This window comes from Oryx dammah, unplaced genomic scaffold (genome assembly GCF_014754425.2).
Source record: "Oryx dammah isolate SB20612 unplaced genomic scaffold, SCBI_Odam_1.1 HiC_scaffold_5, whole genome shotgun sequence".
NCBI classification, from domain to species: Eukaryota; Metazoa; Chordata; class Mammalia; order Artiodactyla; family Bovidae; genus Oryx; species Oryx dammah.
In genome coordinates this window covers 100168226-100236796 of record NW_024070189.1, presented here as the reverse complement: position 1 = coordinate 100236796, position 68571 = coordinate 100168226, and the positions used below count along the sequence as shown (strand labels likewise).

Below are 68571 nucleotides of genomic sequence, written 5' to 3'. Positions count from 1 at the left end.
CCATTACTTTACTAGTGTGTGAGATGAGTGCAATTGTGCAGTAGTTTGAGCATTCTTTGGCATTGCCTTTCTTTGGGATGGGAATGAAAACTGACCTTTTCCAGTCCTGTGGCCACTGCTGAGTTTTCCAAATTTGCTGGCATACTGAGTGCAGCACTTTCATAGCATCATCTTTTAGGATTTGAAATAGCTCAACTGGAATTCCATCACCTCCACTAGCTTAGTTTGTAGTGATACTTCTTAAGGCCCATTTGACTTCACATTCCAGGATGTCTGGCTCTAGGTGAGGGATCACACCATCATGATTATCTGGGTCATGAAGATCTTTTTTGTACAGTTCTGTGTATTCTTGCCTTCTTAATATCTTCTGCTTCTGTTAGGTCCATACCATTTCTGTCCTTTATTGAGCCTATCTTTCCGTGAAATGTTCCCTTTATATCTCTAATTTTCTTGAAAAGATCTCTAGACTTTCCCATTTCATTCTATTGTTTTTCTCTATTTCTTTGCATAGATCGCAGAGGAAGGCTTTCTTATCTCTCCTTGCTATTCTTTGGAACTCTGCATTCAAATGGGTATATCTTTCCTTTTCTCCTTTGCTCTTTGCTTCTCTTCTTTTCACAGCTATTTGTAAGGCCTCCTCAGACAGCCATTTTGCTTTTTTGTATTTCGTTTTTAGGGGGATGGTCTTGATCCCTGTCTCTTGTACAATGTCATGAACCTCTGTCCATAGTTCATCAGGCACTCTGTCTATCAGATCTAGACCCTTAAATCTATTTCTCACTTCCACTGTATAATCATAAAGGATTTGATTTCGGTCATTCCTGAATGGTCTAGTGCTTTTCCCCACTTTCTTCAATTTAAGTCTGAATTTGGCAATATGAAGTTCATGATCTGAGCCACAGTCAGCTCCCCACCTTGTTTTGGCTGACTATATAGAGCTTCTCCATCTTTGGCTGCAAAGAATATAATCAATCTGATTTTGGTTTGGCCATCTGGTGATGTCCATGTGTAAAGTCTTCTCTTGTTTTGTTGGAAGAGGGTGTTTGCTATGACCAGTATGTTCTTTTTACAGAACTGTAAAGTAATACTCAAAATTCTCCAAGCCCGGATTTAGCAATATGTGAACCGTGAACTTCCAGATGTTCAAGTTCATTTTTAAAAAGGAAGGGGAACAGAGATCAAATTTCCAACATCTGCTGGATCATGGAAAAAGCAAGAGAGTTCCAGAAAAACATCTATTTCTGCTTTATTGACTATGCGAAAGCCTTTGACTGTGTAGATCACAAGAAACTGTGGAAAATTTTGAAAGAGATGGGAATACCAGACCACCTGACCTGCCTCTTGAGAAACCTATATGCAAGTCAGGAAGCAACAGTTAGAACTTGACATTTAACAACAGACTGGTTCCAAATAGGAAAAGGAGTACATCAAGGCTGTATATTGTCACCCTGTTTAATTAACTTATATACAGAGAACATCATGAGAAATGCTGGGCTGGAAGAAACACAAGCTGGAATCAAGATTACCAGGAGAAATATCAATGACTCCAGATATGCAGATGACACCACCATTATGGCAGAAAGTGAAGAGGAGCTAAAAAGCCTCTTGATGAAAGTGAAAGTGGAGAGTGAAAAAGTTAGCTTAAAGCTCAACATTCAGAAAACAAAGATCATGGCATCTGGTCCCATCACTTCATGGGAAATAGATGAGGAAACAGTGGAAACAGTGTCAGACTTTATTTTGGGGGGCTCCAAAATCACTGCAGATGGTGACTGCAGCCATGAAATTAAAAGACGCTTACTCTTTGGAAGAAAAGTTATGACCAACCTAGATAGCATATTCAAAAGCAGAGACATTACTTTGCCCACAAAGGTCTGTCTAGTCAAGGCTATGGTTTTTCCAGTGGTCATGTATGGATTTGAGAGTTGGACTGTGAAGAAAGCTGAGCACCAAAGAATTGATGCTTTTGAACTGTGGTGTTGGAGAAGACTCTTGAGAGTCCCTTGGACTGCAAGGAGATCCAACCATTCCATTCTGAAGGAGATCAGCCCTGGGATTTCTTTGGAGGGAATGATGCTAAAGCTGAAACCAGTACTCTGGCCACCTCATGCGAAGAGTTGACTCATTGGAAAAGACTCTGATGCTGGGAGGGATTGGGGGCAGGCAGAGAAGGGGACGACAGAGGATGAGATGGCTGGATTGCATCACTGACACGATGGACATGAGTCTGAGTGAACTCCGGGAGTTGGTGATGGACAGGGAGGCCTGGCGTGTTGCGATTCATGGGGTCGCAAAGAGTCAGACACGACTGAGCGACTGAACTGAACTGAACTGATTAGCCAGTTGCCCTGCTTCATTCTGTACTCCAAGGCCAAATTTGCCTGTTACTCCAGGTGTTTCTTGACTTTCTACTTTTGCATTCCAGTCCCCTATAATGAAAAGGACATCGTTTTTGGGTTTTAGTTCTTAAAGGTCTTGTAGGACTTCATAGAACTGTTCTATTTTACCTTCTTCAGCATTATGACTGGGGGACTTGGATTACCATGATATTGAATGGTTTGCCTTGGAAATGAACAGAGATCATTCTGTCACTTCTGAGGTTGCATCCAGGTACTACATTTCAGACTCATTTGTTGACCATGATGGCTACTCCATTTCTTCTAAGGGACTCCTGCCCACAGTAGTAGATACAATGGTCATCTGAGTTAGAACTGGACATGGAACAACAGACTGGTTCCAAATAGGAAAAGGAGTACATCAAGGCTGTATATTGTCACCCTGCTTATTTAACTTCTATGCAGAGTACATCATGAGAAACGTTGGGCTGGAGGAAGCACAAGATAGAATCAAGATTGCCAGGAGAAATATCAATAACCTCAGATATGCAGATGACACCACTCTTATGGCAGAAAAGAAGAACTAAAGAACCTCTTGATGAAAGTGAAAGAGGAGAGTGAAAAAGTTGGCTTAAAGCTCAGCATTCAAAAAACTAAGATCATGGCATCTGGTCCCATCACTTCATGGCAAATAGATGGGAAACAGTGGCTGACTTTATTTTTGGGTGCTCCAAAATCACTGCAGATGGTGACTGCAGCCATGAAATTAAAAGATGCTTACTCCTTGAAAGGAAAGTTATGACCAGCCTAGACAGCATACTAAAAAGCAGAGACATTACTTTGTCAATAAAGGTCCATCTAGTCAAGGCTATGGTTTTTCCAGTAGTCATGTATGGATGTGAGAGTTGGACTATAAAGAAAGCTGAGGGCCAAAGAATTGATGCTTTTGAACTGCAGTGTTGGAGAAGACTCTTGAGAGTCCCTTGGACTGCAAGGATATCAAACCAGTCCATCCTAAAGGAGATCAGTCCTGGGTGTTCATTGGTAGGACTGATGCTGAAGCTGAAACTCCAATACTTTGCACCTGATGTGAAGAGCTGACTCATTTGAAAAGACCTTGATGCTGAGAACGATTGAGAGCAGGAGAAAGGGACGACAGAGGATGAGATGGTTGAATGGCATCACTGACTCAAGAGACATGAGTTTGGGTAAATTCCGGGAGTTGGTGATGGACAGGGAGGCCTGGCGTGCTGCGATTCATGGGGTCCCAAAGAGTCAGACACGACTGAGCCACTGAACTGAACTGAACTGGAAAAAAAAAACAAAACATAGTTTGAAACATATACATTACCATGTGTAAAATAGATAGCTAGAAGGAAGTGGCTGTATGACACAAAGATCTCATCCTAGTGCTCTGTAACTACCTATAGGTGTGGGTTGGGGGGGAGGTGGGAGAGAAGTTCAAGAGGGAGAGGATATATGTATACTTATGGTTGATTCACATCCTCCAATGTAAAATAATATTTAAAAAAAAAAAAGAAAAGAGGGTTGTTTCCATGCAAGTCGTGGTAGGTCCTACCCCAGCTCAACTTTTTTGCTCATCCTGGGACTGCCTTGAGCATCAATTCAGATGTGTCTGTAATGCAGTCAGGTAAGTCGCTCAGTCGTGTCCAACTCTTTGTGACCCATGGACAGTAGCACAGCAGGCTCTTCTGTCCATGGTATTCTCCAGGCAAGAATACTGGAATGGGTAGCCATTCCATTCTCAGGAGACCTGCCAGGCTCAGGGACTGAACCCAGGTCTCCTGCATTGAAAGCATTGTTACCAGCTGAGCCACCAGGAAATCATGAATACAGTCAGCTAAGGAGGCACTATGTGCTGAGCACTGAGTGGTCACTGGAGAAACAATGACAAATAACCAAAGTCTCTTTAAACCACAGCCTCACAGCTTTGCGAAGCTTTTCTCACAGGCAGAACATGTGTATTTCTGGATTCCTCCACTAGGCTTAATGTGGGCAATAATCAGTGATTATTAGTTCATGTTGTTTCATTCTCCTAAACATTTATCCATCCCCTGCTGAGTGCCAGGCTGCTGCTCACAGCTTCAGGCAAGGAGATGGGTCATCTTCATCCTTCCCTCAAGAATATTGTTCTCTACCTCCTCCTTCCACTGTACCATGCCCTTGAGTCAGAGAGTGTGTGGCAGTTTTCCTTCTTTTTAATTTGATACCAAATGTGGGCAGCACTAGTGGGTGGTAAAGAACCCACCTGTCAATGCAGGAGACATAAGCGAGGCAGGTTCGATCCCTGGATTGGGAAGATCCCCTGGAGAAGGAAACGACAACACACTCCAGTATTCTTGCCTGGGAAATTCCATGGACAGAGACTTCGCAGGGGGTTGCAAAAAAGCCAGACATGACTTAGTGACTAAACAACAACAATTGTAGGTGAGTTTCCTTTTTCAGTCTTTTTACCTCAACAGTTTTCAGGAAATGGAAACGGACAGTAATCCTCCCAGGAATCTGTCACATCTTAACTGCATTTATCTCCCAGCAGCTGAATGACTTGTGCTCTGATCTGTTTCCCTCTCTTATCTAAAAGCTCTTAGTAGAATTGGGTTTCAGTCATCTTTCCTCTCTAGCACACAGAAGGAATGCCATACTTGTTTCTAGAATAAATTTCCAGCCAAAGAATGGAAGGATAAGTTGAGTTGAAGTGCTCTTTCCTTTCTTCATCAGCATCTTGCTGAAGAGACGTCCTGTTTCTGAGACAAATTGTTGCCAGTCATTAGAGGAAGGGAACCATGTTTGATCTGCTCTTTGATAACTTGGAGGAGTCAGAACAGCCACACTAGCTAGTTGGTTTGTAAGCATGACCAGCCTTGAGCTAGCACTTATCTCCAGCTCAGAGAAAGTCAAGCCCCAACCACTATGCATTCAACAGACGTGTGTGTGAAATATCTTAGCCCATCATTGGGAAGATTACATTGACCAGAACAGACATGATATCTGCCTTGATGGGACATACAGTGAAGAGGAAAGGGCAGATGATAACTGAATTTAGAAAAAAGTCCAGAATATGAGAAAAGGAAGATGGTGCCTTCAAGACGATGCAATCCGTACTTAGATATCGTCACATAAGGCTTTAAAAGTTTCACTTAAAGACACTGAAATACCTGTAGTTATTAAAGTCACTTAATATTTGGGTGCAATAGTAAATGTGATCTTTTCTAAATATTTCTGTGTCTCTCAGTTTGTTCTTGGTTTATAAAAATGCTACTAATCACTCTATTGACTCTGAATGCAGAAAACTTGGTACATGCTAATAAACACTAAAGGTGAAGGTAGATTCGTGTCTCTGTATATACAAGTGATATACTTGTGAAAAATTACGGTTTTCTATTTTCCTTTCCAAATTTTCATACCTTTGTTTCTTGGTTTTATTAATAATGTTTTGTTTTATTTTAATTAATTTATTTTTTATTTTCTTAAATTTATCTATTTTAATTGGAGATAATTACTTTAAAATTTTTTACAGTTTTTTTCCCATACATCAATATGAATCAACCATAGGCATATATTTGTCCCCTCCATTCTGTACCCCCCTCCCACCTCCCTCCCCACCCCATCCCTCCAAGTTGTCACAGAGCATTGGCTTTGGTTGCCCAAGAGCATACATTAAACTCCCAATGGCTCTCTATTTGACATGTGGTAATGTATATATTTCAGTGCGATTCTGTCAAATCATTTGGTTTCTGCCATACATCAGCCACAGATATACATATATCCCCTCCCTCTTGAGCCTCCCTCTCACCTCCCACCCCATTCCACCCCTCTACGTTGTCACAGAGCACTTGATTTGACCTCCCTGCATCATAGAGCAAATTCCCACTGGCCTTCTATTCTGAATATGGTAATGGATATATTTCAGTACTACTCATTTGATTTGTCCCACCCTCTCCTTCTCCCACTGTGTCCACAAGACTGTTCTCTATGTCTGCGTCCCCATTGCTGCCCTGCAAATAGGTTCATCAGTACCATCTTTCTAGATTCCATACCTATGCAGTAATGTATGATATTTGTTTTTCTCTCCCTGACTTACTTCACTCTGTATAATAGGCTCTAGGTTTATCTACCTCATTTGAACTGACCCAAATGTGTTCCTTTTTATGGCTGAGTAATATTCCATTGTATAAATGTACCATGACTTCCTTATTCATTTCTTGGTTTTTGTTTTGTTGTGCCTAACTGCTTCATCCAGGACAACCATTAGAATGTGGAAGAAAACTCATGCCATTAGCACATCTAACAAACCCATATATTGTTCCTGAGCTAAAATGCAATGCTCTCAACACTATACTGTTAAATATGATACTTACAGCCCAGTTTTGTGTAAACACCATTTTGGTTAAAGTGTTTCCCTTCTACTACCAGTTTGCTGAGTTTCTTTCTAATATTTATTTGGCTTTTGCATCTTAGTTGTGGCATGTGGGATCTTTCATTGGAGTGTGTGTTCTCTTCATTGTAGCACATGAGTTTACTTGCCCCACGGCATGTGGGATCTTAATTCTTTGAGCAGGGATTGAACCTGTATCCCCTGCATTGGAAGGCAGATTCATAACCACTGGACCACCAGGGAAGTCTCTGAGTTTCTTTTTGAATCATGTTTACCTTATATGAGTTATTTTTAATTGCATTGATTAATTTAAAATTTTATGTAGATTATTCCTATAGACATAAATTAGAAGAAATATATAACTAGCTCCTGTGTCTCAGTTTTAATAATTACAACACTTGGCCAAAGTTCTCAATTATTTGATATATTATTTTAAAGAAAATCCCACACTATACATAAATTTACCTGTAATTACTTATGTATTGCTACTTTATCTATTTACCTACCTATCATGCCATTAGCATATCTAACAAGCAAAAAAAAAAGCCTCATATTTCCTGATACAAATGATGTTCAAATACTGTGATTTCTTCAAAAATGACTGTTTGAAATAAAAATCCAAACATGTTTATTTAGCTATGTCTTTAAGGTTCTTTTACTTTCTAACAATCCTACTTTTTCCTTTACTTGTATTATTTTGGGCATAAAAATCAGATTCTTTGCCTACATGACACATATCACATATCATGTCCTATATGATACATGTTAGAATCATGTCCTGCATGACACATTTTTCTCATTGTTCCATCTTGGTGTCATTTTACATAAACCCCAACATAATTAAGACAGAGAAACAAGAGAGGAGAAAGATGCTACCAAGAGAACTGGGGCTTGCAAGAAGACTCCCTTTTCTGCAGAGAAGTTAGTAAATTGTTCTGAGGTTATGCCTAATAACAATCTCTCCCACACCTGGAGATAGAGGAAAGGCAGCAGGCTCAGCAGACCTGTGGCTTCTTGCAGATCCAGGAATAACTGTACCAATATGTATTACATTCATCAGATGACCACAACTCAGACTTCTTCATGTAGACACAGTCATGGCAAAGAGATTCATTAGAAGGCTAGTTGCTGTGAAAACACACACAAGCATCAGCTGAGTCCCTTAACCTCAGTGTTGGGGCAAGGCTCTGTAGCCACACCCAGCTGGAATTCTTACCAACAAAGTCTCAGAAGAGGATCAAGCCACCAGGTGAGAGTCTATCACTAAAGATAGATGAAATCTAAGAAATAAAAAATCCTAGCCATATCTTACAACAAGCCATACTTCATACAGTAGGGAACTGCTGGCATTGAAGACACATCATTACCTGCTGTGAGGGATTATCCTGTACATTATAGGATACTGAGCAGCATCTGTGGTCCCTGCCCACTAGGTGCCAGTAGCAGCCACTCTCCATCATGGCAACCAAAAATATCCCAGAAAGTGCCAAATATCTAGTTGGGGGTGGAGGGAACATCACAATCATCTGATGCAAGATCTTCAGTTCAGTTCAGTTCAGTCGCTCAGTCGTGTCCGACTCTTTGCGACCTCATGAATCGCAGCATGCCAGGCCTCCCTGTCCATCACCAACTCCCGGAGTTCACTCAGACTCACATTCATTGAGTCTGTGATGCCATCCAGCCATCTCATCCTCTGTCGTCCCCTTCTCCGCCTGCCCCCAATCCCTCTCAACATCAGAGTCTTTTCCAATGAGTCAACTCTTCACATGAGGTGGCCAAAGTACTAGAGTTTCAGCTTTAGCATCATTCCTTCCAAAGAAATCCCAGGGCTGATCTCCTTCAGAATGGACTGATTGGATCTCCTTGCAGTCCAAGGGACTCTCAAGAGTCTTCTCCAACATCACAGTTCAAAAGCATCAATTCTTCAGTGCTCAGCTTTCTTCACAGTCCAACTCTCACATCCATACATGACCACTGGAAAAACCATAGACTTGACTAGACGGACCTTAGTCAGCAAAGTAATGTCTCTGCTTCTGAATATACTATCTAGGTTGGTCATAACTTTTCTTCCAAGGAGTAAGCGTCTTTTAATTTTATGGCTGCAGTCACCATCTGCAGTGATTTTGGAGCCCCAAAAAATAAAGTCTGACCCTGTTTCCACTGTTTCCCCATCTATTTCCCATGAAGTGATGGGACCGGATGTCATGATCTTCGTTTTCTGAATGTTGAGCTTTAATCCAACTTTTTCACTCTCCTCTTTCACTTTCATCAAGAGGCTTTTTAGTTCCTCTTCACTTTCTGCCATAAGGGTGGTGTCATCTGCATATCTGAGGTGATTGATATTTCTCCCGGCAATCTTGATTCCAACTTGTGTTTCTTCCAGTCCAACGTTTCTCATGATGTACTCTGCATAGAAGTTAAATAAGCAGGGTGACAATATACAGCCTTGATGTACTCCCTTTCCTATTTGGAACCAGTCTGTTGTTCCATGTCCAGTTCTAACTGTTGCTTCTTGACCGGCATACAGATTTCTCAAGAGGCAGGTAAAATAAATGAGGCTCAGGTGGGCAGGTGGCTTAAAATCTCTAGATCTAGGAGATTAAGTTTGACAACATGATGCATTTGAGTGTCTGGCATATAATAGGTATTATGTCTGCCAAATGATCCATATCCTTCTTTCTAAATGTTTCTTAAAATGTTTGCAACCCTCATTCATTCATTCCAAAACTGTTTGTTGTGCACCTGCTGTGTACCAAGCCTTGTACCAGATATTGGATCACATAGATGTGTGGGATGCCTGCCTATTTACTCTAAAGAAGCAGCTCGCCTGATGGATTATATGTGTATAAGGAAAGGAAAATCATATTAAACACAGGCACAAAACTCTGCATAATGTGTGGCTGGGATATTAAGGGAGTTGAATTAATTCATGCTGGGCATGGGATAAATTGCTGTATGGGGCACAGTATCTGTATGGAGCCCTGTTGAGTACAGGGCTCAACAGGCATAATGCAATTCCCCAAATCAACAGGATGTGTTATAGTCAAATGACACAGCAGGAGCAATAGTAGAAGGATAAAGATGCATAAATATGCAAGACAGTCCTTTAAAAAGTAGGAATAGAACTATCCTATGACCCAATAATCCCACTACTAGGCATATACTTTGAGAAAACAATAACTGAGAGAGATGCATATACCCCAATGTTCATTGCAGCACTATTTACAATAGCTAGGACATGGAAGCAATCTAGAAGTCCATTGACAGACTGATGGATAAAGAAGCTGTGGTACATATATACAATAGAATATTACTCAGCCATAGAAAGAACACATTTGAGTCAATCCTAATGATGTGGATGACCCTACAGCCTATAATACAGTGAAGTTAAGTCAGAAAGAGAAAAACAAATTTCATATATCAATACATATACATAGAATCTAGAGGGGGGGCTTCCCTGGTGGCTCAGTGGTAAAGAATCCACCTGCAATGCAGGAGTTGCATGAAATGCAGGTCCGATCCTGGGGTAGGGAAGATCCCCTGGAGGTGGGCGTACAACCCACTCTAGTATTCTTACCTGGAGAATCCCATGGACAGAAGAGCCTGGTGGGCTACAGTCCATAGGGTCACAAAGAGTCAGACACCACTGAAGCGACTTAGCATGCATGAATGGGGATACAGACATAGAGAACAGACTTGTGAAAATAGTGGGGGAAGGAGAGGGTGGGAAGAATTGAGAGAGTAATGTGGAAACATATATATTACCATATGTAAAACAGATAGCCAGTGGGAGTTTGCTGTACAACTCAGGGAACCCCAAACCAGGGCTCTGTAAGAACCTAGAGGGGTGGGATGGGGTGGGAGGTGGGGGAGGGGCTTCAAGAGGGAGGGGGCATATGCATACCAATGGCTGCTTCATGTTGATGTACAGCAGAGACCAACATGATATTGCAAAGCAATTATCCTCCAATTAAAAATAAATAAAAATTTTAATTGCAAGATGAGGTCCATGAATTGAGTTATTAGGCACATAGCTGTGGCAAGGAATTGGAGAGCACTTGGGAGTACAGGAAATGAGATGGTGAAGATAAGTGGCATCCAATGTGTGGGCACGGAAAGGTGCCATCATAAAGATTCTGGACTTTGAGTGTGCAACTGAGGAGTTGAATATTTTCTAAAACTATATCAAAGACACATTTTAGAAAGCTGGCACCCTGGACTTGACTACGGCATGATTTGCTGAAGGTAAGACTACATATAGGAAATATAATAGTTGTCTTGAGACCTGAGCTGAGGCGGAAGCAGAAGGGATATAAGAAAACAAATGTACACAAGATGGTCCAGGAGGCTTGGGGTGCAGTTCTGGGAAGATGTTTGGAAGTGAAGGAAAGTTCAAAGATGATGATCAGAACATGAGGTCACTGAATTATATGCTGAGGAGTTAGGACTAGATCCCCTGGGTAGCCACTCTCCTTTCTTGCCTCTCCTAAATTCTGTTCTGTAGGACACTAGAGACTCTGAAAGTGAAAGTGTTAGTCACTCAGTCTTGTCCGACTCTTTGCAACCCCATGGACTGTAGCTGGACAGGTTCCTCTTTGCATGGGATTTTCCAGGCAAGAATACTGGAGTGGGTTGCCACTTCCTTCTCCAGGGGATCTTCCTGACCCAGAGATCGAATCTGTGTCTCCTGTAGGTCCTGCACTGCAGGCAGATTCTTTACCACCTGAGCCACCAGAGAAGTCCCTAGAGACTCTAGATAGGTCCAGATGAGCTCTTAATAAGCTCGGCACATCACACATTGCCTATTCCTCTCCTTAAAGTGCTCAATTCCTTTTAATGTAGCAGAAGTCCTACAATAAGGAACTTCCTGTTTAGTGTTTCCTTTTTATATGCACTTCCCTGTGGCTCAGCTGGTAAAGAATCCACCTGCAATGCTGGAGACATGGGTTCGATCCCTGAGTTGGGAAGATCCTCTGGAGAAAGGAAAGGCTACCCACTCCAGTATTCTGGCCTGGAGAATTTCATGGACTGTATAGTCCATGGGGTCTCAAAGAGTCGGACACAACTGAGTGACTTTCGCTTTCACTTTTTATGACACAAATACATTTTATTGTAAAACAATCCATGTAATATAGATGAAAGTAAAAATCCATTTTTACCAACCACCCATCCCTATTCCAAACTCATTCCAGTCCCCTTCCAGAACAATGGTCGTTTCCAGTTTGGTGCTATATTTCTGGAAATTTCTATGTAAATATATGCATATATTTTTTTACTAAAAATATAATTTTGAGGGAAAGCAAACTGATACACATTTTGATACATATTTCCCAAAACTTGCTTTTTTCACTGTATAACATATTTATTGTTCAAACATATGGATCTAACTTAATTTGTTTAAGTTACTTAGTGTGAAGATGCCACATTTGTTTTGTCACTCCTCAAGAGACATTTAAGCAATCAATAATCTGTGACCACTGCAGACAATGTTAAACTGCACATCCTTATACACATATGCAGATGTTTCTCTGCAATAGATACCAAGAAGTGAAAATTCTAGGAATAATATGTACATTTTAAATCTTAATAGATATTGCTGGCCTAAACCAAACTGCCTGTCACATTTTCTATTGTCATGCATAATGTTATTTTGTGTGAAGTGTGTGTGTGTGCATGCAAACCATAATCAAACAACATTAGATAGGATATATGTATACCTGTTTAATGATGTTTAATTATGGTCTGCACACAAACAAATGACACTAACAAAGTAACATTAAGCATGACAATCGGAAATATGACTGGCAGTTTGGTTTAGGTCAAAATTAGATCCCCTTGAGGGAACTGAGGATCTACGGGAAGATGATTCCATGATCCATCTTCCAATGAGACAGACTACAACAGGGGCACTCACATGAAGATAGGGGCTGAGCCATGGGACAGACTGCAACAAAGACACTCACATGAAGGTAGGCACGGAGCCATCTTGCCACTTGTAAATACCTTTTGAGTACTGTTTCCTGAGGCCAATCCAGTATGGGAAATCTCCTTGTAGACTCAAGAATGTCTGTATGGGGAGAGGGCAGTTTAAGTCAAGCAATACTACAGCCAGACGTGGGGATGGCGGTAGATGCACTCTAAGAACTGGGCTAACCTATAAGACTCCATGGATAGGGATGTCACCCCATGTCACAGCTGAACACGCTAACCGAGAGCTCTGAGTTGACCTCCACGTCCACCATTATTACAGCTGATGTGGTCAGCACATCACCAACACTTGTGATCCTTAGGCTCCTCATCTGTAAACCAGACATAACAATGGCAGGTGCCTTCTACGATTTTTCTGGAAGGTCCAATGAGGGAATAAGAGTTTAGTGTGTTTTCTCATTGAGCATTGGGTAAGAACTACTTGGGAGTGTTACTTAAGGGCATGCAGCCATGGACAGGATGAGGAATTTGGACACTACCCCATAGAAATGGTTCTGGGCATCAGTTGGATTCCACTGACCAACACTGAGTTCTGCTGTGTGTCCAACCTGGTTCCAAGCACTAGGGACTCAAGGGTGAGTCAGATCAACCTCCTTTTTCTGGGGGCAGCAGCACATGTGGGGAGATGGACCCATGACCTGGCAGTACAGCCCAGTGTTGAAGAACAGAGAGTGGGAAGAATGCTGAGGAACAATGTTAGGTCTGATAGTGAAGAAGGAGTAGGAATTATCCTCACAGACTAAGGGAGGGAGGGCATTTCAGACTGAAGGGCCACGAGGTAGAATTGGTTAGAAGCAGGTCACAAAAGAAGGCTGGCCAACTCTACTTGCCAAGAGAGTGGATATGTAATATGAAGCACAGAATGAAGATCTGTATGAGATTCTACAGGGGACAAGGACACCAGTTTGCGTTGGCTCCAAGGACCCCCAAATCACCCCTTCCTGTTTCTCACCTGCTCTGCTTGGCTGTTGATGATGACCAGGTGAGCACCCTCCTCAGCACAGCGACCCATAGTGCCAGAGTCCAGCTCCAACAGCCAGGGATTCAACCTGAAGGGATGAGCGGTGTTGGCAAGAAACTGAGGAAGCCTCTCAGCTTTTTTGGACTGCCTGTTTATTTCAAGCTTATGATTCTCTTTTATACTTTTATGAAAGCATTAGGTCAGAGGTTTGATATTTTTAGTTCCCATTGACCCAGATTTATTTTTCTCCAAAAATCATTGTTGCCCCTAAAAGGGAGTTCCTTCCTCAGTGATTCTCTTATCTACTTTTTCTCATGTGTCCTTGTAAATACACTGTAACTCATGCTAATGTCGGCTGCATACCACATTCCTCAGTTTACTTCTTATCTTTCTAAGTCCTGTTTGCCCCTAGTATTCTAAGCTCACTATTTCTTAGAAAGGGCTTCTAGCTAATAATATCTCTAAAGTCCCTAATTTCCATAAGCTATAGTAGAATATGCTAACATTACAGAAATCCTTAAATCTTTAGCTTCTAACTCTTTTAATTATTCCTAAGCTCTAAATTCAGCAAACTCCTTTGCCATAAACACTTTTCTCACAAATAGGCTTCAGATAGCAATCCCTCCCATGGCCTCAAGCTGCAGCCTGTGTGCTCACCCTGAAACACTTTCTTGTAAAAATCCTTGAACAAACGTCAGTGATTAACTTTATGAATTATTCTTTGAGCACAGCTGCAGAAGGTTTTATGCCTTCTCATGCTCCTCTCAAAAACAACAAGCACCTTAAAATTCTCTTCAGTCAACTCAGCTGAGGAAAGGAAAAAACAAGTCAGAATCACAAAGCCTAACTCCTTCATTCCGGGTCCATGCCTACAGAACAAAGGGAGGGGATTTAGGGCTGTGCCTCCATTTTGTCAGTAATGGCTAACGCAGCTCCTGACACCATGGCTTTGAGCCAGGGGGGTTCATCAGTGGAAAAATTGTAGCAGGATCCCTGGAATGCCTTCTAGGTCTTTGGGCAGGACTCACAGGAGGATTCTGGGAAAGGGGAAAGAGGTCAGGTCGGCTGGGGCTGGTAGCTGCTCTGGTCACTGAATGGAGACACCAATGAAATGACTTGAATTTGACCCACCTGTGCATCCTTGACACTTTGCAAAAGTGAAACACACTAGCTTCCTAGCTGTCCACTGAAGGGATGGACATTATCAGAGGTAGAATGCAAAGCAGGGTTGCCTCAGACTTTGTGTTAACACCAACCGTGACAGGGGTTTGATTGAAATAACCCACATGACACACTCCTATGCTACAAGAACTGCTACCATCAACAATGCTGGAAAGAACAACCTCCCTCTCCAAACTCTGATATTCACCACTCAAACCACCCTGTCTCCTTACCATTGCCTGCCCTCACAGCCTCCATTTGCTGGAAGATTTCTCCCCAAATAATGTCCTGTTTGTGTCCAGCATCTGCCAGACCCTGTAGAACTAAAGACCCATAGAGAGAGGCTGACTGAAACCTAGTGGTACGCATGGTTTCCAAAGAAGCCCACCATTCTGATCAGCACTCACATTTGATGTCCAGTTGCTTCAGTTCTTCCTGCCTCTGGTTTATGAACTGTAAGACTAAGAAGATAAAAGCGATATACTCTAGAGCTTTAGACACAGTTTTTTCACCATCCCCCATATTCTCCAGACTGAGATGGGGAGGGCAGTTTCTCACTGAAGTCATAGGTTCAGGAACACAGTCCAGCCACACGTTACTGCTCCATCTTCCTCACAGCCCCATAAAACCCTCCTCTCAAGACCAGATTTGAGGTCCCAGTTCTATTGGATCACTTTTCCCACTGGTCCTGCCAACTTACCTTCAGCTGGAACTGCACCAAGGATCAGAACTAACAGAAGCAGCATCAGGGTCACTGCCAGGCAGAAAAACTTCCAGGGATCCTCCTGGGGAGGCTTTTGATCCTGCTGTGTTGTAGAGACTGGAGCAAGAGTGAATCAGCGGGATATTCCCCACACAGTGCGGGAAAGGGCTTCCCAGGTGGCGCTAGTGATAAAGAACTTGCCTGCCAAAGTAGGAGACCTAAGAGATGCAGGTTAGATCCCTGGGTCAGGAAGACCCCCTGGAGGAAGAAATGGCAAGCCACTCCAGTATTCTTCTTTGGGAAATCCCATGGACAGAGGAGCCTGGTGGGGCTACAGTTTATGGGGTCACATAGAGTCAGACTGAAGCGACTGAGTACAGCACTGAGTCAGGAAAAGTGCTGATATAGTGCAAGAACTGTGGAGGGCTGAGACTGAATCACTCACTGGAGTAGGAAGTGGTGAGTGATCACTGGTATTGCGGAAGGTGTCTACTCCTGCCTCACCTGGGTCCCTGGGACGGGGCAGAGATTTTCCCCCCATTGGTGTGCGGTCCTGCAGGCTGCTGCTCTCTGTGCCTATGTCCACCTGTAGCTGCAGCTCGCTCTGCTCTAGTCACCCACAGTCCTTTTGGTTTAACTGAAGACACACCCTTCCTATGTGGGGAAATGCCACCCCATGTAAACCATCAGATATTTCCTATCTGGTTCAGCAAAGCCCCTGAGTTCTCTAGATGGTTTATCATCATTCATATCATGGGAAAATGATACTGGCACCTTGGAGAAGGTATTCTGCTCCCAGTATATTCTCTATAGCTTTCATTTCTGCTGCCCCACAAATCTGCCTCGAGGGCTCTGGTGCATTTGTGTCTTAAGGCTTCAGGTCACACTCATTTCAAAAGACCTTGCATTTTCTCAGAGATAAAACTGTGTTAATTTCAACATTGGTGTTATTTTTATGACTCTTCTCTCAGGACATGTGGCTGATCATTCCCCACACATTGATGTTTTATAACTTTACATTTTAATGGAGAACGTGGTGCAAAAAGGAAGAGAAGCAAGCGAATGTTGATGGAGAGGCTTCTGTTTGTCAAACCCATTGTTAGGGAACTTTCATATCGTGTCATTTTTTTTTTTAGAGGAAGTCTTTTGTAATTGGTTATTTATTTATTTTTGGTTGTTCTGGGTCTTTGTTGCGGCGCAGGCTTTCTCTGGTTGTGGTGAGTCGGGGCTACCCTTTGTTGCAGTGCACTAATTTCTCTTGTGGTGTAGCGCAAGGCTGTAGACTCACGGGCTTCAGTAGCTGCAACATGCAGGTTTAGTAGTCCTGTCACACGGGTTTAGCTCCTCTGCAGCCTGTGGAATCTTCTTGGACCTGGGAATGACCCTATGTCCCCTGCATCGGCAGGTGAATTCCTATCCATTATACCACCAGAGAAGTCCACCATGTCGTTTAATATGTATTTTTCTCTGGATGTCATTATGATTTCTCTCTCTCTCTCTCTCTTTTTTTTTTTTTTTTTTTTGGTTTTCAGCAGTTGGAGCAGGATGTATTTGTCTGTATGGATGTGTGTCTATGCATGTGTGTGTGTGTCTGTGTGTGTGTGTGTCTGTGTGTGCACATTATTTTGGAATCTACCCAGCTTGGGATTCTCAGTTCCTTCAATCTGTCTTTTGATTATCTTTCATAATTTTTATAAAAGTCTCAGAATTCTGAGCCCCATATCTCTTATTTATTTACTATAACTCTGAGATATGCCACCAAAACTCTCAAACTGTTTTCTTATTTGTAAAATGGAAATACTTAGAATATCTGCCAATCTGCATTCAGAACATGGTATTTGGTGGTTCGGGCTTCCCAGGTGGCTCAGTGGTAAAGAATCCACCTGCCAATGCAAGAGATGCAGGAGATGTGGGTTCAATCCCTGGACTGGGAAGATCCCCTGGAGATGGAAATGGTAACCACTCCAGTATTCTTGCCTGGGAAATCCTGTGGACCAAGGAGAATGGCAGGCTACAGTCCATGGGGTCACAAAAGAGTTGGACATGACTTAGCAACTAAAGAACAACAACAATCTTGTGGTTCACAAGCCCCTGATAAACACCTCTATAGATCTTTTTAAAAGTACAATTATACTCTTAGAATTGACCAAGCAGGACACCTACCTGCATCCTGAATATCCGGGGATCCTCAGTTTCAAGTATCTTCCTGAGTCAGTACTTCTCTGCTCTCTGGGTCCAGACAAAACTGTCAATGCCTTCTAGGAGAAGCACTCAAAGCCCTCAAGATCATACTGGGTTTGAGTGGGTCCCAGTCACAGGAAAGAATTGTCTCAAAAGTATCACTCTCCTCCGGTACTTGTCATCTGCAAGGACAACACATCACCATTTCTCTCTTTAGAGGGCACTCAACCCGCAGGCCCACACGTGGGGCTGACCAGAAGCCTGAAGCCACTCTGAGATTTGTACTTATACCTGTTAGTACCATATTTCTTTCCTAGGTATGGTGGCAGTCTGATAGTGATAATACACTGGTTATGGAGGACACTCACCATGGACCTAGGATGAGTTTAGAGGTCTAGTCTACAGATGGGTCAACACCAGCCCTGGAGCCTGAGTTGCCTGTGGTCCTGTGCATCTGCTTCTGTGTTCATTCTCTGGGTGCTATCCCTGGTCTACACTTTTAAAAGCAGGCAGGGATGGTGGCAGGAGTCCTTTCCCCTGTACATTCTCAGATGCTAACCCCGCCCCACCCCACCCCCATATGGTCTCCCACAGGTCAGCCACAGGCTCTACACCACATCTCCAGCCATCCACCAAGGATGGACAAGCCTCTCTCCTCCCAATGTATTTGAAACTGCTGCTCTATAATGCCATCTGCTGCTGCTGCTAAGTCACTTCAGTCGTGTCCGACTCTGTGCGACCCCATAGACGGCAGCCCACCAGGCTTCCCCATCCCTGGGATTCTCCGGGCAAGAATACTGGAGTGGGTTGCCATTTCCTTCTCCAATGCATGAAAGTGAAAAGTGAAAGTGAAGTCACTCAGTCATGTCCGACTCTTAGCAACCTCATGGACTGCAGCCTACCAGGTTCCTCCGTCCATGGGATTTTCCAGGCAAGAATACTGGAGTGGGGTTCCATTGCCTTCTCCGATAATGCCATCAGTCCCTTCCAATTGATGCCCTCTTGAGAGCCCTGAGTTTGATCCCCAGCTTCATCACTAATAAGTCTTTTGACTTCAAAGAAATTAGCATAAACCTCTGAACCTCAGCCTCCACATCTGCAGACTGGGAGTAATAACAGCACTTTCTTGCCAGAGTAGATTTAACGATTAGTCATGTCCATTTAAACATGTATACTCACTATGGCCATGAAAACATTGCATCTGTAAATTTTATTACAGGACCTTTAACTCCAGGCTTGAGAGTTTGGGGTCTGGGGAGCAGGAGTGGCTCTGCCATTGAACTTTATACAAGAGGCACACAATAACAATATTTTTACTGTGTGCCAGCACTGTTATAAGTCCTGGAAACCTATAACCGAAATGCATGATGTCTAGTCTCACACTCATGACCCCAAGAGTCACAGCACAATGTATGGAGCTGTGAGGGAGACACCTGCTTCTCACTATGAGAAAATGTGGAGAAAGGAATGTTTCTCTGGGACTTAAAGGACCAAGGGAACATTTCATGCAAAGATGGGCTCAATAAAGGACAGAAATGGTAGGGACCTAACAGAAGCAGAAGATACTAAGAAAAGGTGGCAAGAATACACAGAAGAACTGTACAAAAAAGATCTTCATGACCCAGATAATCACCATGGTGTGATCACTCACCTAGAGCCAGACATCCTGGAATGTGAAGTCAAGTGGGCCTTAGGAAGCATCACTATGAACAAAGCTAGTGGAGGTGATGGAATTCCAGTTGAGCTATTTCAAATCCTGAAAGATGATGCTGTGAAAGTGCTGCACTCAGTATGCCAGCAAATTTGGAGAACTCAGCAGTGGCCACAGGACTGGAAAAGGTCAGTTTTCATTCTAATTCCAAAGAAAGGCAATGCCAAAGAATGCTCAAACTACCGCACAATTGCACTCATCTCACATGCTAGTAAAGTAATGCTCAAAATTCTCCAAGCGAGGCTTCAACAATATGTGAACCATGAACTTCCAGATGTCCAAGCTGGTTTTAGAAAAGGCAGAGGAACTAGAGATCAAATTGCCAACATCCGCTGGATCATCGAAAAAGTAAGAGAGTTCCAGAAAAAAAAAAAAACATCTATTTCTGCTTTATTGACTATGCCAAAGCCTTTGACTGTGTGGATCACAATAAATTGGAAAATTCTAAAAGAGATACCAGACCACCTGACCTGCCTCTTGAGAAACCTGTATGCAGGTCAGGAAGTAACAGTTAGAACTAGACATCGAACAACAGACTGGTTCCAATTAGGAAAAGGAGGATGTCAAGGCTGTATATTGTCACCCTGCTTATTTAACTTCTATGCAGAGTACATCATGAGAAACGCTGGGCTGGAGGAAGCACAAGCTGGAATCAAGATTGCTGGGAGAAATATAAATAACCTCAAATATGCAGATGACACCACCCTTATGGCAGAAAGTGAAGAGGAGCTAAAAAGCCTCTTGATGAAAATGAAAGAAGAGAGTGAATAAGTTGGCTTAAACCTCAGCATTCAGAAAACAAAGATCATGGCATCCAGTCCTATCACTTCATGGGAAATAGATGGGGAAACAGTGGAAACAGTGACTGACTTTATTTTGGCGGGCTCCAAAATCACTGCAGATGGTGATTGCAGCCATGAAATTAAAAGACGCTTACTCCTTGGAAGGAAAGTTATGACCAACCTAGACAGCATATTAAAAAGCAGAGACATTACTTTGCCAACAAAGGTCCGTCTAGTCAAGGGTATGGTTTTTCCAGTAGTCATTTTTGGATGTGAAAGCTGGACTATAAGGAAACCTGAGCGCCGAAGAATTGATGCTTTTGAACTGTGGTGTTGGAGAAGACTCTTGAGAGTCCCTTGGACTGCAAGGAGATCCAATCAGTCCATCCTAAAGGAAATCAGTCCTGAATGTTCATTGGAAGGACTGAGGCTGAAGCTGAAACTCCAATATTTTGGCCCCCTGATACGAAGAGCTGACTCACTGGAAAAGATCCTGATGTTGGGAAAGATTGAGGGCAGGAGGAGAAGGGGATGACAGAGGATGAGATGGTTGGATGGCGTCACCAACTCAATGGACACGAGTTTGAGTAATCTCTGGGAGTTGGTGATGGACAGGGAGGCCTGGCGTGCTGCAGTCCATGGGGTCAGAAAGAGTCAGACACAACTGAGCAACTGAACTGAACTGAAGGCTTCTCAGGTGACTCAATAGTAAAGAATTCGCCTGCCAATGCAGGAGATGTGGGTTCAGTCCCTGGTGTAGAAAGATCCCCTGGAGAAGGAAATGGCAACCCACTCCAGTATTTTTGCCTGGGAAATCCCTTGGACAGAGGAGCCTGGTGAGCTACAGTCCAAGGGGTCACAAAGAGTCAGACACAACTGAACACGAGGACACACACAGGCATTTTCTTGGCTGATAGCAGGGGAAAAGGAATTCATGCCACAGCAACTGGAATCAATACAACTATAGTATAAGAAGATGCACCATTGGATGATTTCCATATGCTGGCCTATGGTAGCAGTCCCCAACCTTTTTGGCACCAGGGATCAGTTTCATGGAAGAAAATTTTTACAAGCCAGGAAAGGGGGCTGGTTTGGGGATGATACTCACATTGCATTTACTGTGCACTTTATTTATATTTTTATTACATCAGCTCCGTCTCAGATCATCAGGCATTAGATTCCGGAGGTTGGGGGCCCCTGGGCTAAGGGGTTTGGGAAGGATCCTGCAAGGACAGGGACATGATCACACATTGTCTTGGAGAAGAACTCTAAGCATCCTGCCTGCCCTCACCTGTTCTGTGTGGCTGTTGATAGTGACTTAGGTGAGCATCCTAGCCCTATTCCAGAGGAGTTGTCTGTGGACACGCAGTGACAGGAGCCCTCAGACACCTGCCAGGCATCGAGCTGGACTCATAGGTGGATTCTAGGGGAAGTGGCGGGCTCCTTCGGCGGCGGGGGGGAGTTGGGTATGTTTCCTCCAGTTCTGATACCTGCTCCCACTTTTATATCTCGAAGCTAAAATTAGACAGGGACATTTTCAGTTTCTTGAATGTGCCAGCCTCTCTCTTAACCCAGGTGCCACTACATGCCCAACTCCTCATTCCTATCTGCCTCAATCAACCAGTCTCAGGTCACATGTCACCTCTTCCAGGAAGCCGATCTTGCCCCCCACACCCCTGACTGGATGAGGTGCCTCTCTGCTTCCCAGCTTCCCCTGAAACTCCCCATAACATAGTGTTGCCATCACCCAGTTATGTGTCTATGTATCTTACTAGACTCCTACAGCCCTCCTTGGTGCAGAGAGGGCATCTCACTAGCTGCATGTGTTCCCAGCATCTAAAATGGTAAATACTAAATAGAACAGTAAATATTGAATGGGCTTCCTTGGTGATTCAGCAGTAGAGTCTGCCTGCAATGCAGGAGATGCAGCTTTGATCCCTGCACTGAGAAGATCCCCTGGGGGAGGGCATGGCACCCCACTCCAGTATTCTTGCCTGGAGAATCCCATGGACAGAGGAGCCTGGCAAGCTACAGTCCATGGGGTTACAAAAGAGTCAGACAAGACTGAAGCAACTGAGCATGTACATGCATAAAATATTTAATAAATATATATGTTGAAGAAAATAATTAATGAAGGACATACATGGTGCCATCAGACCCTATGGGACAGGAAGGAGAATGAGGAGATGTCATCTGAACTGGACTTTAAAGGATGAACAAGAGTCCTTGAGCACACAGTGTAGGCAGGGCATTCCAGGTAGAGGAACCAGGATGAGGGAAGATGTAGAGAAATGCCCAGAACAGGGTTAGGGGAGACTAGGCGTTCAGACCAGGACCAAATTGTGAAGGGGCTTGAAGGCACCTTAGAACCATCACTCTAAGGCCAAGGGAAATGATGGGCTGGAAGCAAAGAACAGGAAGGGACTCGGGCAGCCAGCTTGGCACTGGTGGATGCCAGCCTGGACCAGGGGGCCCAGCCAACACTTTCCACCAAGCTCTTTGCCACTGAAACAGCAGAAGACTCAGAGTGTGGGGGAAATCTTGGTGAATTTTTCTTGGCACAACTCAGAATGGGAAAGGACATCAGAGGAATAGATGATCAACCAAGAAGTGAATCCAAGACCAAGGAGAAAGATGTTTTCTTACTGTTCCTAAATGCCCAGGGAGGTCAGGAAATATGAGTAGGGTCACCAAAAGGAGTCAATACTAAAACTGGGGACACAGTAGAGGAGATCAAGGTCAGGGTCCAGCTTCATCTTGCAACCTTGCCTTGTGGGGGGTCTGTGACATTGAATGAGTGACTTGACCTCTCTGAGCTTCATTTTCTTTCTGTGTAAAATGGGGCTGAATTATACAGATAAGAGACACAATGCATGTAAGGAGACCAGCACAGAGTTGGTGCTTGGTGAAGGTGAACCCCCCACCTCTACTCCCATTTCAAATTTTTTCGTGCACTATAGGTGCTATTCTTACACTTGTCTCAGAGATATTTGTTGAGCACCTACTATGTGCTGAGCAGTGTGTGGCCACTGAAGAAACCATGTTGAATAACTTAAGTCTCTTGGGACCACAACCTTGTAGCTTTGCTCAACTAGGTGGGACCCATGCATTTCTGGATCTCTCCATTGGTTCAAGTCATTTCATTTCCCAAACATTCATGAGCCCCTGCCAGAATCTATGCTCACAGCTACAGATGAAAAAAATGGGTCAGACCCTCATCTCACCCTTAAGAAAAATACTCTCGAACAGACATGTCGACACAGTGGGGGAAGGAGAGGGTGAGGTGAATTGGGAGAGTAGCATATATACACTACCAGGTATAAAATAGATAGCTAGTAGGAGGTTGCTGTGTAGCACAGGGAGTTCAGCTCGGGGCTCTGTGATGACCTAGATGAGTGGGTTCCCCCCAATGGAGAGGGAAGTTCAAGAGGGACAAGATACCCATATAAATATAGCTGATTCATTTTGTTGTACAGAAGAAACTAACACAACATTATAAAGCAATTATATTCCAATTTTTAAAAAATTTAACCAAAGGAAAAATGTCCTCTATCTACTTTCCTCAATACCTTTGACTTAGGGAGCATGGGACAGTGTCTTATGGATCTTCAATCTGATCTCAGATATATGAACTTGGTAGATAATCTTTAGTGTTTGTGGTTAATTGTCAAAGGATTTCCTTTTTGGATCTCCACCTTGATGGGTTTCAGGGAAGTTAAAGGAGCTGGTAACTCCCCAGGAACCTGACATGTTTTCATTGCATTTATCTCCAGTATCTGAATGACTAATGTTCTTGCCTTTTAGAAGGGAAATTTGGCTCCCTGTCATCTTTCATCTCTAGTACAAACTATCTTTATCTCTGTAGGATAAGGGGACAACAGAAAATGAGATGATTGGATGGCATCACTGACTCGATAGACATGAGTTTGAGCAAGCTCTGGGGGTTGGTGATAGACAGGGAAGCCTGGTGCGCTGCAGTCCATGGGGTCACAAAGAGTCAGACACGACTGAGCAACTGAACTGAACTGATGTATACTGTTAGATATTAATAAAATAAAATTCTAACTAAGGATTGCATAGGAAAGAGTTCTTCAAAGTCTTGGTCAACATTTTGCTCAAGGGGCCCCTCTTTTTCTAGGGCAAGTGACTGGTAAAAATAGAGGAGAGAAATCTCATGCTTGAACTGTTCTCTGACAAGTGGGAAAAGTCAGAACTCACCACAGTTACTGGTTAGTCTGATAAGCATGACCAGCCTTGGTATTTAAAGGCTGTGCATGAAATAACTCTTAGCTCCAGTGCAGAGGAAGTTCAGCCCCAACAGCCATGTGTTCAAATGATATGTATGGAACATATGAGCCCATGTCTGGAGAGAATGCTGTGACTATAGCTAACACAATACCCGCTCTCATGGAAATTACAGTGGAACAGAAGAGGCAGATGATAAATAACTGAAATTAGACAAGAGAGTGAAATGTTTTAGGATGATAAGGCAATTATTATCTATGAGAGCCTAACAAGATAATTCATAGTAGAGGGACTTCTCTGGTGTTCCAGTAGCTAAGACTTCGCCTTCCAATTCAGGGGATGTGGGTTTGATCTCTGGTCAGGGGGCTAAGATCACACATGCCTTGGGGCCAAAAAGCCAAAACATAAAGCAAAAACAATACGGTCACAAATTCAATGCTTTAAGAATGGTCCACATAAAAAAAAATCTTAAAAAAAAAGATAATCCATAGAGAGTAAGGCGGGTTGGGGGTAGTTTGAAGGGGTGGTTCACAGAGAAGTTGGCATTTCAGCTGAGGCGATCCACTCCAAGGGCAGAGAGAGAGGAGAGGTTGCAGAAGGTAGAAGGGGCAACATATACAAAGGACCTAAAGAGGAAGAACGACGGCCCATCCAAGGAACAGAAGAAAGCCAATATGACAGGGCACCTGGGCAGCAAGGAAGGGCATGGAGAGATCAAAGTGGCCTAAAATGACATGGGTGAAATTGCAAAAACCATGCTTGCTAAGTCACTTCAGGTGTGTCTGACTCTTTGTGATGCTAATGGGCTGTAGCCTGCCAGGCTTTTCTGTCCATGGGATTCTCCAGGCAAGAGTACTGGAGTGGGTTGCCATGTCTTCCTCCAGGGGATCTTCCCGACCCAGGGATAGAACCCACATCCCCCGCAACTTCTGTATTGACAGGTGAATTCTTTACCATCTGAGCCCCTGGAAGCCCGTTACAAAGAACGTTATCCCATAATCTCAACAGGCATGAGATGACATTCATTTACACACAGAATTCTGGCCGTGATACAGACACAAGGGGAAGTGGATTCTGGTGATGTCCACTGCACCTGAAAAGTGAATTTCAGATAAATAAAGGAATGGCCAATCACATTTCAGAAGGATTTTGCAGTTCACAAACTTTCACATAAAGTTGTTTGTTTTCTCAGCAAGTGTTTAATGAGCCCTTATCAAGCGCCAACCTGTGGGAACATATTGGTGAGCAAGTTCAGAGTGGTGCTACCTTCTCAGGGCTGCCAGTCTAGTGGGGGAGGTGGGGAGGTGTTGATCAGTAATTTACACAACAGAGCACAGTGAGCACTACAATGGAAGCAGAAGCATCAGCTGCCCTCAAAGCTCTGGACGCCTTCACTTCTGTGCAAACCCAGCAGCCTGGAGTGCTCACAGTGACCATGTGAGCACCAGGGGCTTAGCATGCTTTCAGTTCCTCTGACCAGAGCACCATAGGGAATGCTGTAGCATCTGGCTGTTTGGAGCTCCGGGGCTTTCATGGCTTAAAGGAAGAAGATGCCACCTCCAATTCCCACTTAAGTCTCTTGATGCTAATCAAACGCCCAAGTTTGGGCTTGAGCCTAGTGGGAACATTATCTGAGACCATTCCTCCAGAGTAGGGTGAAACTGTGGCTCTTTCTGCATCTTATCCCTGAGGTATTCCTCATACCTCATCTGCCTGTAGCTCTGATCCTTAGGGACTCTTTCATTCACACAAATGAAGTGGAGGGAGGCAATTGCAAGTCAACTTTTAATGAGCCCCAGGTGTCACTGAAAAATCCCATGACCTGTTCACTCAGAAAACTTGAAATTGGCTTCTAGCGGTTACCGTACCAGTGGAGTCTGGCAGACTGTGCCAGCTGCATGCCCCATTGGGCTCTTTAACACCAGTCAGGTCTATAATATTTCTGAACTATTGTGTTCTCAAGGAAGATTTCCCAGGGGTCTTAGCTGATGGGCACAGAGAGGACTGGGGTGGGGCTGGAGGTGACAGGTTCTGGTAAAGTCTATTAATTGTCTGCTAAGGAGATCCTATAACATCAGTTCTCTGGGGACTTGTTTTATTTTTATTTTTTTGATGTAAGGCTTTCATCTATTAAACAGAGACCAGCTGGCCACCAGTGTGAATTGTTCGCGTCTCTTCGGTGTCTAAAACATAGATTAACAGGCAAGGGGAGATACATAGTAGCAAGGATAGCTTCCTGCTTGGAAGATATGTAGTAGTATGCACTGTCTCACAGCAGGTAGTTCAGTTCAGTTCAGTTCAGTCGCTCAGTTGTGTCCGACTCTTTGCGACACCCCTGGACCGCAACACCCCAGGCTTCCCTGTCCATTACCAATTCCCAGAGCCTACTCAAACTCATGTCCATTAGATGTGGGTTCAAATCCTGATGCTATCCCTTACTGTCTGTGCAAGTGTGGTGACATAACTTGACATCTCTAAGTCTCTGTCTGCAATGAGGAAACTAATTAGTAATAGCACCTGCCTCATGCTGTGCTGCATGTAACCTTGCTGGCGCTTGGGAAATGTTCAATAAATGCTAGGTAGCATGGTTTCATCGCTCTGTACAGTCCTGTAGGTGTCTGAACCAATCAACTACTTCATTTACCTTACCCCATGCCTTAAGGACGTATCCATTCATTTATTCAACCAACATTCTTTAAATGTTGGAGTATAGAGTTGCCCTACAATGTTGCATTGGTTACTATGTACACCAAAGTGAATCAGCTATACATATATCCGGGCTTCCCAGGTGGCGCTAGTGGTAAAGAATCTGCCTGCAATGTAGGAGACCCGGGTTCGGTCCCTGGGTCAAGAAGATCCCCTGGAGGAGGGCATGGCAACCCACTCTAGCATTCTTGCCTGAGAATCCCGTGGATAGAGGATCTTGGTGGGCTACAGTCCATATGGTCGCAAAGAGTCAGAAACAACTGAAGCGACTTAACACACACGCATATGTATATCCCCTCTTTTGGGATTTCCTTCTCATTTAGGTCACCACGGAGCATTGAGTAGAGGTCCCTGTGCTATATAGCAGGCTCTCCTCAGTTATCTGTTTTATACGTATCATCAATACTGTATATATGTCAGCCCCAATCTCCCAATATTTTGACCACTATAGAAAGCAACCTCTGGGCAAGTCCCAGCTTCTGGGAATTCAAGGACAGAGCAAGCCAGATGAAGTCCCCTGATCTCTGGGTGTTCATCTCACTGTAGAGAGAAAATATTTCACAAGAATATGAGTAAATGAGTCAAAGAGTGATACATTTGTATTGTCTTGGTGGGTTTAGTCACTAAGTCATGTCCAACTCTTGCAACCCCCCAGAACTGTAACCCACCGGGCCCCTCTGTCCATGGGACTTCCTAGGCAAGAATACTGGAGTAGAGAGCCATTCCCTTCTCCAGGGGATCTTCCTGACCCAGGGATCAAACCCAGGCCTCCTGCATTGCAAGCAGATTCTTTACTGACTGAGCTATGAGGGAAGCCCATTAATGTCTTAAAGGAAATAAAAAGCATGCTGTGATTTTTAAAAAAAATGCATTCTAAACACTGAACTGAATACCTCCCATGACTATGAGATTGCTGCACTACTCATCTGTATAAGTGATTATTGGAGATGCGAATGCTCCATAAGATGGATTTTCTCCTGACTAAAGGCATCCAAAGGGGAAATGCCCCACCTAGGAAGGCAGAGAGGCTTCAACAGAGACTGGGCGCGCCACATGAGTGAGAAGACATCCACACATTGGATGTAGAAGTATGACACTCTCAAATTCCTTTCTGATTTTTAAAAAAGTTTTTTTTGATATAGACATTCATTAAATCTTTATTGAATTTGTTATGGTATGGTATGTTACAATATTGAATTCATTACAATATTTTTTAAGATTTTCAAAATTTTATTTAATTAGTTATTTTTGACTGCGCTAGGTCTTCATTGCTGTGTGGGTTTTCTCTAGTTGTGGAGAGTAGGGACTACTCTCTAGTTGCGGTTCAGGGGCTTTGCACTGTTGTGACTTGTCTTGTTGCAGAGCACAGGCTCTAGGCCCACGGGCTTCAGTAGTGCAAGGTGTGGGCTCCGTAGTTTCAGCTCCTGGGCCCTAGAGCACAGGTTCAGTAGTTCTGGCTCACTGGCTTAGTTGCTCTGCAGTATGTGGGATCTTCCCAGGCCAGGGATCGAATCTGTGTCTCCTGTACTGGCAGGTGGATTCTTTACCACTGAGCCACCAGGGAAGTCTACAATATTGTTTTATGGTTTTGGCATTTTGGCCATGAGGCATGTGGGATTTTAGCTCCCTGACCAGGGATTGAACCCACACCCCTGCATCAGAAGGCAAAGTCTTAACCACTGGACTGCAGGAAAGTCCCCTTCCTTCCTGACTTAGTGGGAACTGTTTCAGTTGTCAGTGACAGAAATGTAAATTAAAGCCAAGTTTTGGTAAAGTGAGTGGAAACCAAGGAATGTTCAGAGATAGGTGAGGACCTGGATCTGAGGGTTGTTGAAAGACATGAAGAGGAATTAGGAAGGAATCCTCCAGTCGTAGCTCTTCCAGCGTTGTCTGTGGGATGCTAAAGCTTCCAGATATTTCTAGATTCCCCGGTAGCTCAGCTGGTAAAGAATCTGCCTGCAATGTGGGAGACCTGGGTTGATCCCTGGGTTGGGAAGACCCCCTGAAAAAGGGAATGGCTACCCACTCCAGTGTTTTGGCCTGGAGAATTCCATTTATTGTATAGTACATGGGGTCGCAAAAGAGTCAGACATAACTGAGTGATTTTCACTTCACTGAAACTTGCTAAGCTTGGCAAATGACACATTGTCTATTTCTCTCCAGAATGAGCACAATTCTCTTTAATATATTCAAGGTACTATGGCTTCCTGTGATTAAATTTTTTTCATTTTTTTCTTGTTATTTAATCCATGAGTTCACGGGGTCGCGGAGAGTCAGACAAGACTGAACAACAACGACAATCCATAACTTAGATACAAACATACATTTGTGACTCGCAAGACAACAGGAGATAAGGGGACAGTTTGGTTGATGCCAAAGTCAGATCCTTGAGGTATTTGAGAAAGCATATATTGGAAAGGCTGTCCCAAGTTCCAGGGGTGGGTGTTACCTGGGGTAGAGGAGCTTGGAATCCACAAATAGAGACTAATGTGAAGATGAGGGCTGATCCATCTCATCACTTGCAGATGCATTTTAAGTACTGTTTTCTTGAGACCAATCCAATATTACTCATCTTTTATTTGGATTGAAAAAATTCTGCCTAGGGAGAAGGCAGATTCAGTCAAAAAGTATGTGGGACCATAGGTGGAAGTGTGCCCATTGAGCCATAGGTGGCTCAACTAAGTAAGTAAGACAAAGTGAAGTGAAGTTGCTCAGTCATGTCTGACTCTTAGCGACCCCATGGACTGTAGCCCACCAGGCTCCTCCGTCCATGGGATTTTCCAGGCACAGGCCACTCATCTGTAAAACAGAGACAACAAAGGCAGCTGCCTCTCAGATTCAATGAAAGAATAAAAGCACACTGTGGTGCTTAGCTGAGCACCAGATAAATAGTAACTAAGAGTACTGATGAGTAATACTGTTAGTATACTCTTTAGTTAACAGTAACTAAAGGGTACTGATGATGGGGTGAGAAGTTCAGATTCTACCCAGTCGACATGATTTTGGTACTCACGGGGAATCTCCTGACAAATATGGAGATCTGCTGTGTGTCCAGTCAGCTTCCAGGAACCATGGACTGAAAAGTGCGTTAGATTCAGCTCTTATCCTAGAATAGCCCTCACTTGTAGGGTGATGCCCCCATAATATGGCAGCATTTTCCAGATTTGTGTAATGTGATGGAAACAGAGTTGGGGAAGAACATTGAGGGTGTCTGTTCTGGGTTGTGAAGCAGGCACAGGAGTCCTCCATGTAGATAAAGAAGAGAGAGCATTCCAGACAGAGGGGCCATAATGAATGATTGCCCCGAAACAGAGCAGGAATGAATTGTGACCAACTCTTCAATTCAATACAGTGAGTGTGTATTATGAATACAAGATTTGCACTGGATTATGCAGGGGACAAGGATATGCCAATGCCATGATTTGGAAAGATTCCCAAATCCCTTCTCCCACTCTTCCTACCTATTCTGCTTGGTTGTTGATAATGGACAGATAGTGACCAGCACAATGATCCTCAGCTTTGACCCAGAAGTCTTTGCCTAGAGAAAAGTTATATCAGAAGACATCATTCTCAAGCAAGTCCTTGGGACAGGACTCTCAGGAGGATCCTTGAGGATGGGAAATAGCTCAGCTCTGCTGGAACTGGTGGATGTACTGGCCACTGATTTGAGCTTTCAACCAAGCAAACGATGTGAATATAACCCACCTCCTGCATCCTTGACATTTTGCAACAGGGAGCATACTAGCTTTCCATCTATCCATTCCAGAGATGGACATTATCAGAAGGTAGCATAATGCAATGCAATGTGCCTCAAATTTTGTATCTATAACAAAGGTGTTAGTGAAAATGAGCATCATGAACTAACGTGCTACAGGAACTGGTATAATTAAGTGTGCTGAGAAAAAATTCAACCTTTATTCACCATTATCCAGCCCTGTGCCCTGACTCCTTACTGTTGCCTGCCCACACATACTCCATTTGTTGAAATGTTTCTCCTCAGACGCTGTCTCATTTGCCTTCAGCACCTGTCAGTTCTTCTAAGACTAACAGATTCATGAAGAAAAGCTGGTCAAGAACCAGGAAAGGTTGATATGTTGGGGAGAAATGCTATCACCCCTATCAGCACTCCCATTTGATGTCCAGTTGCTTCAGTTTATCCTGCATCTGGTATACACAGTCTATGAACAGCAAGATTGGGGGCAGCAAAGTGATATGCTCCAGATCTTTGGACCCCTTCTTGGTTCTTCCCTCCACCCTAAAAATCCTCCAGGATGAGAAGGGGAAGACAGTTTCCTTCTAAAATCCTACTGGCCAGGAAGCAACCCATCCATCCTGACTACTTCTCTACACTAGACCCATGTCTGCAGACTATAGACTATGGGCCTGTTTCCTTCTGATCACCCATCCCCAATGGCCTACCCATCTCACCAAGAATAAAGAGCAACAGAACTACCTCCTGATATTGTTCTGGAAAGGAATCAGTCGTGCTGGGGAGAGGGAGGTCTCCTTGTATGGGGGCAAACACTGTCAGGGATGCAGGGAGGCTGGACTTCATGGACTGCCCAGCTCCCAACCCCAGAAAGAGTTGAACTCTTCCTCCAGAATCCACCCGGGAGTCCAGCTCAATACCTTCGCTGGTTCTTGAGGGCTCCTGTTACTGCTTACCCACACAGATGACTCTTTTGGAATCGCACCAAGTCTCCACTTCCCAGAATACCTGGGTCATAATGAAGCCTAAGTTGTGCTCACATAGGCCAGACCCTGGGTCACCAGGAGACCCAAGGGAAGTACTTTCAGGGCCCCACAGGGCTGACCTCAGAGCCCTGAGAATGTGACCACTGACTCCTTTTGTTCACTTTTGTTGTTCAGCTCATTCTGTACTATGTCAGCATCTTGGAGACTAGAAAGTGAAGGGAGATGAGAAAAGAGACCAAATGCACGATCCTCAGCCCCCAGCCCAGCTCCAGGATGCTCTGAACCTAGGACCTCCACTCAGGTCCATGGTCTGCCCCTTCCTTCCAGCCTATATATATAATCCCCCAAGACTGGGAAATTTGCCCAGCCCCCACCACTCCTTCCCCTAGGACCAACTCTTTCAAACCTTATCATCTGGCCCTACAGTCCCCTTCTCAGGATGCCAGGAGGTCCTCCAATGAACTCAGCTGCACTGACAGTAGCTAACATGGGGTAAAAGGGAGGAGGGCGTCAGGCCAGCCTCAGAGGAAGCGGGAAGGCACTTCAGCCAGTGCCTGGACTGCATTCAGCTCTGTGGGTGGCGCTTGCAATAATACTTGCTTCCTCTGTTTCTAGAAGTTCTCCTTTCCTCCTCTCATCCTCTCTCATCACCCCCTTCAGCCACTTCCCCAAGCCCAAAACCCATACACCTGATGCCCCTCCTCCTGGAGGTGACCATGAAAATATGAATAAGAAAGTCACTGCTATTCACTAATAATTTACTATGTACCAGTCCCTGAGCTCAACATGTCCTTGGGTCATCTCATTAACTGCTTCGAAATAAATGCAGTTAAAACTCCCTTTGCACAAATGATGGAGCTGAGTCTCAGTGAAGGATATTCATCTTGTAAGGAAGAGAGCCAGGATCTGAACCAGCTCTGCCTGACCTCAGAGTCTGAGTTCTCACCACTCTGCTACCCTGCCTCTAGAATATCCCAGCGTTCTGATCCTGTTCACACCTGGTTGCTTGTTTAGAGAAAATGTCATGCCTGTCAGTTCCTGCTCTGGCTTCAGCTGATAGATCACATGAAGTGCCCCCCAAGGCTGTCCAATGGAACCCAGCTCCTCTGTGATCTACCCCCAAAAAATATGTAAATAGGAGAAATTTAAAATTTTAATCACAGTAGGTAAAAAATATTGAACTTAAAATTTTGCACAGCAAAAGAAATCTACCAGCAAAATAAAAAGACAACCTACTGAATGGGAGGAAATATTTGTAAATGAAAAGTAGACAGCAATTAAACTCCTCGTGTAAAATTAACTCCTCATACATGAGAGAATGCAGTTGGGTTAAAGTCACTAATTAAAAGAAAGAGTTCATGGATTTGATTAAATAAGAAAGATATGTCTCACAGGATGGTGTATACAAAACACCCAAAGTATAAAAATACAGAAAGTTTTAGAAAAGAGGGAACAGGGGAGTAACTGCTAATTAGGTACAGGATTTCCCTCCACAGTGATGAAAACGTTCTGGAAGGAGATAGAGGTGACAGCTCTTCAAAATTGCAAACGTACTAAATGCCACAGAATTGTTTACTTTAAAACTGTTAACTTATGTGAATGTCACTTCATTTTTTATGGAAAAGATATAGCCAACAAATATTTAAAAAGTAAGTTCAGGGTAGCAATCTCATTATTTACATCTGATAAAAATTAAAGGAAAATCATCTTATGTTACAAATAAAGTTATACATTTTTAAAGAGTCCAAACAGATTGTGAATAGATGCAAACCCAATATAGATAAATCAGTAAATGAAAATCCATAACTACATCAACACCAGTACTTGGAGCTTTTATCCCGATCCTCTTAAAATTCGACAAATCAAGAAGACAAGACTTAGACTAAAGAATATATTATCTAAACACAACTTAAATGTTTGAGCTACTAAGTAGAGAGAGAAATGTATACCCAAGAGAAAAGCAACTCACTCTCCAGCACACATGGAATATTTACAAGAAATTAATCATGTATTTAGCCCCTAAACCACTTAATGAATCCCAAAGCCATCTATTGTCTATGCGTTTCACTGAATTGCACTAAAATTAAATCACACACAAAAATAGCTTTAAAATGCACGTGTCTGGAAACAGAGTCAACGAAACCACTTTTGGAATCATTAAAGGATTCCCCAGAGGTCTGGGGGTGAAAATTCAAGAATCTAGTTTGAACATAACAAGTCTGAGACAGCTATCAGACTTCCAAATAAAGATGATCATTGAAAGAAGGGCTATTTTTCCTATTGACCAGGCTTTTATTGGATGAATCAACATCCCTCTTCTCTCTGTCCCAAAGAACGGTGGAAATGTTAGACATTCTACTATTACACTGTGTTAGTTACACATAAGTTTTTGTTTCATGAGGAAATAATTTAGAGTTACTAACTTTCTGGGTGTTCTTAGGGTTTGTTTTTATTTGGTTTCCTTTTTCTCATTTTTTTGTATTTGATATTGTTTCATTTAAATATTTATTTGTGTTTAGTAATATATGAACCTGATTAAAAAGAAATTGGAGTAGATGAATAGAAAGATAACCCATGGTACATCCAGACAATGGAATATTATTCAGCACTAAAAAGAAATGAGCTATCAAGCCGTGAAAATACATAGAGGAAATTTAAATGCATATTACTGAATGCTAGAAGCTAACCTGAAAAGGTTACATATCATGTGATTTCAACTATTTGACATTCTGGAAAAGGCAAAACTATGGAGACAGTAAAAAGATTTCTGGTTGCCAGGAGTTGGGGGGAGGTATAGATGAAATCGGCCAACCACTGGGAGGGTTGGAAGGCAATGAAATATTCTGTGTGGTACTATAATAATAGATACATGCCATTATCTGTTTGCCAAAATCCATAGAATGGACTCCAAAAGTGAACTCTAATGCCAACTATGGACTTTGGGTGATAATGTTGTGCCAATGTAAGTTAATCATTTGTTACAAACGCACCACTCTGATGCATAATGCTGAAGGCTCTGAACATGGAAGATGAGGGGCGGGGGGGTGGTGAGGGTGGCGGTGGTACATGAGCTGGGGTGCTGACAGGGAGTCTGAAAACCACTTCCTAGATATTTAATTTAGAAAGACTACCTGGGGAGCCTAGAATTTTAGCACGCATGTCTTTGTTTTATTTCTTCCGTGTTCATTGGCGATCTGGAGTAACCACAGATTTGATGTACTCATATATATTGGACTCCTCCCAGACTCCAACATATATTGAAGAACACTCGCCACCTCTTAAGTCCACCCTTAACCCTGGTCCCTCTTCTGCTCAAACACCTCATGTGGCTTCCTATTGCCCATGTTTGGGTTCTGGGAAAATCAAGCCATCAGCATAGGGTCCTGTAGTCAGCCGTGCATATATCCATGTGTGCTCAGGGTGACCCCATGAACTGTAACCTGCCAGGCTCCTCTGCCCATGAAATTTTACAGTCCAGAATACTGGAGTGGGTTGCCATTTCCTTCTCCAGGGGATACTCCCGACCCAGGGATCCAACCCGCATCTCTTGCATCTCCAGCATTGGCAGGTAGATTCTCTACCACAGTGCCAGTCTGGTAGTCAGCTGCTGCTGCTGCTAAGTCCCTTCAGTCGTGTCCAACTCTGTGCGATCCCATAGACCTCAGCCCACCAGGCTCCCCCGTCCCTGGGATTCAGCTAAAGAGGTAATATTGGGCACATGGCAACTGGTCCCGCCTCCAATCAACCACGCCCACTCGCTGTATCTTCAAAAGCGCCCAGAGCGCCCCCTGTTGGTTCTCGGTGAGACTCAGGCAAACGTGAACGGAACTGGGGTGAGGCCGTTGCAGACTCCCAGGAATAAAATGCTGTCGTCACGTTTGCCTGAGTCTCACCGAGAGCCAGCAGGGGGAACTCTGGGCCCCTTTGACGACAGAGAGTCCCAGGCAGGATGGTAGTGGATAGTGCAGTCACTGGGGGCTTGCGCTCAGCGGTTCCACCTGCAGCCAAAGTCCACCCTCCGCGCGCAGAATCAGCTCCGGCTTCCTGCGTGGCTCCTCCTTGTCTGGCAGAAAACGGAAGCGCAGCAGGCTGAGAGCGAGGATCACCTTCATCTCAGTCATGGCAAACGACTGTCCAATGCAGTTCCTGTGGAAGGAGTCGGGGCTCTGACTACACGGAACCCTCATCTCGAACCCACAGTGCCTGAAATCTGACTGGCAGAGATAGAGAAAGCTAACCATGCCTGGGATCCCCCTCGTGGACTTGCATATCCCCTGAGCCTAGCCCAGACCTCAGTCTAGAATGCAGACCAGCAGACAAAGGAACCCTGCTCTCAGCATACTGCAGACCCCGCTTTGCGCCCACTACCACTCCCAGGATGGGAGAGGAGTGCCAGAACTCTGACCATCTTCAGTTTTGCCCCTTTCCTGCCCCCACAGTCACGCCTGGAATCTCAGCCCCAGAACCCCGCCCCCACTACTCCATCCTCACCTCAAATGCCCAATGCCCTCACCTGGGACCTGCTGAGAAGGGAATAAAAGCCAGAGGTGACCTCCCTTTGATGTTTTCTTCGTCAAAGGGGAAGGGGTCATAGACCTGGGGGCAAGAAAAGACAGGGTTTCTGGGTGGGATCTCCCAGGACGTCCATCCTTGGAGAGGCAGATATGTGTATAATGGGAAGGAGGTGATGTCTGATTGGCCAATCAGAATTCTGTAGTCGCCCTTGGGGCCCCCAAAGGGAATGGACAGGAATGATGGAAGTATGGCGTGGCAGAGGCATCACCTCAGGGTCTGGCCACACAGATGGGTTGTGATGGGTCCCGAAAATATCAATGAGGCAGATAACATCTGTGGAAGAGGAGGGACCAATCAGAACTAGCTCCAACCTGACTGATGGGCCCCTCTTCCTACCAGGAACCTCCTCCCCTAATCATTATGATCACCTTTGGGGATGACCCTGCCATTTGGAAGCATGATGTCCTGGGTACAGCAGCGAGAGATGCCCGTGACCAGGGGGTGCAACCGCAGACTCTCCTTGATGCACATGGTCAGGAAGGGCAACTGGGCCAGGTCATCCCTAAGGAAACCCCATGACAATTATCTGGGGTGAAAAAAGAGAGACACCACCCCAGCCCTCCTGGTGCCCTATAAGATCCTCTCTGCCTAGAACAAAATCACAGATGGATCAAATATCTCCAAACTCATGAAGTCATATACATAAATATATACAGCTTTTCCTTCGATCATCATACCTCAATAAAATGGTTTTTAAAAAGAGAGAAAGAAAAGCAACATCACAGAAGTACTAGACAAAATTTAGTCAGATATTTTTAGAAGCTTTTCTGAACAAATCAACAAAAAGTGAACCATAGCAATATTTACAAATTTGTATGAATGTGGAACATTCTTTATGGCAAGATTGCAAAATCAAAAGGTAAATGAGCAAGAAACAGATTGAATGTTTATCTTATTTATTACAGGACTAGAGATACTAGCTAATACAATTAAACAGGAGAAAAAAAGGAGGGTAATGTCATTTGAAATGTGGAGTAAATGCATCATTTTGGCAGACAGTGAAAGAGAATTCACTGGAAAAGTTTTTATAAGCATTGCAGATAAGATCCAGTAGAATTTAGAAAGTAGCATTGACAAATATACACTACCGTGTGTAAAATACATAGCTAGAGGGAAGCTACTATATAACATGAGGAGCCTAGCCTAGCACTCTGTGATGACCTAGAGTGGTGGGATAAGGAGCTGATAGGAGGCAGGCTCAAGAGGGAGGGTGTGTGCATGTATGTGTGTGTGTCTGTGTGTGTGTGTGTAGTTATGACCAGTTCGTGTTGCTGTATGGCAGAAACCAACACAACATTGTAAAGCAATTATCCTCCAATTAAAAATAATTAAATTAATTAATTAATTAACAGTTACCCTCTGAGCCACCAGGGAAGCCAAGGCAAAGAAGAACTAAAGAGCCTCTTGATGAAAGTGAAAGAGGAAAGTGAAAAAGTTGGCTTAAAACTCAATATTCAGAAAACTAAGGTATTCGGTCCCACCACTTCATGGCAAATAGATAGGGCAACCAGTGAGATTTTATTTTCTTGGGCTCCAAAATCACTGCAGATGGTGACTGTAGCCATGAAATTAAAAGACTCTTACTCCTTGGAAGAAAAACTATGACCAATCTAGACACCGTATTAAAAAGCAGAGACATTACTTTGCCAACAAAGGTCCATCTAGTCAAAGCTGTTTTTTCCAGTAGTCATATATGGATGTGAGAGTTGGACCACAAAGAAAGCTGAGCACCAAAGAATTGATGCTTTTGAACTGTGGTGTTGGAGAAGACTCTTGAGAGTCCCTTGGACTGCAGGGAGCTCCAACCAGTCCATCCTAAAGGAAATCAATCCTGAATATTCATTGGAAGGACTGATGCTAAAGCTGAAACTCCAATACTTTGGCCACCTGATGCGAAGAACTGACTTATTTGAAAAGACCCTGATGCTGGGAAAGATTGAAGGCAGGAGGAGAAGGGGACGACAGAGGATGAGATGTTTGGATGGCATCACTGACTCAATGGACATGAGTTTCAGTAAACTCCAGGAGTTGGTGATGGACAGGGAAGCCTGGCATGCTGCAGTCCATGGGGTCACAAAGAGTCGGATATGACTGAGTGACTGAACTGAACTGAACTGAAAGACAGTTAACTAGCTCAAAATTGGAAATCTACAAAACACCAAATCTATGGACCAATAGCACTCCTCTCCCTTTCTTATAGTTTGTCTAGTGATTATGTATCCTTCCAAAGGTATTTTTCGCATTAAAAAATTATGTACTAGCATACTGAATACCATACACACCACTCTTTATCTATTTCATGAAATAGTATATTCAATCTTTTCTTGTATGTCTCTTAGGATTTGTCTCAAAAATAGAGTCTTCCCTGCTCTGGAGCTATAACCTCCCATGGTTTCTTCTAGAGCCTTTAAGATGCCATCATTTTTTAAATCTTTGATTCATGTGGATGTTACTTTCTTATAAGACATGAGAAGCAGGATGAATTAACTTTTTTACACGTAGCTTCCCAGTTGTTCCTGAGATTTTAGGAAACAATCTTTATTTTTCTTATGGATATGAGACTCAATATTTAGCATTTCCTATGTTCACTGGGCAAGAAATTTATATTCATAATTATCAGTTTTTTATTAGAAATAACAATTAGTTAGAAAAATAATAAAAGAAAAAATTATGGTGATGATATAAAATACCTGAATTAAACTTACCAAGAAATGTGAATGCATATTTTCCAATTAAACTTCTAATATTTCTCAATCCAGATAGAATATATGGTTTACCATAGCAACAAGAGTATCTAAGGTTAAGTTAACAACATGTGAATACAATCTTTTTGCTAAAATTTTAGACTTGATTAAAAGCCTAAAGACTCCCTGAATATCCAAAAATAGCTATCCACTTCACACTCTGGGATACTGTGTATTAATATTATGAGGTAATCTGCTTTCCACAGGTCAATTATATATTCAAGTCAAATTCCTCCCTCCCTCCTTCCTTTCTCTCTCTCACTCTCCCTCTTTCTCATCCCTTCCCCCAAGTTCTTCATTTTCTCCCAGCTGTCTTCTTGACCTAAATGTACCTCAAATGCACCCAAAAATCTACTGATTATATCTCAGAGTCTCTGCCGAGGCACTTCTTTCCACCCTCAACTTGGCCCCTCTTGTTCCAAATCCCAGCCCTCCCCATGTACACTGGGAGTGTCCTGACCTGGGACTATTTCTACAGCAGGTTAGGAGCTCCTTAAAAGCAAAGACTGGGTCTGGTCCTTCCTGAGTCTCCAGCATACAGAATGGGGCTGGGAAGAATTGGAGATGGCACAGAACTGGGGACAGAGAGGCAGTATGGCAGTGTTTCCTAAGTAGGGATTAGATGGATGAAGCCACAGATGTTCCAAGAAAGGAGTTGGGTGACGTTAATACGCAGGTGATCCTAGTGAACCCTAGACTCAACAATATGAGGAATTAAGGGGCAGGAGATTAGCAAATACTCAGGACGCGAAGATGTTTGAAAACATGTAATTTCAGAGAAAACAGTCAGGGAGTGGAGGCGAAGTTCACTTACTGAATTTGTGCTAAGTGGCATCATCTGTCCTCACATATTGTTGTTAATTATCTCAGAAATCCAGGTTTCTCTGCCAAAAGCCAGCAAATTTTGTCCTCCTATCCATGCTGAGTGGGCTTCCCAGGTGGCACTAGTGGTAAAGAACCTGCCTGCCAGTGCAAGAGATGTAAGAGATGCAGATTCATTCCGGGGGTTGGGAAGATCCCTTGAAGGAGAGCATGGCAATCCACGCCAATATTCTTGCCTGGAGAATCCTATGGACAGAGGACCTTGGTGGGCCTATAGTCCATATGGTCGCACAGAGTTGGACACAACTGAAGCAACTTAGCATGCGTGCACACACACACACACACACACACACATATGCTGGGTCTGAGATCCTGCCTCTGGGCTCTGTTCCTATTTCCACTAAGTGACAGAATGCACACAAAAAATTTCTCTCTTCCCCAGCCAGGGAGCAGAGGCAATGAAAAGGGCTCAGAAAAAGGCCATGAAGACTTGCACTCACCATTCAATCTCTTTAGACTCACGGTCCCTCAGGAGCTCTTGCGCCTCCTGCCGGCAGCGCTCCTGGTATTCTGGGTGCTTTGCAAGGTTGTACAGAATCCAGGAGAGGCCACTGGCTGTAGTATCATGGCCTGGGGACATCCGGAAAGACTTGTGTCTCTGGACTGCTTCAGCACCACAGGGTGGACAACACCCCCATGGTAAAGCCCATGAGGAGGATGGAGAGGGATGGGGTGGTCCAGGGTCCACTGGGCTAGTTCCTGGGTTTAGAGACACCCTATCCCTACATTTTCTCACACTGGTGCCTCACCCTCAAACATAAAGGTGTCAGCTTCAGCCCGGATGTCTTCGTCTGACAATCTCTTCCCATCTTCATCCTGGAGAGAAAGCAAGGTCCCTAGAATTTCTCTAGCTCAGAGGGTTTCTGAGGCTAAACTGAGACAATCTCTGAAGCCCTATTATCCATCCAGAGACCCAAGCCCACCCTGAGATTTTAAACCACCTGTGCACTCTGTCACCAGAGGCCCCACCCCAGAGACCTCCTCCTTGACCTCTTTGTCTCCTACGTTGTCCCTGGTGAAAAAATAATCAGTCACCCATAATTATTTTTATATTTCAAAATAATGAGGGATTTCTGAAAAAAAAAAAAAAAGTTCCTGGCAACCTGGGTTACAACCTGGGTTATAAAAATATAAAAACTTTAGACTTTGTCTTCTTACCAAAAATAATTTGTTTAAGCTCCAGAATAATCTCTCTCCCTGTGTGTCTCTCTCTCCCTCTCCCCATAGGGAGAAAGGGGAAAATGTATCAGCTGTCTTGTATAAGTTCCAAATTTAAAAATCTGGAGGTATGTACTTTTACTGTGACGCAAGTATGATTGCCATGTACAGGTAATAGCATACTTGAGCCATCAAAGGAATTTAGGAATGGGGTAGCAGAGCTACAGTTCTACTCTGGTTACTGTTTTTGCCATGAGTAATAAATGGGCTGCTCTGATCCAGGATTCTGTATGTATACCGTACATACACATATTTAGGTACACAGTCTATCTCTGTGGTAGACTGACTTATTAGTTTCCCATTTGAGTGAAATCTCAGGCCCCTCACAGTTTCAGGCTTAGTAGTCCCCCACAGGCAATATTCCACATGGTCATCTCTAAAACTTATCCCTGACCCATCCCTCCATTCCACAAGCCCCTTCCATGGCTTCTCAGGATCCTCTACATCCCATTCAAATTCTTTGATCAGATCAAAGTCCATTCTACCTCTTGAACTCAGGTCCCAGAGGAACCCACCTTGGTCAGCAGAAGCACATCAATGAAGTCCAAAGTCTTGGTCTTCGCCTTGGCCTTAAGGAAGTCATCAACATTCTCCTTAGGGAGAGGGCGGCGCTGCTCCTGGATGACGGCATCGGTGAAGTCGTGCACCAGGCGGCAAGCCCTGCGGAAGCGCCGCCCATCCCGGGTGAGGAAGTATAGGAAGTCCGTGTGCAGGAAGATCTGCCTGTTCCGCTTTGCCACAAGCTCACTGAGCTCCAAAATGGCGGTGATATATTTAGTGGGCTTCCTACAGGATGAGAGCCTGAAGGGAGGAAACAACTTAAAACACCTGAAGCCCAGAAGCCAGGGGCTACCTCCCTTCAGGAATTGAGGCTCCAAGAACAAATGGCTCACAGATAGTGTGGGGATGAGCCAGAAGCTGTGACTCTTCAGACTCGTCTCAACCCACATCCCATCTCCATGAGCTGACTCCATGCCCCCAGGCACCTGGAGCACAGCTTCGATATCATGTTTCTCTCCTGTCTCTCTCACTGCTCCCATCTCCTTTCCAGAACCGTCCACCCAGCTCGTACCTTATCCTCTCCCAGCTGGTCAGTGGCCCAGCCCCCTCCCTAGTCTTCTTACATCCAATGTCTGTATGACAGTTGGATTCTTTTGAGTCAGGTTCACTTTGCCTGGCTTCCAAATGTCCTTAAGATATTACCTGCCCACTTCTTCAACCTGATTTCCAACGTCTCTCCTCACTACTGCACATACTTTTCTCATTCTAGCCTTCTGTTCTTTATCAAACAGGCCTACCGACCTGAAAGGATACCTCCTTCTCTTTCCATTTCCTGTCCTGGGTCGTCCTGCTCTGGGCCACCTCCTTCAGGAAGGCCCTCCTTATTGCTCTGGTCAGTGTCAGTCCTCCCTCCTCCGTCTACTACCTTGGGTCTATGACTCATGTTCCCAGGCTCTTAGCTGAGACTCACTCCTGGCAATTGCTATCAAAACCGAAGACACATTTCTGCAGACTGTCCAGGGTCAGAAGGCTGAGGTGTTCAAACATGTCCAGACGGGTGTGGCCTTGGGTGACCAGGTGCTCCCACTTGGTCTGGACAGAGAAGGAGACAGTGTTAGGGCCCATTCCCAACCACCTGAGTGGACTCCCCCAGACCCTGCCTCTTGGCCCCAGGAAACCATCTCCAGAGAGTATCAGGCTTGAGTGGGAGTGGAAGCTGTTACTGCTAGGACATGAAGTTCTCATGACTGGGAGTCAGGAGACCTGGTTTTGAATCTTGGCTCACCCTCCTGCTCTCTGTATCCTTGGTCAACTTACTGCATAAAGTTAAGTGCTAAGCAAATTTTAGTTTTCATCACCTTCACTGATGGAAACTGATGAATAAACTGTCCCTGTGTTTAGAGAGGTAGTTCTCCATAGGCCCTGAATACTTTTGCGTAATCTTGCTGGGTATGCCAAAAATTGGTAGTCCATGATGTTCTTTACCTGGACTATTTCTCAGAGCTGTGTTTGCAGCAAACAACCTTTAAGAGTGCGGTAAAGTCTCCTCCTGGGAAAATATCAGGCGTGCTTCTAGTTCTAAAAGTCACAGACACCCTAAATCTGGTATTCTTCCACCCTATAATAAAACATACTACTTGAGTAGGTACCAGTCAAAGTCCACATTTGCCATCCACATGGGATTTGTTGACTTGGAGGAAGAATGCAAACCAGCAAGAAGAAGGTGCCATTTGCTATGCCAAGAGTAAAAAACTATCCTTTGTCAGTGACCCAGGACTCTCATGTCTTCTGACAGAATCCACAAAACAGTAACAAGCTCCCTTGTCAGCTTGCAAGTATGGAAAAGACACAGCCATGTCACAAATTCCTGACCTTCTCTGTGGATATATATCCAAACCCTTTGCAATGTGCATTTTCAGTAACTTCTATTAGTAGGTGGAGCCTGCTTTGATTCTGAGCTGGCCTTGAATCTACTTTCGCCAATGTGTGCTATGCTTAGTTGATCAGTCCTGTCCGGCTCTTAGAGAACTCTTGGATCATAGCCCGCTAGACTCCTCTGTCCATGGGATTCTCCCAGCAAGAATACTGTAATGGGTGTCCATGCCCTCCTCCAGGGGATGTTCCCAACCTAGGAATCAAACCCGTGTCTCCTACATTGCTTGCAAATTCTTTACCACTGAACCACCAGGGGAAGCTCTGCTTTGCCCAATAGACTCTGGTGGAAATGATGAGTAGATCGTCCTAAACCAAGCTCCCAAGCAGCATTGCAGCTTCCTGTCAGGCTGTTGGAACCCTGCTTCTGCCATGTGAACAAACCTGAGATGCATTCTAAAGGGAGAGAATCACATGAAAGGAAGTCCTTTGCCTGGAGTAAGGCCATTTGAGATCAGCCTGCAACCAGCCAAGCCCAAAATATGTGAGAAGAATGACCCTAGATCAGCAAAACTCCCTATCTGATCACAGACACACTAGTGGCCCAATCTACATCCAGAAGAACCAGCCAGCTGACTCACAGACTTCTCAATACCAAGCACTTACTGTTTTTAAGTGACTTGTTACTCTAGAATAACTACTACAAAATATTCGTCATTTTTACCAAACATGTCTCAAGATTCCAAGGCCTCTTTGAGAAAAATGTAGAAACTAACACCTTCTGAACCTCTCTTATGTGCCAGAGACATGATTCCATTAGGTCATCTTAGCCACCCTACAAAGCAGGGATCACCTAATCCTTATTTTTCAACTGTGGAAACCACGGTTCAGAAAGGAAGAGCCCATGGCCTTAAAGCCACCCACAAGAGCCAGGTTCCAGACAAGATGTCTCTGAGTCCCCGTTGTCCCCAATACTCCAGCTGGGACCCTGGGTTCAAGAGACTCCCATGCATGATGTCTGTGCTCTTGGAGAAAATCTTCATATAGGACTTCAGGATGTTGAAGTGGAAGGCGGGTGTCAGCATGCGACGGTGCCTGCTCCACTTGTCATCAGCACTCAGCAGGAGCCCATCCCCTAGCAGAGATAGCCACGGGGAGTGGGAAAAGGCAGAACTTTCCTCTGGGTCCCCAGGGTTGTCCCCAATCCCCTTCGCTCACAGTTACTCACCCAGCCAGGGCTTCAGAAAGTTGTAGAAATTCATGTTCTTGGGTGCGACAGCAGCTGACATGAAGGAGGACCATCAGGGGCCAGGGAGATGGGGGAAGGAGGAAATTTTGTGTGGAATAGAGGATCCCAGCCAGGAGTCTGCATTCCTGCTCTGAGCCCTACATAGCAGGAATGGGGCCAAGAGAACTGGAAGCCAGAAGCCAGGTGGAGAGGTGACGGGCGGGGGGTGGGGGGACCAGACCAGGCTGCAGGACAGAGGAGAGCAAAGGCAGAGCCCATAGACACAACTCTTAGGTGCTCAGAAACACTCCAACAAGATACAACATGCCCCAACATTCCCTGACATGGCTCCTACATGGTCCAACATGTTATGAAGACACAGGCATAGCCCAGCACTCTACAAAACATCTTTATGGGGACCTAGAACACCACATCTGCCCCTGCAGTCTGACCTCTCCTGAGATATGTGACATGGCCCCATGTGTTAACATGTCCTGACATGGCCCAACATGGATGACACAGCCTGATATGACACATGGACCTGAAGACAATCTAACTTGGCCTGAATTTGCCCAGCATGAGTCTCACACAGGGCTTACATACACTGATGTCACAGACCTGAACCAGGTGTGTCCCCGGTTGGGCCCCAGACATGACTCAGACATACCCTAAGACAGGCATCAAACAAGATCACATAAGGTCACTAGCATGTCTGAAAATGACCCTGAGTCTCAGACCTCAAACAAACCTGAAACGTGACCCAGACATGACAAGCAGGAGAACCAGATAATCACTAACAGCATCTCAGGCAAGAAAAAGACAAACCTCAAAATGCCTCAGATGTGACTGAGACCATGTCTATTTGAGCCCAGGTTTAATCATATACCAGGTATCACCAGGTAAAACTTGTACCAGCTGTAATCAGAAACCAGGTAGAAACATAAAGCTGACCAGACATAGCCTACAGCAGACAGCACACAGATATGCCCTAGGTGTGAGTAGACATGACTAGAAGTAGGCAGGTGAGAGTCCAGGTAAGAAAGAGGCAGAGGCATCTCTACCACAGCGCCCTGTGTCTGCACCCAGCACGGAGGATGTGGCAGCAGGCAAGCCATGGCCAAGAGTACGTCTACCTGGAGTGGTGGGGTGGAAGATGCAGGTGACCACACGCCAGCCCCCCGTGCCCCACAGGCAGCACACATCCCCATAGGTGCTGGCCAGGCCCTGTGTGTACAGGAGACCTTCCTCCCAACTCTGAATCTGGAGAGGAACAGAAAGGACCCAATTCACACTCTTCTCGGCTGCAAGAGGCAAGGATTTGCAGGGCAGAGATCCACACCCGAGCCCATGAGTCACCTCCGGCAGCTGCTTGTCTGTCCTGAGTTTTCTCCTGGGCTCCCTCCCCACATTGGTCATATACAATCTTTGTGGTCTCTCTGGTACAGGGATAGAGAGGTTCTTTCCCTGTTTGGATCCCAAACACCATGTTCACCTGACTTCTCTTTCGTCCCCATATTGCAGATAAGGAAACTGAGGCTCTCAATGATGGAGTCCCTTGCACACATTCTCCCGGACAGTAAACCTGAGACACCAGCCCAAGACTCTTTCATCCATGGCCTGAATTCTTAATTATCCAACTGCTCTGAGCCCCAAAACAATAGCTCAGTGGACCCTATGGTGCCAAGCCTGGATGCTCAGAATCTTAGGTTTGTAGGAACTGGTCCTATGACCCAAATCAGACAAATTAAAAGGAATCCTCAACTTTTCCTAGAACTGTTGTAAATGAACTCCCTTTCCCATGGAGTTTGAGCGTCTGAGATTCAGTTTTACCAGGATGAGAGTAAAGCCATCACAGATGAACACTAAATGATGAAAACAGATTTCTGATAACATTGTTTAAGACCTGGATCCAGCTGGTCAGTTGATTTCCTTTCTTTGCTTAAACCATACAAGGCGGCAATTACACCACTAACAGCTGAAAGAGACTTCAGCAACCAGAGGGAGACAGGACCCTTCCCAGTGCCACTCAGCATTCTGGTGTCTGAACCCAGGTCTCCATCAGAAGCTGCCCGTTCCCCTGGCCTGTCTCAGATGAGAGGGGCAGAGGGCAAGGGAAGGGAGACAGGGTGGGGTGGAGTCTTCTTAGGGAGATTCCTGGGAACTGGAGAAGGAGAGCACTGAACTAGAGTGGCTGAGCCACAGGATAGGATAAATGAAATGGGCCCACCAGAGAGGTGGATGTCACAGGAAGAGCAGCCCCCAATCCTGCAGCAGCCAGAAGCATTCATTGCTCTGGGTCTGCAGATGAGTGAGACTGAGGGCCGGCCTGGCAGGGGGCCTGGGATACTATGGATGCCCACTGAGTCACTCTACCCTCTGCTTTGAAATATTTTCTTCTCATTGCTCCAGACCTAGTTCCAGTACCTCTTCTTCCAGGAAGCCCTCCAGCACACCCCAGCAGAGAATTTTGTTTCTTTTCTGGATTGCCACATCTTCTGCTGGCCAGTTCCTGACCAACCATACCAGGTCAAGGATCTCTCTGTCCACATATGAGACCTTGAGATTGGGGATAAACTTCAGAAGGGTACAAGGTTGGAGGCCAAACGGCCATGGGAAGAAACAGGAGTCAGTAAGATGGAGCTTGATAAATGCATGAAGCAAAGCGGAAGTGGCTGAGACAAAAGAGAGGAAGGGGGAGCAGGGTCTTGTAGGGCCCACATGAAAAGTTGGCAAGGAGGGGCTAGAATCCATCAAATGTGTCATGACACCCACCACCACAAGCTCTGCATGGGTACCTGAGGCATTGGTGATGCACCGGATCATGTCAGGGTGGCAGAAAATGATCATGGGAGTGATAGGGCCAAACCAGATCAGATATCCATGGGAGTAGTTAGCTGCCAGCTGGGTTGATTTTCTCAAGCCCTGCTCTGTCGGGGAGACCTGAAAGCATGTAAGGACATCATTCCCGAGAAGAAACCACTGCAGTGGACAGTGTGTCAGATCCCACACAGATGGAGGGAATGTCTGCTTCCTCCTGCTCCTTCCCTCATGTGGAGGAGTGGTCCTGAAGCACCTCCAAGTCCCAAGGAGATACCCCAGAGTGCAGGGAGAAGACAGGCTCTTTGCCCACAGGTAGGATGACTTTATCTTGAGAAGCCAAACTTTTTCTTGTCCTGGGAATGGTCTCAGCCCCAGGGGTGGCCACAGAAGGAGATCTCCACTGGAGAGGTTTGTAGGTAGCAAGGTGGCCTCAGTGCTTGTCCCTGGGTTTTGGTCCCACATCCTCTCCTATTCTGGCTGGTCCATACAGCCTGCAGTTCCTTGCAGTAAATCATCTGCACACCTGGGGCCTTCCATCCCTGGCCGATCCCAAAGGACAGGTGTGAATTTTGCCCCTCACTCATGACAGCAGCTCTGATCCATGAAACACCCTCCCCCAACTGGCTCCATGCAGAGTACATCCTGCCTATTTCTCTGCAACCTATGGACATAACTTTCAATTATGCCATCTATAAATGAAGAAGCTGACACCTCTTGCACCCAAAGGAAAAGAAGGGTGGGTTGCCTCCTGGTAAAGTATCCTCTCCCTCAGGATGCCTCATTCAAACCTGACAAATAACCCGCAGGGGCTCTTGGCAGGCGAACATAAGTCACATTCACCTTTGTGACCTGCTCCTGAGAGGGAAACAGGCAGGAAGGCCAGGGGTCTCCAAATGGAGGAAATAGGCTCAAGTGTCAGACATTTTTTATCTCTCTTAAGCGGCAGGAGGAAACAAACTAGTGATATATATATATATATTTTTTTTTCCTTCTCTATACAAATTTTAAAAGGTTTCTCTTAAAATACTGTGTTGCCATAATGACACCTGGTTCCACCTGAAGTTAACTGTTCTCAAACCTTGAGTTAACCAATGCATTTTTTTTTTAATGGAAATGTTTGTCTTAAGCTATGTTAATGTACCATGCATTTACCCCAAACTCTGTCTTCAAGTCAGTTCCACCTAATGGCTCAGAACTGATTTGACAAACCAGTATGTTGTACTCAGACATTGTTCCCCTAATCTATGTAAACAAAATTATTTGTATGGTAATCTGCCCTTCTACAAGATTCAGGTCAGTCGTTTTATGGCCCAGGATAAATTGTCTGGTGCCGAGATTATCCCAAACTACATCTTATGGGTGAGGGGCCTGGTGCCATTCTGAGTTTTAAGACATTCCTTTCTTTCATTAACAGACTGCTAGTGACTATATAACATCCAGCTGAAGACTAGCAGGGAGTACTCTTTCTGCCCCTTTCTGATGCCTATGTCAGAAGATTTCTCTATCTCCTTTATACGTTAATAAAACTTTATTACACAAAAGCTCTGAGCGATCAACCCTCGTTTCTGGCCCCGGATTGAATTCTTCTCCTCCGGAGGCCAAGAATCCCAGTGTCTTTTCGTAGTTCAGCAACAACCTTTCACTCCCTTCTCCTCAAGTACCAAATTGAGGATGCAAAGCACTTGGTGAGACTGGTCCAGAGAAGGAGAGTGACTCAGCTGAGGTCACACAGCATGAGGGACCACAGGAAGGAAAAATGACCAAGATCATACTCCATGACCAAGCCCTTAGAGGGGAGAGAAGAGATGCATAACTTTGGAACATTCCAGCTGCCTCCAAGACTCACTGTGCCTTGTGTGCTAATTCACTTCAGTCGTGTCTGACTTGGCGACCCCATGGACTGCAGCCCGGCTCCTCTGTCCATGGGATTCTCCAGGCAAGAATACTGAAGTGGGTTGCTGTGCCCTCCATCAGGGCATCTTCCCAATCCAGGGATCAAACCCGCCTTTCTTCCATCTAACCTGCATTGGCAGGCAGGTTTCTTGACCACTAGCACCACCTGGGAAGACTCGCTGAGATGCTTTCAAGACCCAGAATCTCAGGAAATCTTCACATGAAGATTTGTAATGCCCCTGCCTTCTGAACTTTGCTACAATAAACAGTAAAATTTCAGTAAATCCTCCACCAAGTGGTAGCTCTTGTCCAAGACAAGAAAGAAAAGATGGACACCTCTCTCAGCTAGGCTGTTAGATAGGAAGAGCTGGATGCCCATCCCTTTGACCCTGACAGAGGGAAGTGATGGCATGCTCATCACTTAGGTCATCACACCTTTATTTTGCATCCTAATATTAGCCAACCATGGACTGTAGTCTGCTTCCCAGAACCATCATCAAACTGGGAGGTGCTTATTAAGCAATTTGAAAGCTGAGCTGTTTAATTAATCAGGAGCAGGGCCAAGCCAGAGTCAAAGTCTGAGGCACAAAGTGGGCAGGCGTGGAGGAGAGAGATGTCTAAGAAGGCTTCTTAGAATGGGTGGTGATTGGCCAACTTTATCCAAGGTTGGGCTATGAGCACCTTGGGACATCTTGGTAGAGGGAGGGGAGTTAGATAAGAGGAGGGATCTTGGAAGGAGGAGGCATGGGGATGGGGAAGTGATAGATAATTCCTGTGGGGAAGCTGTAGCCCTGAGTTAAAAGTCACAAGGAGAAGGACCACATACAGAGCAGACCCAGGACAGCACCCTTGAGAGGACCTCAAGGCCACCATGGAGACTGGAGAGGCCAGGGGACCAGATTCTGTGCAGCCCATCCTCAGAGGTGCACTAATGTGTGCAAGGCAGGCAGGAAATGGACCCCAAAGCAGGCTAGGGCTGGAAAGGCAGGATGTGGGGAAGGTCTCGATGGCAAAGCAGAGGAATGAGTGAGGGAGGGAAGAGGGGCCTCCCAGGCCTCCCTGGCTTCTATGCTGTTCTAGACCCCAGCCCAAACCCTGAGTCCCATTCCTGATCTCCCAGGATCTCCCAGGAAACTCACCAGGTACAGGTGAGCGAAGAACCAGTTCGGTTTTGGGGGCTGCGGAAAACACTGGAGGAGGCGACAGTTGTTGTAGAAGGTGTAGGTCCAGGCCAGGATGCGGGCCAGGAACAAGGAGGCCCCAATCACCAGCAGCAGCAGCCATGGGGAGGCTGCCACCAGCCCGAATCCCAGCCGGGACACGCTCAGCTCCAGCATCCTGTGGTCAGATGGGGTGCAGGGTGAATCCTGAGGATGAAGGAAGAGGCAGTGATGGTGAGCTGTAAGGCAGAAATGGATAGAGGGAGAGGAGCAAGGGAATGAGTGGCAGGGTGAGTGCTGGGGATAGGGTGAGAAGGGCTCAGAGACAGACAAACATGAGCTGGGTGAGGGAATGGAGACCAGAGAAATTCAAAGGAAGAGGGAATGATAGAGACAAAGAGACAGAAAGACACACACAGTTTGTGTGTGTGTGTGTGTGTGTGTGTGTGTGTGTATGTGTTAGTTGCCCACTGGCATCCACTCCTCTCCCAAGCCAGCTCATTCCCAAGAGCCACCATGCCATGGGCAGTGGCCTTCCCCACACCAGGTCAAAACCCGGAGCCCCTTGACCCTCAGCCTGGTACCTTCTCTCTAGAGTGGGTTGTCTCTCACACAACTTCCTCTCCCCTTTTTGTGCAAAGCCTTTACCCAGCCCCTCCCCTAGAAAATACTGCCAGGCTCCAGACTAAGCCAGCCGATTCACCCCGCATGCTTACTTCCTCCCCACCTGGATGCTGCCCAAACATGAAGTGAGGCCTGGGAACCAGTTCAGTACAACAGATGCTGGATCCTCAGGACAGACAGAGGGTCAGCCTTGTCCCGAGTTATCTCCAGGGCTCCCTTCCCGAGGTGGACCAGGGAGACATCATGGACCATTTCTCGGCAGAGACCCTGGAAACTCAGAGCCCTGAGGCCCCTGGCCTCCAGGGCACAAGCCTGGCAGCAGTTCAACTCCCACCTCCACACAGCCCAAGGCCTGTGTTGAAGCATGGCTTGCAGGAACAGGAGCAGAGAAACCAGTCTGAGTGGAAATTACCTTTATCTGAGTCTGGGAGGTGGTGATGGACAGGGAAGCCTGGTGTCCTGCAGTCCATGGGGTCACAAAGAGTCGGACATGACTGAGTGGCTGAACTGGACTGAGTCCAGGGATAAAGGAGCCAATCGGAAGAGGGCACATGGAGGTGTGAGGGGCCAGGCTGGGGTGGGCTGAAAGAGAACGGGGTCCACACAAGGGGGTGGGGGGACAGAACTGGGAGTGGAGGTCTGCCCCGCCCTTGCTCTGACTGTGGGCTGTGCAGACCATCCTCAGTGGGATGTTGAATGAGACCTTGAGATGGGGGCGGGGGGCAAAGAGGATCTCACAGGAAAATGGGAAGAATCTGGAGTCCTCAAAAAAGATGGAATGAAAGCAAAGTGATGGCTACTAGTGCTTGTGTTAGTGTGTGCCAGTAGTCCACCTAGAGCAAGCCTACTCGGTGCAGACAGAGCTATATTTGAAGAGTGCCTTCTATGTGCTGGTACCTGAAGAAGCAGCCTACAGTGTGTCAAAAACTCTGCATAAAGCGTGCCTGCTACGTTCCAGGTGGGCTACAGAAAGTGCATTTACTGCATGCCAAGGACTCTGCATAAATCCTGCCTACTGTATGCCAGGGGTTGTACATAAAGCACACCTACTATGTGCTGGGGACTCTCCACAAGTCATGCCTATGACATGCCAGGGTCTCTACATAAGGCACACCTACTATGTATGTGGTACTTTGTGCAAAGGACACATGCCATGTGTTGGACACTCTATGTAAAGCACTGCTTCTGTGCGCTGAGTGCTCTATGTATATATGCCTAGTGTGCGTCAGGTGTCCTACATAAACCACACCTACTGTGAGTCAGGTGCTCTACATAAAGTAATCCCTGTGTGCAGGATGTTCTGCCAGCAATATAATTGCATCACCTTCCCCTCAGGGCTCTGGGCCAGCACCCTGGGATCAGGCAGAGGGACCCACGTGAAGGCAGGAAGGAAGTTACCTATTTAGGAGAAGAGCAAACTGAGGTTCAAAGAGAACAAGCCTCTAGCCTAAGTTGCCCATCTGAAAGGCACTCGGGTGTATCAAACCACCAAGCCTAAGTCTTCTCCCTCTGCCATGCTGTTCCACCCCCACTATTAATGTCCTATTAATCCATTTATACAGGTGGAATTTCAGGCAATATGATGACACCAGTGGAGAGACACCTGGAGGTCCTTTCAACATCAGGTGGATCATCTTACCACATCCAGGACAAACCACCCAGTGGATCTGGCCCTTACTTGATCCTGTCCAGAATTGCCTTGTGGGGGTGTTCTAAGGTGTAAGAGAACTTGAGAGATGGGGCTCCTGGCAGAATTTCTGAGCAGGAGAGTAGGGGTAGTGTCCTGACACTGGTAGGATGCTGGGGAGACCCCAAACCTCCTTCTCCTCAACACTGGCTGGGAGACTCAGGTGGAGGATCCTAAAGCTCCCAATGTGGTGTTATTTTCTGTTCTGCAACTTTTCATTGCTATATGAATGAAAAGCGTTATGACTTTAAAAGTCAAGCTTAGAGGTAGAGTCTTGAGAAAGTGCTATCATGCATATTTCAGGCTATTTGTTGTTTGGTCGCTAAGTCGGGTCCGATTCTTTTGCCACCCCACGGACTATAGACTGCCAGGCTTCTCTGTCCATGAGATTTCCCAGGCAAGAAATATTGGAGTGGGGTGCAGTTTCCTTCACCAGGGAATTTTCCCAACCCAGGGATTAAGCCCACATCTCCTGCATTGGCAGGTGGGTAATTTACCACCTGGGAAGCCCATATATTTCAGACTCTAGGCAACATATTTGACAAAGATGCAGAGCCAGCATGACTAAGCACACAAACCTAGCACAAATGTTACAGGAATAGATCCAACGTGAAGTCACATTTGTTCTTCCTTATTACAACAGGAGTTTTTAGCCACCTACTTGCAACTTCTCTGGACAGAGAAAGGAGATGACATTTGGTCAGTGGAAGGCCCTGCAGGCAATCAGAGAGGTTAGAGGATTGCCATCCATCCTCTCCAGTGGCCACTGCGGCTTCCAGCCTCAGCGCTCCTCTCTGGGTTTCAGGATCAGCTGCGCCCTGGCCTCGGGGTGGTGTCAGCACTCAGCTGCTAGCTCCCAGAGTGCCACACCTGATGGTTCCTCTTGTCCTGTTGTCAACTGAAATAAAAACTACACGACGTAAGAGCAGTGAGTTTCAGTTTGATTCAGAGACCCTACTGAGGACTCTAGCCCAGGATTCAGTTTCTCGCATAGCTCTGAGGAACTGCTCCAAGGAGCTAAGGAGGGAGGTCAGCATATATATGACTTTGGCGTAGGGAATATGCAATCCAGCACGCGTCATGGGAGAAGGTCATGAGGAACAGATTTCTTAGTTAATAATTTTAGTACAGTTCTAAGTATGGCAAGATACAAAAATTCAGGTTCATGTAGATTTTACCTGAAACTATCTAAAGGCAATTTTACCTCTATTTCGATGTACACAGTGCCTCATCCGCTTCTCTGTTCTGAGTTGGCAACTGCAGCGGCTAATGATTTTACCTTGCAGAACCAGACGGTGAGCAACATTTCTTGTTTACACAGTCTGTACATTGTAAATGGCCCCTACGTAAACCCACTCTCATGTAGTTCATCTGAGGTCCCTGGAAGGACCCAACTGCTACATTTCCCAAAGGGATGGAGTACCTCAGACATCTCAGCAAACCAGTTATATGAGTGTCCCTGTTTGCTTAGGCACACACACAAAAAATGAAGTATTATACTCACATCCTGGAATAGGAGGGTGAAGTAGAAGGAACAATATTTCTGTTGTTGTCATTCAGTCACTAAGTGGTGTCTGACTCTCTGTGACCCCATGAACTGTGGCACACCAGACTTCCCTTACCTTCTCTATCTCCCAGAGCTTGCTCAAATTCATGTCCATTGAGTCCGTGATGCCATCCAACCCTCTCACCCTCATTCCCTTGTCCTGCCCTCAATCCTTCCCAGCATCAGGGTCTTTTCTAATGAGTCAGCTCTTTGCATCAGATGGCCAAAGTATTGGAACTTCTGCTTCAGCATCAGTCCTTCCAGTGAATATTCAGGACTGATTTCCTTTAGGATTGACTGGTTTGATCTCCTTGGTTCTGTTAAATGTCTACACTTAACCAACTGTTTTCTTTCCTTAGATGAAACCTGCAAAGCACTTTTCACCACAATTACTAATCCGTGTAATTACAAAAATTATATTTTTAAAAGGAAAAAGCTTAACATCATGCATAGTACCATACTGAGTAAATGCTTAGTGCCAAGCCTAGCATGTAGCAGGACTTAATATATAGAAACTGTGAAAAGCCAGAAAGTAACCCAGTTCAGAAAAAGGACTCCAAGTGCCAAGGTTCAAATCAGGACCAGCTAAGTTAATCTGGGTAGCTCTCTTTACCTTTCTGTGTCTCAATTTTCTTGTCTGAAAACTGAGGTTATTTTCAAGTTAGTTGTGAAAATCAAATCAATTTAAAAGAGTTAAGTGCTTGTAACAACACTCCCAGACTCACAGTAAGCACCAAACTTGAAAAACTGCCATTGTTTTCTGATTTCACACAGAATGAGGATTTTGGCACCAGCCATAAGCCATAGGTCCCCCTTGTACAGACATCAGTTATCTTGCAGACTATGAACATCCCCTGTTCATTCCCTCTGACCTTAGCAGGGTAGAAGCTTCTAGGGGAAGAGCAAGCACTGGTATTGGAGTCAGAGGGCTCTAGATCAAAGCTAGGTTTGCCATTTTCCAGCTATATGACCTTGGGCAACTGATGTACCCTCTGAACTTCACACTCCTCCTCATTAAAAAAAAGGAGTAATAACAAGCCCCTGGGGCTTCCTTGTTGACTCAGAAGGTGAAGAATCTGCCTGCAATGCAGGATACCCAGATTCAATCCTTGGGTCTGGAAGATTCCCTGGAGAAGGGAATAGTTATCCATTCCAGTATTCTTGCCTGGAGAATTCCATGGACAGAGGAGCCTGCTGGGCTCCAGTCCATGGAGTTTCAAAGAGTCAGACATGACTGAGTGACTAATACTTTCACTTTTCAACAGAGCCTTGGCAATTGGAGAAGTAAGTCTGTGTGTTTCTTAGTTTGCAGCCTTTGAAAGCAGACCTTGATTCAAGGATTGAAATGCAACTACTTTATTTGCTAATGACCCTAGGGAAGGGTTAATGTGAGTTGTTTCTTTGAAAAGTGATGCCAGGAAAGGCCAGTAAGGCACTGTAGAAGTGAGCCTGGGAAGGGAAGGCAGAAGGAAAAGGCTGCTTCATCAAGAAGCTCACACTCTGGGCACATGGGGCTCAGTTCCTCTGGGGGACAGCAGAGAACACACACCCACCAGTTCTTAGACAGGGCTCCTTCCATCGAAAGCATTATTTTTCCAGATATCCTGCATACACCGCATAGCTGAGGTCTGGGGACAGAGCAAGAGGCCACCCACAGCAGTTGTTGTCAGGAATACAGCCTGGTTGGTGCACACATAGTTACACATAGTTAGTTACTTCAGGATACATACATTCACACCTTTACACCCATGTACACCCACACTTGCAACACAATTGCATACACAGTCACAGATGCATACACACTGTGTGCACAAAGACACACAAAACCAGGGCTACATACACCCACGTGCCCTTACAGTCGCATACACACTCTTAGGCACATCAAAAAGCTATGTACAACACACATGTTCATATGTACACATACACATATGCATCTACCCATGCAGACAATTAAATGCATACACTCATATACACATACCATAACACATGTGTGCGCAGAGCCACACATACACTTACTCACAGTCACATACAGAGTCACACAGCCACTCACACATGTTCAATGAATGGAGACCAGATGTCTTAGAACTTGTTATTTCCATATCCACCAGCAGAGGGAGCCTCCAACACACTCAGAAGAAGAAAGATACTTCCCCCCACTCCCACAGCAGCCAGTGGCTGGACCAGGGCTGGATGTGTACGAACAATTAAACTCACAGGTGCAGCACCATCTGCAACTCTGTGGCCTCCAGGCCTCTCTCCTCCTCCTCTCATTCATTCATATCACAGCCCTTAGTGAAAAGAGCTTTTAAGTGGGAAGGAAAGATTTGACCCCTCAAGTATAGATAACTCTTTGAAGGGGTTAGCTCCATGGTGGTGGAAAGAAATAACACATTAACTGGTGGGAAAACTGCATCAAGGAAAGGGATTTTTTCTTTAAAGTTGAGGTAATAGCAACATTATTTGTATTCCAACAGGAATGAGTCATTGTCAATATACCTGGAATATCCTTGGAATGATTCATAGTCAGTGTACCAAAAAAAATTAAGTCTATTTCTTCGGCTTCCCTGATAGCTCAGTTGGTAAAGAATCTGCCTGCAATGCAGGAGACCCTGGTTAGATTACTGGGTCGGGAAGATTTGCTGAAGAAGGGATAGGCTACCCACTCCAATATTCTTGGGCTTCCCTTGTGGCTCAGCTAGTAAACAATCCGCCTGTAATGTGGGAGACCTGGGTTCAATCCCTGGGTTGGAAAGATCCCCTGGAGAAGGGAAAGGCTACCCACTCCAGTATTCTGGCCTGGAGAATTCCCTGGACTGTACAGCCCATGGAATCACAAAGAGTCGGACGTGACTGAGTGACTTTCTCTATTTCTATATTCTACATGTCAGCAAACCATAGTCTATGGACCAAATCTGTGCTACGGCCTATCTTTCTAAGATAAATATGCAAAAAAATTGTTTTATATTTTTAAAGGATTGTAGAGGAGTGGAGGGGAAGAGGAGACATTTTAAAATATGGACTGTATTAAAGCCTGAAATATTTACTACATGAGTCTTTATAGAAAAGGTATGCCAACCCTGCTGTACACTAGTAATAAACAATTGGAAAAAGTCTTCAAATGCCATTTTCAACTATCATGCATCATAAAAAGTGAAATTTGTTGTTGTTCAGTCACCCAGTAGTGTCCAACTCTTTGGGACCCCATGGACTGCAGCACGCCAGGCCTCCCTGTCCCTTACCATCTCCCAAAGTTTACCCAAGTTCATGTTCATTGCATCAGTGATGCCTTGCAGTCATCTCAGCCTCTGATGTTCTCTTCGCCTTCTGCCCTCAATCTTTCACAGCCTCAGGAAGCTTTCTAATGAATCATCTGTTCGCATCAGATGACCAAAATACAGGAGCTTCAGTTTCAACATCAGTCCTTCCAGTAATTATTCAGTGTTGATTTCCTTTAGGATTGACTGGTTTGATCTCCTTGCTGTCCAAGGGACTTTCAGAAGTCTTTTCCAGCAGCACAGTTTGAAGGTATCAATTCTAAGCCTGCTTTTTCACTCTCCTCATTCACCCTCATCAAGAGGCTCTTTAGTTCCTCTTCAATTTCTGTCGTTAAGAGTGGTATCATCTGCATATCTGAGGTTGTTGATTTTTCTCCTGCCTATCTTGATTCCAGCTTGTAATTCATCCAACCAAGCATTTCTCACGATGTGCTCAGTGTATAGGTTAAACAAACAGGGTGACAGCAGACAGCCCTGTTGCACTCCTTTCTCAATCTTGAACCAATCAGTTGGTCCATTCAGGGTTCGAACTGTTGCTTCTTGACCTGCATACAGGTTTCTCAGGAGACAGGTATGGTGCTCTCGTATTCCCATCTCTCTAAGAGCTTTCCACAGTTTGTCATGATCCACACAGTCAAAGGCTTAGCATAGTCGATGAAACAGATAGGTGTTTTTCTGAATTCCCTTGCTTTCTCTATAATCTAGCAGATGTTGGCAACTTTATCTGTAGTTCCTCTTCCTTTCCTAAACCCACCTTGGACATCTGGTAGTTCTTGGTTCACAAAATGCTGAAGCCTAGCATGCAAGATTTTAAGCATGACCTTACTAGTGTGAGAGATGAGTGAAGTTGTCCAATGGTTAGCACATTCTTTGATACCACCCTTCTTGGAAACTGTGATGAGAATTGACCTTTTCCAGTTCTGTGGCCACTGTGGGGTCTTCCAGATTTGCTGACATATTGAATGCAAAACATTGATGTCATCATTCTTTAGGGATTTGAATAGTTTTGCTGGAATTTCATCACGTCCATTAGCTTTATTAACAGCAGTGCTTCTTAAGACCCACTTGACTTCACACTCCAGAATGTCTGGCACTGGGTAACTAACCACACCGTCATGGTAATCCAGATCATTAAGATCTTTTTTATACAGCTCTTCTATGTATTCTTTCTATCTCTTCTTGATCTATTCAGTGTCTACTAGGTTGCTACCATTTTTATCCTTTATTGTGCTTATCTTTGGGCAGAATGCTCTCTTGATGTTTCCAATTTTTCTGATGAGATCTCTAGTCTTTCTCCTTTTGTTGTTTTCTTCTATTATTAAGCATGGTTCATTGAAGAAGGCCTTCTTGTCTCTCCTAGCTATTCTTTGAAACTCTGCATTTTATTGGACGTACCCTTTCATCCCTTGCTTTTCATTCTCTCCATTCTGCTATTTGTAAAGCCTTCTCCGATGACCACTTTACCTTCTTGCTTTGCTGTTTCTTTGGGATGGCTTTGTTTGCCACCTCTTATACAACATTATGAACCTCTGTCCATCATTCTTCAGGCACACTGTTAGCTAGATCTAGTCCCTTGAATCTATTCATTACTTCTACCACAAATTCATACGGAATTTAATTTGAGTCATACTTGGCTGACCTAGTGTTTTTCCTGGTTTTCTTTAGTTTAAACTTGAATTTTGCCATGAGAAGCTGATGATCTTAGCCACAGTCAGCTCCAGGTTTTGCTTTCACTGACTGTAAAAAGCTTCTCCATCTTCAGCTACAAAGAAAGCAATCAATTTAATTTCAATATTGACCATTTTGGTGATGTCCATGTGTAAAATCATCTTTTGTGTCATTGAAAAGGGTTATTTGCCATGACACATGAATTTTCCTAGGAGAATTCAGTTAACCTTTGCCCTGCTTCATTTTGTTCTCCAAAGCCAAACTTGCCTGTTACTACAGGTATATCTTGAATTTCTGCTTTTGCATTCCAATCCCCAATGTGAATAGAACATCTTTTTTAGGTTTTACTACTAGGAGGTCTTCTCAGTCTTCTTTTTTTTTAATTAATTAATTTATTTTAACTGGATGCTAAGGCAGAGGAACCAGAGATCAAATTGCAAACATCTGTTGGATCTCCAAAAAGCAAGAGAGCTCCAGAAAAACATCTATTTCTGCTATATTGACTATGTCAAAGCCTTTGACTGTGTGGATCACAGTAAACTGTGGAAAATTCTGAAAGAGATGGGAATACCAGACCACCTGACCTGCCTCTTGGGAAACCTGTATACAGATAAGGAAGTAACAGATAGAACTGGACGTGGAACAGACTAGTTCCAAATAGGAAAGGGAGTACGTCAAGGCTGTATATTTTCACCCTGCTTATTTAACTTCTATGCAGAGTACATCATGAGAAATGCTGGGCTGGATGAAGCACAAGCTGGAATCAAGATTGCCAGGAGAAATATCAGTAGCCTCAGATAGCAGATGACACCACCCTTATGGCAGAAAATGAAGAACAAAAGAGCCTCCTGATGAAAGTGAAAGAGGAGAGTGAAAAAAGTTGGCTTAAAACCCAACATTCAAAAAACTAAGATCATGGATTCTGGTCCCATCACTTCATGACAAATAGATGGGGAAACAGTGGCTGACTGTATTTTGGGGGGCTCCAAAATCACTGCAGATGATGATTGCAGCCATGAAATTAGAAGACACTTACTCCTTAGAAGAAAAGTTATGACCAACTTAGCGTATTAAAAGGCAGAGACATTAATTTACCAACAAAGGTCCATCTCGTCAAGGCTATGGATTTTCCAATAGTCATGTATGGATGTGAGAGTTGGACTATAAAGAAAGCTGAGTGCAGAAGAATTGATGCTTTTGAACTGTGGTGTTGGAGAAGACTCTTGAGAGTCCCTTGGACTGCAGGGAGATCCAACCAGTCCATCCTAAAGGAGATGGATGTTCATTGGATGGACTGATGTTGAAGCTGAAACTCCAATACTTTGGCCACCTGATACGAAGAGCTGACTCATTTGAAAAAAACCCTGATGCTGGGAAAGACTGAGGGTAGTAGGGAAAGGGGACAACAGAGGATGAGATGGTTGGGTGGCATCACTGACTCAATGGACATGGGTTTGGGTTTGGCAGTTGGTGATGGACAGGGAGGCCTGGCATGCTGCAGTTCATGGGGTTGCAAAGAGTCAGACATGACTGAGCAGCTGAACTAAAATGAATTACTTTACAATATTGTAGTGTTTTTGCCATACATTGACATGAATCAGTCATGGGTGTACATATGTCCCCCATCCTGAACCCCTCCCCACCTCCCTCCCCATCCCATCCCTCAGGGTCATCCCAGTGCACCAGCCCTGAGCACCCTGTCTCATGCATCAAATCTGGACTGGAAATCTATTTCACATATGGTAATATACATGTTTTAATGCTATTCTCTCAAATCATCCCATCCTCACCTGCTCCCACAGAGTCCAAAAGTCTGTTCTTTACATCTGTGTCTCTTTTGCTGTCTCGCATATAGTATTATCATTACCATTTTTCTAAATTTCATATATATGCATTAATATACTGTATTGGTGTTTTTCTTTCTGACTTACTTCACTCTGTATAATAGGCTCCAGTTTCATCCACCTCATTAGAACTGATTCAAATGTATTCTTTTAATAGCTGAGTAATATTCCATTGTGTATATGTACCACAGCTTTCTTATCCATTCATCTGCCAATGGACATTTAGGTTGCTTCTGTGTCCTAGCTATTGTAAGCAGAGCTGTGATGAACATTGGGGTACATGTGTCTCTTTCATTTCTGGTTTCCTCAGCGTGTATGCCCAGCAGTGGGATCGCTGGGTTGTATGGCCTTTCTAGTTCCAATTTTTTTTAAGGAATCTCCATGCTGGTCCCCATAGTAGCTGTACTAGTTTGCATTCCCACCAACAGTGTAAGAGGGTTCCCTTTTCTCCACACCCTCTCCAGCACTTAATATTTGTAGACTTTTTGATAGCAGCCATTCTGACCGGCGTGAGATGGTATATCATTGCGGTTTTAATTTTCATTTCTCTGATAATGAGTGACATTGAGCATCTTTTCATGTGTCTGTTAGCCATCTGTATGTCTTCTTTGGAAAAATGTCTGTTTAGTTCTTTGGCCCATTTTTTGATTGGGTCGTTTATTTTTCTGGAATTGAGCTGTAGAAGATCATGGCATCCAGTCCCATCACTTCATGGGAAATAGATGGGGAAACAGTGGAAACAGTGTCAGACTTTATTTTTGGGGGCGCCAAAATCACTGCAGATGGTGATTGCAGCCATGAAATTAAAAGACGCTTACTCCTTGGAAGAAAAGTTATGACCAACCTAGATAGTATATTCAGAAGCAGAGACATTACTTTGCCGACTAAGGTCTGTCTAGTCAAGGCTATGGTTTTTCCTGTGGTCATGTGTGGATGTGAGAGTTGGACTATAAAGAAAGCTGAGTGCAGAAGAATTGATGCTTTTGAACTGTGGTGTTGGAGAAGACTCTTGAGAGTCCCTTGGACTGCAAGGAGATCCAACCAGTCCATTCTGAAGGAGATCAGCCCTGGGATTTCTTTGGAAGGAATGATGCTAAAGCTGAAGCTCCAGTACTTTGGCCACCTCATGTGAAGAGTTGACTCATTGGAAAAGACTCTGATGCTGGGAGGGATTGGGGGCAGGAGGAGAAGGGGACGACTGAGGATGAGATGGCTGGATGGCATCACTGACTCAATGGACGTGGGTCTGAGTGAACTCCGGGAGATGGTAATGAACAGGGAGGCCTGGCTTGCTGCGATTCATGGGGTCGCAAAAAGTCGGACACGACTGAACGACTGAACTGAACTGAAATGAACTGAGTTGCTTGTATATTTTTGAGATTAATTATTTGTCAGTTGCTTCATTTGCTAATATTTTCTCCCATTCTGAAGGCTATCTTTCCACCTTTCTTTTCACCTTTTTCATTGGGCAAAAGCTTTTAAGTTTAATTAGGTCTCATTTGCTTTGTTTTGTTTTGCTTTTATTTCCATTACTTTGTGAGGTGGTCAGAGAGGATCCTGCTGTGATTTATGTCGGAGAGTGTTTTGCCTATGTTTTCCTCTAGAAGTTTTATAGTTTCTGGTCTTACATTTAGATCTTTAATGCATTTTGAGTTTATTTTGTAGGTGGTGTTAGAAAGTGATCTAGTTTCATTCTTTTACAAGGGGTTAACCAGTTTTCCCAGCTCCACTTGTTAAAGAGATTGTCTTTTCTCCATTGTAATTCTTGCCTCCTTTGTCAAAGATAAGGCGTCCATAGGTACATGGATTTATCTCTGGGCTTTCTATTTTGTTCCATTGATCTATATTTCTGTCTTTGTGCCAGTACCATACTGTCTTGATGACTGTGGCTTTGTAGTAGAGCCTGAAGTCAGGCAGGTTGATTCCTCCAGTTCCATTCTTCTTTCTCAAGATTGCTTTGGCTATTCGAGGTTTTTTGTATTTCCATACAAATTGTGAAATTAATTGTTCTAGTTCTGTGAAAAATACCATTGGTAGCTTGATAGGGATTACATTGAATCTATAGATTGCTTTGGGTAGTATACTCAGTTTCACTAAATTGATTCTTCGTATCCATGAACATATTATATTTCTCCATTTATTTTTGTCATCTTTGATTTCTTTCATCAGTGTTTTATAGTTTTTTATATATAGGGCTTTTGTTTCTTTAGGTAGATTTATTCCTAAGTATTTTATTCTTTTCGATGCAGTGGTGAATGGAATTGTTTCCTTAATTTCTCTTTTTGTCTTCTCTTTGTTAATGTATAGGAATGCAAGGGATTTGTGTGCTAATTGTATATCCTGCAACTTTACTATATTCATTGATTAGCTCTAGCAATTTTCTGGTGGTGTCTTTAGGGTTTTCTATGAAGAGGCTATTGTCATCTTCAACAGTGAGAGTTTTACTTCTTCTTTTCCAATCTGGATCCTTTTTATTTCTTTTCCTTCCTGATTGCTGTGGCTAAAACTTCCAAAACTATGTTGAATAGGACTGGTGAGAGTGGGCACCCTTGTCTTGTTCCTGACTTTAGGGGAAATGCTTTCAATTTTTCACCATTGAGGATAATGTTTGCTGTGGGTTTATCATATATGGCTTTTATTACATTGAGGTATATTCCTTCTATGCCTGCTTTCTGGAAGGTTTTTATCATAAATGGATGTTGGATTTTGTCAAAGGCTTTCTCTGCATCTATAATCATGCGATTTTTATCTCAATTTGTTAATGTGGTGTATTACATTGATTGATTTGTGAATATTAAAGAATGTTTGCATCCCTTGGATAAAGCCCACTTGGTCATGATGTATGATTTTTTCAATATGTTGTTGGATTCTGTTTGCTAGGATTTTGTTAAGGATTTTTGCATCTATGTTCGTCAGTGATATTGGCCTATAGATTTCTTTTTCAGGGGGGATCTTTGTCTGCCTTTGGTATTAGGGTGATGATGGCCTCATAGAATGAGTTTGGCAGCCCACCTTCCTCTGCAATTTTCTGGAAGAGTTTGAGTAGGGTAGGTGTTAGCTTTTCTCTAAATTTTTGGTAGAATTCACCTGTGAAGCCATCTGGTCCTGGAATTTTGTTTGTTGGAAGATTTCTGATTACAGTTTCGATTTCCATGCTTGTGGTGTGTCTGTTAGGATTTTCTATTTCTCCCTGGTTCAGTTTTGGAAAGTTATACTTTTCTAAGAATTCGTCCATTTCTTCCAAGTTGTCCATTTTATTGGCATATAGTTGCCAATAGTAGTCTCTTATGATCCTTTGTATTTCTGTGTCATCTGTTTTGATTTCTCCATTTTCATTTCTAATTTTGTTGATTTGATTCTTCTCCCTTTGTTTCTTGATGAGTATGGTTAATGGTTTGTCTATCTTATTTATCTTCTCAAAGAACCAGCTTTTAGTTTTGTTGATTTTTGCTATAGTCTCCTTTGTTTCTTTTTCATTTATTTCTGCCCTAATTTTTATGATTTCTTTCCTTGTATATACCCTGGGGTTCTTCATTCTTCTTTGTCCAGTTGCTTTAGATGTAAAGTTAGGTTATATATTTGATTTTCTCATGTTTCTTGAGGTAAGCTTGTATTGCTATGAACTTTCCCCTTAGCACTGCTTTTACTGAATCTCATAGGTTTGGGGGTGTGGTGTTTTCATTTTCATTCGTTTCTATGCATCTTTTGATTTCCTTTTTGATTTCTTCTGTGATTCGTTGGTTATCCAGAAGCGTGATGTTTAGCCTCCATATGTTTTTTTTTAATAGTTTTTTTTTTCTGTAGTTGATATGTAATCTTACCACATTGTGATCAGAAAAGATGCTTGAAATGATTTCAATTTTGTGAATTTACCAAGGCTAGTTTTATGGGTCAGAATGTGATCTATCCTAGAGACGTTTCCATGTACACTTGAGAAAAAGGTGAAATTCATTGTTTTTGGGTGAAATGCCCTATAAATATCAATTAGGTCTAACTGGTCTATTGTATCATTTAAAGTTTGTGTTTCCTTGCTAATTTTCTGTTTAGTTGATCTATCCATAGGTGTGAATGGGTATTAAAGTCTCCCACTATTATTGTGTTACTGTTAATTTCCCCTTTCATACTTGTTAGCATTTGTCTTACATATTGCGGTGCTCTTATGTTTGGTGCATATATATTTATATTTGTGATATCTTCTTCTTGCATTGATCCTTCGATCTTTGTGTAGTGTCCTTTGTCTCTTTTCACAGCCTTTCTTTAAATGTCTGTTTTATCTGAAATGAGTATTGCTACTCCTGCTTTCTTTTGTTCTCCATTTGCATGAAACATCTTTTTCCAGCCCTTCACTTTCAGTCTGTGTATGTCCCTTGTTTTGGTGTGGGTCTCTTGTAGACAGCATATACAGGGGTCTTGTTTTCGTATTCATTCTGCCAGGCTTTGTCTTTTGGTTGGGGCATTCAACCCATTTACGTTTAAGGTAATTATTGTTAAGTATGATCCCGTTGCCATTTACTTTGTTGTTTTGGGTTTGAGTTTATACACCCTTTCTGTGTCTCTTGTCTAGAGAAGATCTTTTGGCATTTGTTGGAGAGCTGGTTTGGTGGTGCTAAATTCTCTCAGCTTTTGCTTGCCTGTAAAGCTTTGATTTCTCCTTCATATTTGAATGAGATCCTTGCTGGGTGCAGTAATCTGGGCTGTAGGTCTTTCTCTTTCATCACTTTAAGTATGTCCTCCCATTCCCTTCTGGCCTGAAGAGTTTCTATTGAAAGATCAGCTGTTATCCTTATGGGGATCCCCTTGTGTGCTATTTGTTGCTTTTCCCTTGCTGCTTTTAATATTTGTTCTTTGTGTTTGATCTTTGTTAATTTGATTAATATGTGTCTTTGGGTGTTTTGCTTTGGGTTAATCCTGTTTGGGACTCTCTGGGTTTCTTGGACTTGGGTGACTATTTCCTTCCCCATTTTAGGGAAGTTTTCAACTATTATCTCCTCAAGTATTTTTTCATGGCCTTTCTTTTCATCTTCTTATGGGACTCTTATCATTCGAATGTTGGGGTATTTGACATTGTCCCAGAGGTCTCTGAGGTTGTCCTTATTTCTTTAAATTCTTTTTTCCTCTCTGTTTCATTTATTTCCACCATACTATCTTCCACTTCACTTATCCTGTCTTCTGCCTCAGTTATTTTACTGTTGGTTTCCTCCAGAGTGTTTTTGATCTCAGTTATTGCATTATTCATTATTGATTGACTCTTTAATTTCTTCTAGCTCCTTGTTAAACATTTCTTGCATCTTCTCAATCCTTGTCTCTGGTCTATTTATTTGTAACTCCATTTTGTTTTCAAGATTTGGGGTCATTTTTACTATCATTATTCTGAATTCTTTTTCAGGTAGACTCCCTATCTCCTCCTCTTTGGTTTGGTTTGGTGGGCATTTGTCATGCTCCTTTACCTGTTGAATTTTTCTCTGACTTTTCATTTTGTTTAGATTGCTGTGTTTGGAGTGGCCTTTCTGTATGCTGGAAGTTTGTGGTTCCTCTTTATTGTGGAGGTTTCTGTGGGTTTGACTAGTGGCTTGTCAAGGTTTCTTGGTTAGGGGAGCTTATGTCAGTGTTCTGGTGAGTGGAGCTGGATCTCCTCTCTGGCGTGCAATGAAGTGTCCAGTAGTGAGTTTTGAGGTGTCTATGGGCTTGGTGTGACTTTGGACAGCCTGTATTTTAAAGCTCAGGGCTAAGTTCCTGCATTTCTGGAGAATTATTGTAGTATATCTTGCTCTGGAACGTTTTGGCTCTTGGGTGGAGCTTGGATTCAGGGTAGGTATGGAATCTTTTGGATGAGCTCTTATTGATTAATGTTCTCTGGAGTCAGGAGTTCTGTGGTGTTCTCAAGTTTTGGACTTAAGCCTCCTGCCTCTGGCTTTCAGTCTTATTCTTACAGTAGCCTCAAGACTTCTCCATGCATACAGCACCGATGATAAAACATCTAGATTAATGGAGAAAAGATTCTCCACAATGAGGGACACCCAGAGTGGTTCACAGGGTTACATAGAAAGAGAAGAGGGAGGAGGGAGATAGAGGTGACCAGGAGGAGAAGAAGGGGGAACCAAAAGGGGAGAGAGCAATCTAGCCAGTGATCAGTTCCCCATGTGCTCTCCACAGTCTGGGACACCCAGAGAGATTCATGGAATTACATAGAGAAGAGAAGAGGGAGAAGGGAGATAGAGGTGGCCAGGAGGAGAAGAGAGGCAGTCAAAAGGGGAGAGACCAATATAGCCAGTAATCAGTTCCTTAAGTGTTTCCACAGTCTGGAACTCCCAGAGAGATTCACAGAGTTAAGTAGAGAAGAAAAAGGGGGAGGGAGGAGATAGATGTGACCTGGGGGAGAAAAGGGAGAGTCAAAAGGGGAGAGAGCAATCAAGCCAGTAATCACACCTCTGAGTAAAAGTGGGTGCTGAAGATTAGATTCTTAAAGGTAAAAAATTGATTAACAAATGCCAAAAAGCAAAGATTAAACATCTTGAGTAGAGGTTAGACTCTCAAAAATACAATATTAAAAATACAAAACAAAATCAACCACAAAAATTATAAAAAATACATATGTGAAACTTGCTTTTAAAATAGGGTTTTTTGCAAGATAATAGTAGGTTATATAAATGAAAATTAAAATAGTAATAAAGAACTTAAAAAATTTTTTTAAATGATAATAGTAAAATATATCTAGGAATTTCTCTGGAGCTGTTGAGGGCAGTGTGGGGCCAGTTCAGTTTCAGATAGTTCCTTGTTCCAGCTTATACTTCTTCTCAAGGTCTATAGGCCCCTTCCAATGCTTAGTCAATGCTAACTACAGGGTTTTAATCTGTTGCACCTGTCACTTCCGGATCAGCTCCTTCTTCTTTGTTTCTTTTGGCTTCCTCTGTTTGTAAATCTCTTCAGTATCTAATTTCTGCCCTGACACAAGGGGATGAAGGTGGTCACCTATTTAAGTTCACTTGTTCAGTTGTGCTGTGGGGAGGGAGGAACACTGCAAACAAGTATCACTGGCACGTGTGGGGAGTGCTTGCAGTGTATAGACCACACTAGGTTTGCCCCAGCTCACAGCCCCTGTGCTTTCCCGGTCTACACTGCTCAGGGTCCAGGTTGCTCTGAAGGGGAACTGTCCAAAGTGAGCCCTGGAT

At 44.1% G+C, this 68571-nt stretch overlaps 1 protein-coding gene across 3 annotated transcripts; it reads right to left on the bottom strand.

Moving 5' to 3' along the window:
• Positions 1-35558: 35558 nt before the first annotated feature.
• On the bottom strand, positions 35559-50955 carry LOC120864167 (prostaglandin E2 omega-hydroxylase CYP4F21). 3 transcript variants are annotated; one of them, XM_040241020.1, is made up of 13 exons: positions 50738-50955; positions 47681-47825; positions 44886-44939; positions 44661-44792; positions 44445-44446; positions 42756-42871; positions 41800-42070; positions 40816-40882; positions 40507-40636; positions 36809-36942; positions 36649-36713; positions 36379-36461; positions 35559-36011 (listed from the first exon to the last, which is right to left on the bottom strand). In XM_040241020.1, the coding sequence occupies exons 1-13, from the start codon at positions 50933-50935 to the stop codon at positions 35834-35836; spliced, it is 1575 nt and encodes a 524-aa protein (XP_040096954.1). In that variant the 5' UTR covers positions 50936-50955; the 3' UTR covers positions 35559-35833. The 3 variants fall into 3 exon arrangements, with proteins under 3 accessions (XP_040096954.1, XP_040096951.1, XP_040096953.1); XM_040241017.1 differs by lacking the exon at positions 44445-44446 and having other exon boundaries at positions 42756-42876; positions 44664-44792; XM_040241019.1 differs by lacking the exons at positions 44445-44446; positions 47681-47825 and adding an exon at positions 46019-46145 and having other exon boundaries at positions 42756-42876; positions 44664-44792.
• Between the last annotated feature and the right edge of the window lie 17616 nt (positions 50956-68571).

Excerpts from the sequence above, each read along its gene's own strand:
- LOC120864167 (XM_040241020.1), bottom strand. The coding sequence starts at position 50,935 with ATGCTGGAGCTGAGCGTGTCCCGGCTGGGATTCGGGCTGGTGGCAGCC. Across the intron at positions 44,793-44,885 it reads CTTTCTGAAGCCCTGGCTGG|GGGATGGGCTCCTGCTGAGT; the intron begins GTGAGTAACTGT and ends TATCTCTGCTAG. Across the intron at positions 36,943-40,506 it reads GAGTCTAAAGAGATTGAATG|GGATGACCTGGCCCAGTTGC; the intron begins GTGAGTGCAAGT and ends GGGTTTCCTTAG.